The following is a 60,948-nucleotide window of genomic DNA, read 5'->3' on the forward strand; positions in this document are numbered from 1 at the left end:
GGCAACGGTAGCCGACATAGTTTAAAGACCGATCGTTTGAATACGCCTGATGCTGTTTTTACAGTTGCGACTCTGACTAAACTGTCAGCTCCAGGGTGAACTTCTATTATCCTTCCCAGTTTCCACTCGTTGGGTGGCAGTCGGTCATCCTTGACAATTACTAGATCGCTGACTTGTAGATTGTCGGTTTCATGTCGCCACTTTGGACGGTCTTGAAGATGTGATAGCCAATCCGAACTCCAACGTTTCCAAAATTGCCGGATCATTTTCTGTCCTTCCAGAAATTGGACTGTGAGTGGAACATCCCTTGTCGTTACATCCGGCGGTGCTAATAATGAATCTCCAATAAGAAAATGTGCCGGGGTGAGGACAGCTAGGTCCTCCGGCTCCGCGCTTAGTGGACATAATGGCCTGGAATTTAAACAGGCTTCAATTTGTGTTAGCACAGTAGCAAGTTATTCGTAGGTCATTTTATATCCTGAAAAGGCTCGATAGAGATGTGTTTTGACAGACTTTACATTTGCCTCCCAAAGGCTTTCGAAATTAGGACTATGCGGTGGATTAAAATGCCATTGGACGTTTCGGGCCGCTAAAGCAGGTATTACAGTTGTGGTTAGCTCTCGTTTCAAATGTATTTGCCAGGTTTGAAGAGCCCGGTCGGCACCAATGAAGTTCGTGCCGCAGTCGCTATACATGTGTTGACAGTAGCCCCGACGCGCGATGAAACGTTGTAGGGCCATGAGAAAGTGTTCGGTGGTTAAGCCCGTGACCGCTTCAAGATGAATTGCCTTTGTAGCCAAACAGATGAAAACTGCGATATACGCCTTGTAGTTTGTGTGTCCACGGAATCTGGATGCTTGAATTTCGAACGCGCCTGTATAGTCCACTCCGGTGGCGATGAATGCACGAGTTGGCGGATTGACTCTATGTAGGGGAAGATCGGCCATCAATTGTGCTGCTGGTTTCGGTCGGTGACGAAAACATCGGACGCATTGTCGAAGAATGCGTTTGACAGTTTGTTTTCCGTTGACTATCCAGAATTTGTGTCGAATAGTGGCCAGCGTTAATTCGGTGCCGCCGTGGAGTGCGAGACGGTGGGCATTACGCACGACGAGATCGGTAAAATGATGATGATTGGGAATGATCATTGGTTGTCGCTGGCTTATCGGAAGGTGCATTGCATTTCGCAGTCGACCTCTGACTCGTAGAATTTGTTGGTCATCTAGAAATGGGGATAATTGACACAGCTTGTGTGTGCCCGATAGTGCCTTGTTTCCCTTCAACCTCAATATATCTGTCGCGTAGACCTCCTGTTGAATGCTGCGAACGAGATGAATTAAAGCGTTGTCGAGCTCCTGCACACTCAGTGGTCCAGACAGTTTGTCCCCTTTGGCTTGAATGTTATGTATAAACCGTAGAACATATGCCATGACTGATATTAACCTGTCGTATGAGGACGAGTTTTGGATGAAGGCTTCTGGAGCCTCCGAGACTTGCACAGCATTTTGGAACAAAACTGACGGTTTCTCCTCGATTATAGTCCTGTCGATGTCCTGACTGGGAACTCCGTTTGCCGGCCATTGGCTTTCCGGCTGCTGTAGCCATGATGGTCCAGACCACCATAATGGATGTACTGCTAACTCTTGTGGTGTTAAGCCACGAGTTGCGCAGTCCGCTGGGTTTACCGCAGTAGGTACATGTCTCCACTGAGTTGATGTACTATGCTCCAAAATCTGTCCAACGCGATTTGACACAAAGGTTTGCCATCGGTGGGGATCTCCATTTATCCAAAACAAAACGATAGTAGCATCTGACCAATAGAAGGTTGCCATAGGTGGTCCTGCAGTGCGAAGTTGGTCCCGGATCCATTTTGCCAGTTTAACTGCCAGCAGCGCACCCGAAAGTTCGACTCGTGGAATTGTGATCGGTTTCGTGGGTGTGACTCGACTGCGTGCAGCTAGCAAATGAGTTTGAATCATTCCGTTTGGTAGCTCTGCACGAATATATGCACATGCTGCATACGCCAGTGATGATCCATCGCAGAAAACATGTAGCTGTAATGACGCAAGCTCGTGGATGTTGAAGCGCAGCCATCGTGGTACTTGAATTTGCTCGACATATGGCAAGTTCTGTATGAATCCCTGCCATCTATCAAGCAGTTCGGTTGGCAGCGGTTCATCCCAGTCCAGTTGTGCTAGGCTGCCATCGTTGCGTTTGATGCGGGCCATCCATGAGTCCTTGAGTATCGCCTTCGCGGTCATGACACAGGGCGTGATGAAACCTAATGGGTCGTACAGTCGGGCGACTGTGGAAAGTAAAGAACGTTTAGTATGTGCGTGACTGATTTCAAAATTTATCTTGAACCCAAAATAGTCTTGATGTGGATGCCAATAGAGGCCTAAGGTTTTAACGGGATCTTGGTACTCAAACTCTAATAATGTCTTATGAGATAAATGGTCTGGAGGTATTTCTTGTAGCAGAGAAGCGTCATTCGCAGACCACTTTCGAAGCTCCATTCCTGCTGATCGTAAGGCTCCGATCAATTGATTTTGAATTTCTAATGCTCCTTCGCGAGTGGAAGCTCCGCTTTGTACGTCGTCCACGTATATTTCGTGTCGAAGGACCCTTTCCGCGAGTGGGTATCGGTCTCGTTCATCCTGCGCCAGTTGATGTATGACGCGAATGGCTGTGTAAGGAGCTGAAGCGGTTCCAAACGTAACTGTGTTGAGATAATACTCAGCTACTTGGTTGTGTTCGTCATGCCAAAAGATGCGTTGATATGGCGAATCATCTGCATTCATGTCAATGCATCTATACATCTTCTGAATGTCGGCAGCAAAAACAAAACGATGGAAACGCCAATTCAGGACCACGCCGGCTAGATCGTTTTGTGTGGACGTTGACATGCAATGACTGCATCTTTCAAGAGGCGATGCAGTTACTGCACCGTCAAGTGGCCCGTGTGACACCAGCAGAAGGCTGTTACGCGCGGATCCCAGGCAAAACGCAGCCCTCCTCCCGCCCAATCGACCGAGGGGCGCTGCCGCATGACGCGCGGTGCGTAGCCGAACCAAACGCGAACATGCAAGAAAGATAGCTATTAGACTAACATTCGAGGAAAATTAGTACTAAACTTACTAAGAAACTAAGCATGCAATCAAAGTACAAATACCACTACAGTTACTAATTAATAGAAAGGTGTGTAAGGATTAATAATTTAATAAGAGGAAGAGAATTAGTGGTGGATATAATATGGTAGAGGGAATTATAATCCGAGCATAAGACCCTAAACGGTTCATGCAAGGAATAATTCGATCTACAAAGTGGAAGGAACAACGGTATAAAATTTCTAGTCAGTCTAATAGGAATCGTGAAGTTTATGCGGCTCAACAGATCAGGGCTGTCTATGTCACCCCTGATCAAGTTGTGCATAAATATCACCCCAAGCATTATTCTACGGTTAACTAAGGATGGGAGGTTTACTAATAGTAGTCTACTAGAGTAAGATGGGAGTCTTACACCCGCATCCCAGTTAAGGCCCCGCAGAGCAAAGAGTAAAAAGTTTTTCTGTACTGATTCTATACGGTCCTGGTGTACTTTGTACTGAGGGCACCATACACAGGAGCCGTATTCTAAGATCGGACGAACAAGCGAGGTATAGAGAGTCTTTGTTATATAGGGGTCGTCAAATTCCTTTGACCACCTCTTTATAAACCCAAGCACGCTCATGGCCTTATTTACCATGGTAGAAATGTGTTCGGAAAACTTTAACTTGGGGTCTAACATAACACCCAGATCATCCACCAGGGTAATTCTCTCAAGAGAACCACCAAAGAGGGTGTAAGGAGCCAACAAAGGGCTAGAACGATGAAATGTCATAACTTTGCATTTCGAGGCATTAAGGTGTAACAAGTTTGCACAACACCATGACTGAAAGTTATTGAGATCGGATTGCAAGCGAGAATGAAATGAAATGTCCTTGTACTGGACACAGAGTTTAACATCATCCGCATACATAAGTACTCGAGAGTATGTTAATACTGAAGGTAAGTCATTAATAAAGAGTGTGAAGAGTAAGGGGCCTAGATGGCTGCCTTGTGGTACTCCCGAAGAAACCTTTACTGGGAAAGAGAGGGAGTTTTTGAAGAGGACTCTTTGAGACCTAGAACAAAGATAGCTAGAAATCAGGAGGTTGGGCGGAAACCCTAAAAGGTCAAGTTTATGCGCTAAAAGGGAATGGTTTACAGAGTCGAATGCTTTACTAAAGTCGGTGTAAATAACATCCGTCTGTAAGTTACCTTGAAAGCCTTTAATAATGAAAGAGGTAAACTCTAACAAGTTCGTGGTGGTTGATCGCCGCCTTATAAATCCATGCTGAGTTGGAGATATAAGTGACTTGCAGAGATGTTGCAAGTGCGGAGTTAAAACCTTCTCAAACATTTTAGGAATAGCGGATAACTTTGCTATACCTCTATAATTTTTTGCATCAGACTTGCTACCTTTTTTATGGAGAGGAATTATAAACGATTCCTTCCAGATCGGGGGAAGCAAGAAGAATCAATGGATAGGGTGAATAGTTTAAGCAAAGGTCCACACAGAGCCTCGGCGCAGTACCTGAGTACACAACCTGGAACCCCGTCTGGACCCGGTGAAAACACCGGCTTAACTAGTCGAAGATCATGAAGTAGGGAACATTCATTTAACAAGGGACTGAAAATGCCGTTCGACCTCGGTAAACCGTATGGGTACGGATGACCAGAGTAGATTTCCTCAGAATAGGTGGTTTGGAAGAATTGGGCAAAAAGATCGGCAATTGCCTGATCATTATTTGCCGACGTATTACAAAATGATAGCGAGGATGGGTGTGCGGACGTTCTACGCTTACTGTTTACGAAGCTGTAAAACTGTTTAGACTCCTGAGAAAAACGTATCCTGCATCGAGATAGGTAGTTCTTATAGCATTGAGCATTAAGAACTGAAAAGTTTGACTGAGCTAATACATAGCGAGAGTGAGAAGTAGGAGAACACACTTCTTGAAATTTTTTATAAAGTCTTGATTTTAAGTTTTTTAGACTGGATAACTCTTTGGTAAACCAAGGGGGTTTTCCAGATCTAGTCGGACAAGAAAGCGGGACACAAGAATCGAAAAATGTGCCAAGAGCATTGTAAAAAATGTTTGTGCCTTTTATGATATCAGTGCACAAGTACAAAGCGGACCAATCAAAATCCCTAATGAGGTTATTAAGCTTCGCAAACTCGGCTTTACGAAAGCAGCGGACACGTTCGGGCAGCCTACTCGACCGATCCAATACAGTTGGTCCTATATCTAGCGACACCTCGAAAGTAGGGTGGTAGGCGTCTTCAGGTATAGTGAGCGGAAGGGCTCGGGTTAACAACACTATGGTCGGATCCGATACAAAGCACAGATCAAGCAATCGACCCAAGGAATTATTCACATGGTTGACTTGAGACAGGGATAGGTCAAGCAAGCCGTCAACAAAGTCATGTCGTGACATGGGCACTAGGATACTAGACTCGTTTACCGAAGACCAAACAGTTCCTGGCAAGTTGAAGTCACCAAGAACTATCATACGATCTTTATCAGATAGCGAGGAAGAAACAGCGGTTAAAGCGGACAAGTGCTGCTCATAAATTGAAATATCCGAAGAAGGTGGGATATACGAGCAAGTAATGAATATAGCGAAAGCGGGAAGAATCAGTTTTACACACAGGAATTCCAGTTCCTGTTGAACTTGGACTGTGAAGTGTTCCGACGTGAAGTAAGAGTCCACTGCAATTAGAACCCCCCCTGCCCGTCGAGACGAACGGTCCTTTCTAAAAGTTGTGTACCGACCTGCCAAAACCTCGGAACTAAGAATGTCCGGCTTTAACCAGGTTTCAGTAAACACAATAACGTGGGAAGCAAATGCAACACTATCCCGGAAAAGAATGCTGAGCTTACTACGCAAGCCTCTTACATTCTGATAGGTTACTAAAAGAGAAGTTAGTTTTTTGGAAAGGTGGAAGCAAGACGGGAAGTTGAGGAAGAGGAAGTTGAGGTTGAGGTTGAGGGTGGCACACTGGAAAGGTTTGGAAGGGATATGGGGGGCCTATTCTTCTTCTTAGCCTTAAACTCCTTCACCATCAAATGCTCCGGCCAAAATTTGGCGGAGCAAATGGTGTCAAATTGAGTTGGGGAGATGCTTATCTCAAACGAGGCTATCTCCCTGGCATAAGAGAAGTTAAATTTCTCCACCTTTAAACCCACGGCTTTTATTTTGCTTTGAATAAAAGCAATTACATCATTAGATGTGAGGTCAGGGGCCAGCCGTGAAACAAAAACTTGTCGTTTTGGTGGGACTCCCACCAGTGGTTTAGTCACCACAGGCCTAGTACCTGTGGTGGCAATATCCGGAGGTCCGGAACGTCTATTTACTGGTGGGATCGGTATAGACGGGACAACTAGCGAACTTGCGGACACCACGGACACGGACGCTGCAGACGTACTTGGCTGCACATTCTCCGAGGCGATGAATTCGGCTACCGAATCTGCGTCGCCAGCAGCTGGCGTTGCCCTTGGAGTGGCAAACGAGATCAACTGCTGCACACTTGGAGTGGTCGGAGTCAGTTTTTCGGCGGCGCACGGCTGAGTGACGGTTGGCAATTGCAGATCCCGCGGAGTGACCTTTTTGCGCCTCGGAGACTCATTCAGCAGTTTTAAACCGGTAAACTAAGCCTCTATGGCTAGGAGCCGATCGTATGGTTTTTTAAACCCAACGGTCAGCTCCTTAAAGCCACTCCGCGTCTGCCTCATGAAAGCCACCATGTCTTTCTCCACCGCACGGCATGCCTCGCAACTGTAATGCAAGCCATTACGTTTGGCTATAGCATCACTCACGAGGCCAGAAAATCCAGCGCATTTTGCGTGCACTACGCTGTCGCAGAGCCAGCAGGGGACATTCGGCTGATCGTGGGTGATCTGCTTCTTACAGCTTTTTTTGGCACAGACCACAGCGTATTCCATTTTATTTTATTATTTATTTATATATATACTATTGTTTGCAAAACAAATTGGTATCAGACCAATGTGCCAGACAACGCTCAAAGCGGAATTGGTAAAAAAAAAAAGAGAGCAGAGTGGAGAGCGGTTATAGCGAGAGCTACTAAGCAGAGAGCGCTATTGCTCAGAAAGTTTAAAGAGCGAGAGCTGGTCCGGTGCATAGGACGTCATTGAGCGATTTTCCGTTTGACGTTTTACAGGAGGCGTCATATACTACTCTAACCTTAGTAGTGACACTTTCCTCTTTAAATACTGCGTGATGAGGCAAGGTGCAACATGTGGACTCGATTCCATTCTCCTTGCTAATGATGCACTGCTGCTGCTCCTTGGTTGTTCCTTTGGTCACCTGGCCTAGTTGAAAGTACTCCTTCATGACTTCCGAATATTTGGCTTGCAGCTCCGGCTGCCTTTGGAATCTTCGTTGAAGCATTTGGAATCGATTAATCGCGATTTGACGTGATTTGCCTAGCACCTGCGAAGGGTCAAACAAACGCTTAAGTGGTAACCGTACCAAATGCTTGCCGTTTCGTTGACGGATGTGAGTTCGTTTAAAATGCTCCTCGCACCATCGCTCTTCTGGTGTGAGCTGTTTTGCAGAACCGAGATGCTCCATTTCGAAGAATTTCTGGACGAGATTCTCTAGCCTGTTGTGGTGACATCTAATGGTGACAGCGTGTGAGCGTGTGGAAGTGGCTCGACCAAAGACTATCCAGCCCAGCTGGGTGTGCTGTGCAATTGGTTGGTTCTCCTTTCCTCTGCGGATATCTGAAAGCAGGATCTGTGGGATTACGTCCGCTCCCAGCAGAAGATCAATCCGTTGTGATTTGTAGAACCTGGGATCGGCGAGTTCTATTCCGTTCAAATGAGGACATTGCTGCAATTTGATGGATTTTGAAGGTAATTGCGATGTAAGCGGTTTAAGTATAAACGCAGTATCAATGGTAGTACAAAACTGCGAAGTACAAGAACTTAATGCCAATTCTGTAGTGTAGGTACACCTGTTCTTGGAGGTGGTCCCAACTCCAGCAATTTCTGCCGAAATTGGATGCCGCTTGAGGTTGAGAGCCTGCACTGTGTGCTCTGTAATGAGGGTTCCTTCCGAGCCTGAATCCACTAACGCACGTACCACAGCTGATTGGCCAGTGTGGGGGTTGTGGATTGTGACCAGGGCAGTGGCCAGAAGGACAGTGCTGGGTTCGTGATGCGTTGCCGTAGCGGAGACTAGTTGCGCAGAGTGTGTTCTCACAGACGAGTCGGTCGCTGCAGACTGTGGATGACCACCGGAACTAGTGTTGGGAACAACTGGGAGAGGCTGTGCAGTGCTCTGAGTAGGAAGTGGGGTCCTAGCGTAGAGTTGCGTAGGTGTAGCCCTGCCAGATGAGTCGCTCGTTGTATACTGCCAGGAGTTACCGGAACGAGCGCTATGGGAGGCTGCGTGAGGCTGTGTTGCCACCTGAGCAGGAGTTGGGAAGTGCAGCAGTGTATGGTGTCTTTGACCACACTGCGTGCAGTTCCTTTTACTGGTACATTTTGAAAGTGCATGGGAACGGCTCAGACAGTTGAGGCATGCCTTTGCATGATCGACGATGGCTTTCCTTGCAAAGCAGTCCTTGGACAAAAGGTCCGGGCAATGCCGAAGATTGTGACTGTCGCTACAGTGAGGGCAGCGAGTGTGTTCGGCAACCGCAGTCTTGGCGTGGAAACTGTTGCCCTTGTATGTTACGTTGCCAACTGACTTCTTCGGGTGCCTTTGATTGACAGGCTGCGGCACAGGTGTCCGCGTCGTGGAGTGGCCTCGGTTTTCGAACACATCGATGCTGACGAGACGGTCGTTGAGAAATGATTGTAGCTGAGAAAAGGTGGCAAGTTCGGCAGAGCTACCGAGATGGAGCTCCCAAGCTTGCAGTGTCGTGCTTGGCAGTCTGGAAGTGAGATGATGAGCCATCCAATGCTGAACATCTAGATTCTTGAAAGCATTGAGACAAACCGTCGCAACATTAAGCATATGTTTTATATCAGCAGACTGCTCCTTTGTCAACTGTGGCAAGTCATACAGACCGTTCATATGGTACATAAACTGCAGCCGTTTGTTGTCGTATCGCTTGAGGACGAGACTCCAAGCTGTTGCATAGTTATTTCCCGCAAGCGCCAACTGCTGAATATCCTCGTCGCGATCCGAGGGAAGAGCTTGCTTCAGGAAATGAAACCTTTGGACGTCGGACAGTTTCTGGTTGTTATGGATGAGTTGAACAAATGCATCGTGAAATGCCGGCCAATCCACAAACTTGCCTGTAAATGTCGGTACAGGTAGCTTGGGCAATTGCACCGGATTCTGCTGTACCGGTGGTGCTCTTGGACATACATTTTCGTAGGCCTCTGATATGATGCTGAATGCCGTTGTATAGTCTTCATCAAAGCGAAAGGCCACTTCGCTGGACACATAACTATGCGTACTTGGACATCGAAGTATTAGTAAACGTTGATGATTTTGCTCAAATTCACCTAAGAACCGTTGCAAAGTTTGTAAGCGCGTTTGAAAATAAGCTTTTGTTTTCCGATCTGCGCCATCCTTTCTGAAATTACGCACCGTTTGATTAACCCTCGCAATGAGATTTGTCTGAATAACACTGAGATTGTCGATCTCCACCTGAGGATCGGCTTCGAGGTCGTGGGACTCGGCTGTTGACATGTTGCTGTTATATGTGTATGTACCTTTCTCACCCTTAGTTGCACTCTCTTTGACCTTGTACAAAATACCCACAACGAAACACTTACTCTGGTACTCGGGAGTGCTTCTCTTTGCGAACTTGCGAGTCGTTGTTGTTGGTGTTGTCCGAGCGGAGAGCAGAAACTGTGCTACTGTGAGCGTTGAGTTGAGGCCTTGTGTCTAGAGATGATGTGCAGCAACAGAACGCTCGTTGGTCTCTTGGTCTCTGCTTTGCACGAGAAAGAGGCTGCTGTCTAACCGTCGGCTTGTGTTGTTGTGTGCTACTGTCCAGGCACAGAGCTATCGTCTGGTCTTCTTTGTCCCTGCTTCGTGCGAGAGATAGCGGCTGTTGGATAAACCGTTGGTTTGCGTTGTGTTTGCCGTTTACAGTTGCAGCCGGTAAAATATGATTTTATTTGTACATTTAACTGAACGCGGAACGAGGTAGAATCATATGCGTATAGTACGAATTAAACGCGGTTCCCCTCATGGGCAACCAAAAATGTTGTGAAATCCTCGATACGAGATTTCAATGTTGAGCAGAAATGCTCTGGGGAATCTTTGCGTTTAATAATGTACTACACGATATAGACAATTCGAGATTTATTCATTTGGACTTCAATCAACTTAAACTTTAATCTTAATCGCGTATAGAGTATGTATGTATGTAATGGGTAATACGGGTTTAAGCGCGGCCGGCTGCAACTGCTAATTGTCGTTGTGATTTTGTCGAAACGCAAACGAAGACTCTTCATGGTGATCGGAGACGAGGTTACGCCGCCCTAGCATGAAACGACGCCGTTCTCCGAGTGGGCAATCGCAGTTAGAGCGCTCTCACTCTCTTTGTAGTTTAACCCTTAGAAAACCGTCCCCTACGCATCAGCGTTTCGAGTCGGCACCCGAGCTCCGTCAATACCAGCGGAATATCCCCCGCTTCTAAACGGTCCGCTAATAAACGAATGCCTTTGACACGGCAACTGCGCTTTTTCTTCAGCTCTTCAAGAGCAATATTGTTGGCTTTTGAGGTCATATTGATTCTCAATATAAGCAACTGAAGGCGAAAGATCGTTTCTAATAATCGTATTTAATGCGAGGCACTCAATGAAATAATGGGTAATTGTACCCAAACGAGGTGAAAAACCAATATACCCGAAAAATTTAGGGTAGAGCGTCGCTTGGCTGGCGCGCACACGAAAACCACACAAGAATAGCAACGAACTGCACTGGTGACAAGCGAAAACGAAAAATTTCACCGCTGCAGTTCTGAAGAATGGATGTTGTGCATACGTATGCACCGACAACGATCGACGCTAAATTGATTTGCGAGGCACGACTTTGTCTTAATTGATAGTTGGATCCTACTGTCTCCAAACGAATATACCCGACGAAAACAGGGTAGCGCGTCACTTGGTGTTTGGTTTGGATCAAGCGCGCCAAACAAAAGAACAACGATAAGCAACGGTGAAGAGCGAAAGCGAGACGAAAAAATTCACCGCTGCATCTGCGTATTGGTATGCGTGCTTGGCCAACGACCCAACTATACATATGTATATTTGACACAACGAAAACGAAAACGGGGAAAGGGGTGACAGCGATTGCAGTTAAACTGAGTTATATGTGTAGTTATTGCGTCCAAGAGGGTTAGATGTACATATGTATGTATACATATATGTATTAATATATACGCTGTAGGGGCCGAATTAAGGGAACGAGTGTAGAACATCACGGATAAGCATAGTTTTCTTTTGGTAATGCTTAAAAGTGCAGAGACATAGTAACCCCGAAAGTGGATCGTAAGCTGCAAGCTTTCCGAAAAGCTTTCTAAAGAGAGTCGGCGCGCAGCGCACGCATTTAAGCGAAAGACGTCACGTTTACCTTGACCCAAGAGAGTAGCGTAGCGTAGGGAGAGCATAGATTAAAAGCTTGCCCAAAAGTTCGCTCAAATGGGCGAAAGATCATCCGATTATGCAGTTTAAATTCCCAACATCATCCGATTATGCAGTTAAGGTTCCTAAGATCATCCGATTATGCAGTTAAAATTCCCCAAATATCATCCGATCTTCGAGCTTTTGGTTCGGTACCGCTTGGCTGAACTTGCAGAAGTTGGGCTGGAGTATTGACAAAGAATCGATTGATTAAAGCGGACGTGTTTGTGCTATACTCGGGAATAAATAAATATATATATATATATATTTAGCCAACGAACAGTTCTGGCAACTACGCCATACCTCGTGAACCGAGTTCAATAAAGACCCAGAATCAGGAGTAATTAACCAGGAAAGCAGTGTAAAGAAAAGAAAACATAGCTGGTATGTCCGTGATTAATTTGGAAAGTGTTCGTGGTAAAATATATATATATGAATTTGTGTTATAGGACGGCGGCCCGTAGCCACGGTACCGCTCGTGCGATCATCAGTCGCATAGGAGTGCATATACGGTGTGGTCTATGAGAGGAGTGTTGCCGGTGGATTGATAAGACAAGTAGTAAACCCGCGGGAGGCACCGAGCAGCGAAACCTGCAGCTTGACGTTGTCCGTCGAAAGCCTCAACAACCGTGTGGATGCACGGCGAAAACCAAGAGGCGTCTCCGGACCCTTATTTTTGGCGCCGTTGACGCCACCCGTTTATCGAGCCTCCAATGAGAGTGTAGTCCGCAGACCGACGTCAAATTTGATCGGCAACCTGAAGCCCAGCTAAGGAGTTAATTTACCCCATCTTCAAGTGATTTAGCTGCGCCAGCGACACCCAATAATGAACTCGAATTGATTGCATTATTGTTGGATTCTTCCGGAGGCGCAGTCCTACTCAGCCTGGCTGACATGTCTCTCGATCACGGCAATAGAGGACCATAGTTACTCGTGGATGTAACACAAGCCCCTTTTTCCTCTAGATTTCATGTGCCAGGCTAAAAACCATTCTCTTTCGTCACACGATGTATACAGTTTTATAGTTAGTTATGTAACACAGCCAACATAATGGTTTTTGGAAACTAATGGGTATGAGAGCAACATTAATTTTCCTTGAGATTACAAAGCAGTACACTCTAGTACGCTCATGTGCACATATACTCGTATTAAATATCTTTTCCTTTCCTTAGAATTATGCACCAACGTCATCATTGAACTCAACGATCACGAATGGAAAAAGCGGTACTAGCCTACCAAAAGCGCTGTGAGTTTGTAAATAAGAACAAGTACATATATGCACTGAGCTGGGAAGTAACCTGCGTGTTACATGTAATTTTCTATTGATATTCCCTTTATAAATCCGTAACCATAATGTTTTGGTACCTCTCACCCCTTTAGAATCTGTTACCCATATATGATAGCCATTTTTAAATCTTTATTTTTCTTAATATTTCTTCGCAATTCCTTACTAATATATTAAGCTATCGAGACACAACAAAAATGGAATTAATTATAAGTTAAGAAAACCCCCCCCAAGAATTTAGTTATATGATTAGGGATTTATTGAAATATATATATATAATGATATTGATTTTGAAGTACAACCCTGATATGTTCTAAATTCAGTACTCCGCCCTCAGAAAGGCATGATCGAAGTGGTGGGATGATAACTGTTTAACGTTATTCAAGGGTCTATACGGTCAGGTTACCTGTATAGCATAGGTCGGGAGGGTAGAGAAGATAGAGATACTCACTAACACCGGAGTTTCTCATCATTTGAGTAGAGTAATTGATAAGTATGTCCACACTTTCCACAACCAACTTGTTAGTCCCATAACCAATTCCTGGCTCCGGTTAAACCTGGATTCTGTTGTTAGTTTTATGTTTGGTTCTTCTTTTTTTTTATTATTATTTTATTATTTTTAAATGTGCACCTAAAACATTATGCGAGTGTGTGTCAGTATGTGATAGGAGAGAGTAGAACGAACCCCGACAATCCGGCGAGCTTAGTCAGAGCATAGCTAGAGGTGCACACGAAATCTCTTCATACTAGTATGGGTAAACGACAGCTATCCCACACCTGCACGCTACATAATTGGCGCCCAACGTGGGGCCCGAAGGGACATGATCTCTTGTAAAGTTGGTACTTAACTTTAGTACCCATGGCATGTCATTCTGGGGCTAGGCTCCACCATAGCTCTATATTCCATCCAAAACAATAATTCTCTGGTAATACTATACCGATAGATCTCTTCGGGTGGGAGTACGACAGCTGTTGCATACGGAACCTACGACTATTTTTCATGGTTGGAAAAGTCGACCTGTGTATAATCTGTTGTCTCTTCCTCCGGATGGACTAGCTTATATAGGTAGTTACAATATACTGATATCACGATATAGGACTCCACCAACGAGATAGCTAAAGATGTTGATTTAGGGAACTGCGGGAGTTATTCAAAAGACGGATACCCCGACTCAAAGTTATATTCATTAAATTATCTTGAGCTTGGCTGTAGAGATTCCTTTATCAAATTCTAGTTGGGTTAGGAAAAAGTCGCAGATTTTAGGAATCACGATCTTCTACTTATGATAAGTAGAGACTGTCCATTATCCGGACTTATACCTTCAAAACTGGTAATAGAACTGGCCAACATACACAACTTAATTACTCAACTATTCAAATCGAAACGTACAGTTAGTGGTAGACCACCTAGATCATGCCTGGAGAGGGCGAACATATTAAGTAAATTCCATATTCGTTAACTCATATTTGCATATTAGTTTCATAATTTTATTTTCATTATTATTTTTTTTATTAAGAAATTCATACAAATCATGGCGGTCCACCGAAGTAATGAAAATTTAGCTTCGGCATTGATCAATCCAGACTCGCTTTGCATTATTTGCCAGGGAAATTTGCGGCAAGATCAGTTAATAGCTACCACGCCTTGTCACCACCGATTTCATAATACGTGCGTATGCGAACATTTGAAAAGCGAAAAGTCTTGTCCAGTGTGCAAGTCGGAATGCGAACCTGGTAGACTGCGTTACGAAAATAATACTCTAGCAGCAGAATTACACCTAAGCTCTGGCTCCATACCACCTAATGTTCGGGGAAACGAAGACAATGGGACGGTACAACTAGATCCAACCTTATTACGTAGAAAAGGGAGAACAAACAGCCGAGGTCGAGGGCGAGGAGCAACCCCTAAACGAGGAATGCAAACAAGGTATCAAGCTAGTTTAGATCAATATTTATCCGAGAGTCGACAGTCGATTAGTAGCAACGGAAATAGGTCACTTAGTAACGCTCAACCTGAAAACCTTACGAATTACATCCATTCGGTCATGCAAAATCAGGAGAAATCTATGATGGAAAACCTTAGTTCGTTCATAAAAACTTCCATCGAACAAACTATACAGGCCCAGTTTTCCAATATGAATTTAGCCGCAGCGGCTGCTACGGGTAACGGAGGTCCCTCAGAGTCACACAGTAATGTTAGACGAGACGTAGACAATGATAGTTACATGGTTAGAGGCGATTCCTAAGGAAGAACTCCTAGGAGTAGTCAAACAGCCGGAAATGTAGCACCGGCAAAAGCGGCAAATATCCTACTAAGCTGGCGTCTTAAATTTGATGGTTCTCGAGACGCAATGCACGTAGAAGAATTTCTATATCGCGTTAGTGCTCTTACAGGACAGACTCTGGGGAATGATGACCAGTTACTTTGCGACAATCTGCATCTGCTTTTCACAGGTAAAGCCAGCGATTGGTTCTGGGATTTTCATCGAAGAAACCACCAATACTCCTGGTCATCGTTCTGTACAGCGTTTAGGCAAAGATTCGACGATCAGAAAGATGATTTTGACCTTTGGGAAATGATACGGAAACGTCAACAGAAGGACAACGAATCCTTCGAAGATTTTCAGTCAGACATTGAGAAGTTAGTGGCACGACTTTCACACGAGATAAGCGAACTCAAGCTGATCGATATTCTTAAGCGGAATGCGAAACGTGCTCTGCGATATGAGCTTTTGCATTTAAAAATACAGAATAGAAGTGAGTTGAGGGAGGAAGTTAAAAAGCATGAACACTTCTGTAAAGATGCTGGCAACTTTTTACAGAGAAACAGGGTAACTAGACCTCACGTATCAGAAATTCAGAGTGAGGAAGAAGAACTCGAAGAAGAGAGTATCTCCGAGCTACGCCGCAAGCGGTTTGTTTGCTGGAATTGCGACAAAACAGGTCATCGGTTTGAAGATTGCGTAGCAGAACGCCAAGTCTTCTGTTATGGCTGCGGGGCGAAAAATACTTTTAAGCCAAAGTGCGAAAAATGTAACCCATCGGAAAACCGCAAGCGGGATGCGCAATCCAACACCATTCTGACGCATCCGGCAATGATGACAGAATGAAAGAGCAAACTTTCCAAGAAAACACCTCCAACCCGGATTGTCCAAAAATTCGATCTAATAGGTCCCTTGTAGAGGCACAAACCCAGACGGAGGAGATAGATATAGATGGTGAAAGTTCCCGTTCAGATAAGCTAGAATTAAAGTATCAACCAAAACGCTCGACCATACGATTAAGGCAATTCTGGACCAAGGTAAAGAAGGTGCGAAAAAGACTTGTCTCGTCGGTCCTTTTGAGCTCCGATAACAGATTATTTATAGAACTAAGCATAGAAGAACAAAACTTCATGGCCTTGCTAGATTCGGGGGCGACGATAAGCTGTCTTGGAAGTGAAGCCGCTAAGTCGTTCGCGCAACACGCCAAGGCAAAGAAATGCTCCGGAAATATTCGAACGGCCAATAATGAATCTTGTAAGGTAGTAGCGAAAATTACAGTTCCCATAACTTTTCGCGATCATACTAAGGAGATAGAATTTTTCATAATACCCGCCTTGAAACAAAATGTGTATTTAGGGATTGATTTCTGGATAGAACTCGGTCTTGTAGCAAGACTTTTAACGGATAGATAGGTGGTACAAGAATTAGACGTAGGAAATGAAACCAGGGCTTCGGAATCCCCGCCAGTACACGATCTAAGCAAAGACCAAAAGGTTAGACTAGAATCCGTGATCCATTCGTTTCCTTCGTTTGAAAGGGAAGGATTAGGACGTACGAAAGCTATCCAACACACGATCGAAATGGTACCCGATAGACCAGTCAAACAACGCCATTGGCCGATTTCACCCGCGAAGGAAAAGTTAATGTTTGACGAAGTGGAGAAAATGCTGGCATTAGACGTGATCGAGGAATCGAATAGCTCCTGGAGTAGCAATTGCGTTTTAGTTAAGAAAGGTACGAAAAATCGATTATGTTTAGATTCTCGAGAAATTAATAAGAACACTCGCAAAGATGCCTACCCTTTACCACATATGGATGGCATTCTTAGTAGATTACCACCAGCCAAATACATAACGGGACTTGACATGAAACACGCATACTGGCAGATTCCTTTGGAAGAAAAATCTCGGCACTATACAGCTTTTACCATTCCCAATAGGCCGCTTTACCAGTATAAGGTAATGCCGTTTGGCTTAACTAATGCCGCTCAAACGTTGTGCCGACTTATGGATCAGGTGATACCTGCACACCTCAGGAATCGGGTTTTTGTCTATTTGGACGATTTACTGATGCTCTCAGATGACTTTGATTCACACTTGGTGCTGTTACAAGAGGTAGCGATGCATTTGCGTAAGGCAAATCTCACGATTAATATAGCCAAGTCAAACTTTTGTATACGGGAGATTAAATATCTGGGGTTCATAATAGGTTATGGTCAGTTAAAGACAGATCCGGGGAAAATAAAATCCATAATGGAGTTCCCGATCCCAAAAACGGTGAAACAGATAAGGAGATTTCTAGGACTTGCTGGATGGTACAGACGCTTTGTCGATAACTATGCCACCGTCAGCTACCCCTTAACGGAACTACTAAAAAAGCATCAACCACTTAAGTGGAACGCATCAGCTGAAGAAGCTTTCAATAAACTCAAATCCTGCTTAACATCTGCTCCAATCCTAGCCACCCCCGATTTTAAGAAACCCTTTTTGTTAATATGTGACGCAAGCACCTTTGGTTTGGGCTGCGTACTAGCTCAATTAAACGAGGAAGGGATAGAATTACCTATAGCGTTTATGTCCGAGAAACTTTCCAAGGCGCAACGAAACTATTCGGTCACTGAACTCGAGTGCTTGGCTGTGATTAAAGGAATAAAGAAGTTTAGAGCTTACGTAGAAGGACAGGATTTCCAAGTTATAACGGACCATGCGTCCCTACAATGGCTTATGAGGCAAAAAGATTTGTCAGGTCGCTTGGCCCGCTGGGCTATAAAATTACAGGGATTTAATTTTCAAATATCACATCGAAAAGGGTCCGAAAACGTAGTGGCCGACGCGTTGTCACGCCAAGATGAACCCGAGGTAAGAGAGCTGAACGGCAACGGACCCATAGTCGACCTTACTTCTACAGAGTTTAAATCGAACGAATACATGGATCTAATAGAACACATAAGGCTTAATCAACTTAAGTTACCCGATTTGAAAATTGACGATAATTTGGTGTATAAAAGAACCGAACCATCTTCAGGGGACGAGATAGCAGATAAACAAACTTGGAAGCTTTGGATTCCATCAGGCCTTACCAGCGATATAATTTCCAGGGCTCATGACCCCCCAGACGCTTCCCACAGTGGTATTGGGAAAACCGTTGAAAAGGTGAAAAGGTACTTGTTTTGGCCAAAAATGGTTACACAAATACGAGCCTATGTATCAAAATGCGACGTTTGTCGCCAGACCAAAAGTGCTAATGTCGTGCTAAGACCACCAATGGGTAAGCCAATGATTTCAGAAAGACCTTTTCAAAAGCTTTATCTAGATTTGTTGGGCCCGTATCCGCGTTCCAAGCAAGGGAATATTGGTATCTTAATAATTGTAGATCACAACACCAAATTTCATTTCTTATGTCCGCTCAAAAAGTTTACCTCAAGTAAAGTGTGTGACTTCCTAGAAAATATGTTATTTAGTACTTTCGGGGTCCCTGAGACTATACTTACCGATAATGGTTCGCAGTTTGTCTCTGGGAATTTCAAGTCATTTCTTACCAGATTCGGGGTAACTCACCGCTGCACTGCCATATATTCACCGCAAGCCAATGCCAGTGAACGGTTAAACCGATCCGTGTTAGCGGCTATAAGAGCGTACGTCGGCAAAGATCATACTAATTGGGACAACAAGTTACCTGAAATTAGTGCAGCGTTACGAGCCAATATCCATAGAAGCACAGGGTATTCGCCATATTTTCTTGCTTTTGGGCAGAATATGATTCTTAACGGAAAGGATTATGAACTACTTAGACGACTAAATCTCCTATCGGATGACACCAGAGTCGAATATCCAAATGTAGTACAAGTATGTCGACAAGCCGCCCAACAAAAGGTAGCTGAATCACACGAGCAGAATGCGAGGACATACAACTTACGTAGCCGGGTCCGTCAACTTAAAGTCGGAGACGTCGTGTATGCCCGGAATTTTTGTCAGAGCAACGCTTTAAAAAAGTTCAGCGCTAAGCTGGCGCCTGTGTTTATATCAGCCAAGGTTATTCGCCGAGTGGGGACAATGTATTACCAATTAGCTAGCGAAGATAAGAAAAACTTAGGAGTCTATCACTTGAAAGATATTCAGCTTAAACCTTAGTAAATGGCCTTCTTCAGTTTAAGTCTCATTGTGAGAACAATTACGTCTTCAACTGTGGTGTAGGGGCCGAATTAAGGGAACGAGTGTAGAACATCACGGATAAGCATAGTTTTCTTTTGGTAATGCTTAAAAGTGCAGAGACATAGTAACTCCGAAAGTGGATCGTAAGCTGCAAGCTTTCCGAAAAGCTTTCTAAAGAGAGTCGGCGCGCAGCGCACGCATTTAAGCGAAAGACGTCACGTTTACCTTGACCCAAGAGAGTAGCGTAGCGTAGGGAGAGCATAGATTAAAAGCTTGCCCAAAAGTTCGCTCAAATGGGCGAAAGATCATCCGATTATGCAGTTTAAATTCCCAACATCATCCGATTATGCAGTTAAGGTTCCTAAGATCATCCGATTATGCAGTTAAAATTCCCCAAATATCATCCGATCTTCGAGCTTTTGGTTCGGTACCGCTTGGCTGAACTTGCAGAAGTTGGGCTGGAGTATTGACAAAGAATCGATTGATTAAAGCGGACGTGTTTGTGCTATACTCGGGAATAAATAAATATATATATATATATATTTAGCCAACGAACAGTTCTGGCAACTACGCCATACCTCGTGAACCGAGTTCAATAAAGACCCAGAATCAGGAGTAATTAACCAGGAAAGCAGTGTAAAGAAAAGAAAACATAGCTGGTATGTCCGTGATTAATTTGGAAAGTGTTCGTGGTAAAATATATATATATGAATTTGTGTTATAGGACGGCGGCCCGTAGCCACGGTACCGCTCGTGCGATCATCAGTCGCATAGGAGTGCATATACGGTGTGGTCTATGAGAGGAGTGTTGCCGGTGGATTGATAAGACAAGTAGTAAACCCGCGGGAGGCACCGAGCAGCGAAACCTGCAGCTTGACGTTGTCCGTCGAAAGCCTCAACAACCGTGTGGATGCACGGCGAAAACCAAGAGGCGTCTCCGGACCCTTATTTTTGGCGCCGTTGACGCCACCCGTTTATCGAGCCTCCAATGAGAGTGTAGTCCGCAGACCGACGTCAAATTTGATCGGCAACCTGAAGCCCAGCTAAGGAGTTAATTTACCCCATCTTCAAGTGATTTAGCTGCGCCAGCGACACCCAATAATGAACTCGAATTGATTGCATTATTGTTGGATTCTTCCGGAGGCGCAGTCCTACTCAGCCTGGCTGACATGTCTCTCGATCACGGCAATAGAGGACCATAGTTACTCGTGGATGTAACACAAGCCCCTTTTTCCTCTAGATTTCATGTGCCAGGCTAAAAACCATTCTCTTTCGTCACACGATGTATACAGTTTTATAGTTAGTTATGTAACACAGCCAACATAATGGTTTTTGGAAACTAATGGGTATGAGAGCAACATTAATTTTCCTTGAGATTACAAAGCAGTACACTCTAGTAAGCTCATGTGCACATATACTCGTATTAAATATCTTTTCCTTTCCTTAGAATTATGCACCAACGTCATCATTGAGCTCAACGATCACGAATGGAAAAAGCGGTACTAGCCTACCAAAAGCGCTGTGAGTTTGTAAATAAGAACAAGTACATATATGCACTGAGCTGGGAAGTAACCTGCGTGTTACATGTAATTTTCTATTGATATTCCCTTTATAAATCCGTAACCATAATGTATTGGTACCTCTCACCCCTTTAGAATCTGTTACCCATATATGATAGTCATTTTTAAATCTTTATTTTTCTTAATATTTCTTCGCAATTCCTTACTAATATATTAAGCTATCGAGACACAACAAAAATGGAATTAATTATAAGTTAAGAAAACCCCCCCAAGAATTTAGTTATATGATTAGGGATTTATTGAAATATATATATATAATGATATTGATTTTGAAGTACAACCCTGATGTGGAGATAATGTTTTTTATCCCCAATCGGCCGACTAATTATTTCGAATTAAATAAAACTCGGCGCAGAAATAAAATTACGATATGTTCTTTAATGCGTGACATCCAAATTGCAAGTGTGGCTTGCCTGCCCTTTACATTGCCGCTCCGATCGCTAAGCGCAGCTTCGCTCGGCCGACGTCGGTAGGCAGACGCAAAGCGGAGATAGCGAAGAGCGAGCTGGCAGAGAGCGTTTAGCAGGGCAAGCAAGCGCAAAGCTTTAACAAACAAATGAGTGACATAGACATAAGTAACAAACAAAATAAGCGGCTGAGGGCCAAGAATTAGGTGCTATTTGGCAAGCAGCTAATCGGCTGGGTTCTGCTCCGAACATTCACCCCCCGTTGGAAGGCAAAGGCTTTCAACAGATCCTTCCTGAAGGGGCAGAACCGCTATTTTTCCAACGGCCCTCTTGAAGATGCTTGCTTGGGCGCAGCTGGCGGCTACGCTGGGATGATCGTCGAACGCAGCAATCGGCGCTTCTTTACGAAGGCGGCTTGTCGTGACTACGTCTTGATCATCGGGAACCTCTGTAATTGCATAGAATGGCAGGAAATTTGGCAATGTAGAAACTGTTGAAAGTTGAATTTCATTTGGCGTGGATATGTAGGTTTTTAATATATGGAAAAGTTCGCGCTGCAGTTCCTGATTCTCCGATCGCAGTTTTTCCACTTGCACCTGGCACTCGAGCAGCTGCTTCCTGCATTGCTGCTCTAAGTTTTGGTACTCCAGCGTTGTGGGTCGAAAATCGTCAATAGAGATGCACGAGGAATTTTCAAAAGCGGCTAAAGCTGCACGCTTATTCTCCGAGCTATCAATGCTTCCTGATACTATCCAACCAAGTTTAGTCTCCTGCAATGTTGGCAATTGGGCTGATAGTCGAATCTGTCCGACGCACATTAAATCGAAGAACAAACCAGAACCTATCAACAGATCGATACGTTGGGGCTTGGAGAAATTAGGATCAGCTAGTTTTAGATTATTCGGCATTGGCCAATCCTTTGCGTCTACGCCGAAGTTAGGCTGCATTTCCGTAATTGAGTTGGTGACAATTGCAGCGAAGGAAGCTCGATAGCTTGCGTCTTGGGATTGTACAACTATATGTACAGACTTGCTCGAAGGTAGAATGGAATCTCCGATTCCAGAGATGTGAACATAAGACGAGCAATGATCCAACTGCAACTGATCAGCAAGTCTAGATGTTACAAAGTTTGCCTGTGATGCAGAATCCAAAATGGCACGACATGGGATAAGTGCTCCATAACGATCTGTTACATGGACGAGGGCAGTAGGTAGCAACACGTTCTGGCTAGGCTGAGATTTCTGGATCGAGGGGGAGGGCTAGAACACCCGCTTGCTAGAAGCACAGTCGCGGCCTCTTGCTGGATCGATTCCTCGGCCGGTGAAGAGGAAGATGAAGCACCAGTTCCCGATGGAATGTGGAGTAGCGTGTGATGTTTGGCCTGGCAATGCCTGCAAAGTCCTGACCTGCACCTCTGCAATTCATGGCCTTTGTTGAGGCAGTTCAAACACAAGCGGCTCTTCTTTGCTTCTTTGTATCGTTCAAACGCAGAGAGATTCAGGAATGCCTGACATCTAGATATGTAATGCTCGGAGGAATTGCAATGGTTACATATGGGGTTAGGATGGTCGTTACTGGAGGTGATAAGGGTGACAGGATTGTCTTCTCCCACCTGTTGACTAGGACTTGTTGCCATGGCTGATCCCAAATTCTCCAGCATCCGACATCTCGCTTTCAAAAATGAGGCCATGCTTGACCACCGAGGCAATCCTGACGTCGGCAAGTTCTCTTCCCATTTCTCCTTTGTTTTGTGGTCCAGTTTCGTGCCTATGATGAAGATCAGCAACCCATCCGAAATCTCCTGCGGGGTCGCCAAGGTCTGAAGTGCACGCAAGTGCGAATTGATTTTGTCGCTGAGCGCGCGCAAGCCGATAGCTGAGCCCTTCTCCACCCCTTGCAGCCCGAAAATAGCCTTGACGTGTGCCTGAAAATGTAACAGTTTATTATCGAATCGCAACATTAGCAAAGTCAACGCCTTGTCGTAATTCTCCTCAGAAAGTTCCAAGGAATGAATCGTATCCAGCGCAGCACCATCTAGACATCCACGAAGATATTGGAGTTTTTCGATGATTGGTATACGATGGTCTTTGTGCACCATTGTCGAGAACATCGAGTGGAATTCTGGCCAATCCATGTAGTTCCCCCCGAATCGCGGAAGCTGCAACTCGGGCATTCGAGAACGGCCTATACTATTATAGGCGAACAACGACGAATTCCCCTCGAGAGTATGCCGAGCCGTTGAATTGGCAACATTTACCGTGCGAGCAGCCATCAACTCCCGCGACAGCCTGGACCTAACCTTGACATAAACATTCGAAAAGTCCAGCCGGGCATCATGGGCTAACTGCAGGAAATCCAGCCTTTCAAGGCTCGTTTGAGCGGCATCGAAATCCGCATTCATTCGCTCGATTTGCTCTAAGCGAGCTTGAAGTTCTGCCTCATCTAACTCGGCAAGCTCTTCCTTGGTGAGAAAGCGATCCATGGCCTTTAGTTGGCGCGCGATGGACTCGGCCTTGTGCTTGTAGAAATCTACATCACTCGGCATTGCTGCGTTCGCGACATTGGTAGGCTCAGGTGCTGCCATGTTGAGGTTTTAAAAGAGTCACTCAGCACGACCGAAAAAGACACCCTGTATACGTATAAACGTGGGAACCGAAAGCAAAGGGATTACAGCTAATGCCTTTAGCTGTGCGGCTGTGCGAGCTGTCCGATTCCGCTTTGTACTCCGCTTGTGTGTATTAGTGAGTTCGCTGCACTGCCTACCGCACTGCACTGACCGAATTGTCGCGACAGAGAAATTAATAGCCAGCAATGCGTGTATGTAGGTGTATGTAAGTGTGTTTTAGCACCGAATTGTGCTTAACCGCCGAAAATTTGCTAGGGCTAACGATTGTCGATCGCGAATGATTTTTAATTGACACTGCAACTCAGAGATCACGTCGGGGTCACCAAATTTTATGTGGAGATAATGTTTTTTATCCCCAATCGGCCGACTAATTATTTCGAATTAAATAAAACTCGGCGCAGAAATAAAATTACGATATGTTCTTTAATGCGTGACATCCAAATTGCAAGTGTGGCTTGCCTGCCCTTTACATTGCCGCTCCGATCGCTAAGCGCAGCTTCGCTCGGCCGACGTCGGTAGGCAGACGCAAAGCGGAGATAGCGAAGAGCGAGCTGGCAGAGAGCGTTTAGCAGGGCAAGCAAGCGCAAAGCTTTAACAAACAAATGAGTGACATAGACATAAGTAACAAACAAAATAAGCGGCTGAGGGCCAAGAATTAGGTGCTATTTGGCAAGCAGCTAATCGGCTGGGTTCTGCTCCGAACACCTGATATGTTCTAAATTCAGTACTCCGCCCTCAGAAAGGCATGATCGAAGTGGTGGGATGATAACTGTTTAACGTTATTCAAGGGTCTATAAGGTCAGGTTACCTGTATAGCATAGGGCGGGAGGGTAGAGAAGATAGAGATACTCACTAACACCGGAGTTTCTCATCATTTGAGTAGAGTAATTGATAAGTATGTCCACACTTTCCACAACCAACTTGTTAGTCCCATAACCAATTCCTGGCTCCGGTTAAACCTGGATTCTGTTGTTAGTTTTATGTTTGGTTCTTCTTTTTTTTTATTATTATTTTATTATTTTTAAATGTGCACCTAAAACATTATGCGAGTGTGTGTCAGTATGTGATAGGAGAGAGTAGAACGAACCCCGACAATCCGGCGAGCTTAGTCAGAGCATAGCTAGAGGTGCACACGAAATCTCTTCATACTAGTATGGGTAAACGACAGCTATCCCACACCTGCACGCTACAACGCTCAACTCTAACTACAGCATGCAAAGACTATAAGAGCTGGAGCAACGATGTTTTGGATCCAGACTTCTGTGATATGTCACTGCTACAAAAATATTTCAAAACTTCGCCCCGCCCACTTCCGCCCCCACAAAGGACGAAAATCTGTGGCATCCACATTTTTAAAGATACGATAAAACCAAAAACGCAGAATCGTAGAGGATGACTATATGTTTTAGAATGTAAAATCTCAACCAGATCGTATTATTATTATAGCCAGAATCAAGAAAACAATTTCATTCTTTCTCGCTCTGTCTCTCTCTAACACACAGGTTTCATGGTCGGTTTTGCCAATTGCAAAATATGAGTTCAAGGATCTCAGAACCTATAAGAGCCAGAGCAACCAAATTTGGTATCCACACTCCTGTGATATCGGACCTTGACCGTTTCGTGTCCAAATTTCGCCACACCCCCTTCCGCCCACGCAAAGGACGAAAATCTGGGGCATCCACAAATCTCAGAGACTATTAAGGCTAGAGTAATCAAATTTGGTATCCGCACTTCTGTTAGATCTCACTATAAAACGTATATCTCAGAATTTTGCCCCACCCTCTTCCGCCCCCACAAAAGACGAAAATCTGTTGCATCCACAATATTGCACATTTGAGAAAACTAAAAACGCAGAATCAGAGATAATGACCATATCTATCAGATTGCTGAATCTGGATCAGATCGGATTATTTTTATAGCCAAAAGGAGCAAATCAATTTGCAGTGGCTGTTTTCTGTCTCTCTCGCACGCACTGTTTGTCGTGTTGTTTAATATTAGAGGCGTCTGCCGGCGAGAGCCATACTGACTTAGTATCGGGTATAACTGTAGAGTTGCGGTGTCCGCAGCAACTCACAACGTTCCACCTCGTTTCATATATTAAAACAATTTCTTCTGTGCCTACCTTACCTACGGTGGCAAAGCGGGGCGAATTCGCCAAGAGCGAGAGAGCGAGCTTTTATTGCGCTCCCGCTTTGCCCTAGCCTAACTTACACTAGACTTCATGAAATACTATCCTAATAACAATTATTATTATCCAAATGGCGCTAATATATGAAAAAAGGTCGAGAAAAATCCATGAAATCGAACGCACGCACTCCTTTTTTTTCATCGTATTAAAATACAAAATTGCAGTCACCCAAGTTGTTTCGGTATCGTTATTTAGAAAACCTATTCTAAAATTTCAGTGTCCAACTATTCGAAAATCAAAAGAAAAAGGAAAAGGTCGAACAAGTTAGGTACACTTTCTAGAAAGATACTTTTCATACCGCCCTCGCAAGCATAGCTCGAAGAAATTGGTGGAATGCAGGAGATCCAGAAGATCATCCGATTGCACAGTTATGTTAAAGCTTAAAGCTCAGCTTAGGAATGCAATAGGTACAGGCGAATAGACTTTATTCATGTGAAATCATTCCCCTGCATAGTTTCACTTACGGCACACGTATATATAGATTTTCGTGATAGCAATCGCAGAGTGAATGGTGAAGACACGTGGAGTTACATAACTTCCAATTTTTCGCTATTATCTAATCATCCACTGTTTATTTGGATTAATAAATCCGAAGAGTGGCGTTAGCTGAACTACCCGAGGGAAAAGTGCAAATAAAGTGAAATTCTTGAAAGAAGCAAAGGTACGTTAGTCCACCGTGGAAAGATAAGGTTCTGACACAGTTTTATTTAGGGATAGGAGTACTGGAAAATCTTAATACAGCCAAGCCGGCCAACCAATCTACGGTATCAACTACTGAAACAACAAAGCTGGCCGTTTGGGAGCTAGTGCAGTGCACATCCACGGCGGCAAAGTGAAGGCTGAACCGTTGACGTTGGGCTAGCTCAATATCGGAAATCATTTACGGCTCGTGAAAGACCAACCACCATACACCACTGCTGGATGTCCGAACTTCAGTTGGAACCTGCCGATCTCAAAAAGCCGGAGGACATAATCGTCACCAACCTACGAAAATTTACAAAGGATTGAGTAATTAGGCTAGCCTAAACCACATTGCCTCAGAACCACTCTTGCTGTCAGCAGATTTTTGTTTTATTTTGATTCCCGTGTTTCTCAAGTTAAATTTCAAGTGCAAGTTCCCGTTTTCCTTTATCATTATCACATAAAAATCTATACGCTGCTGCTCTAAGAACCAGCTGTTTAGATCCACATATTCATATCTCGTTTATCATTGTGTTGATTAATGTAGTAACTAAATAGCTTCCTCCAATGAGTAAATTTGTAAAGTAACTGAAGATTTTGAAAACTGAGCAATATGAGTTTGGGATGTGTTTCTCTTTATATATATACGTACATTTAAACTGACCAACCTCTAAATTACACAGCGTATATAAATGAATCCGTCAAAGTCATCTTGGGCTCAACGATACACCGATGAGTTTAACCAATTACTGTGAGTACCACTAGTGGCTGAAACCACAATGCCTATACACCAATGCAGGCGTAAGTTTGTTAAAGTAGATATATATATACTGATTTGAAAGAATATTTCCCCCCTCAAATGCTCAAATAATTAAGTTTTTTTTGCTGATCCAAGAAGAAGGAAGTTTGTATATTTTTGTTTATTTGTAAATGTAAGGAATCGGATTATATCTGTAATTTATGTAAAAAATATATATATCAATACAATCTCTCATAGTTAGGGACATTTAACATAAAAATAAAAGGAATTTGTAATCATGAGTATGTCTGCCTAAACTAAATATTATCTCCGTCCGTCAAGTACTTATGCTTGTCTCTCTCAAAATGCACTAGAAGATGTTGAATTTTTGAAATGGGACAACGCCCGAATGTAAACGCGTTTGTCATGGTTGGGTGGGTAAAGACTAGGGACATACATCACCGCTGTTCCCTCCATCAGACAGAAGACGAACTACACCTTATTCTAAGCGGTTTCTAAATGCGTATCGGCGCAGAGTAGAAATGAGTTTTCTTTATTGGTTATTGATATTAACGTCGAGATCCTGTTTAATTTTTTTGAAGCGCATTATATTGATTTGTGTCAGGAAAACTGTGTAGCTAGGGGAGAAAGAACCCCGACCAATCCGACGAGCTGGACCCGAGCACAGCGAGAATGCGCGCCTTCGAACCTAGCTTCCTATTCACATGAGGTCAGAAAAAAACCATCTATTGGCCAATGTCGGAGTTAGAGCCTAAATAGGCTCTGGCCCTAACTCACTGGCGAAGACTGAACACTACACTCTTCAGTGCTCAGTAATCTCCTCTTGCCCGGCGTTAACACTTCCACTTTAGTTTCTTTCTGCTTGGAACCAGGCTTACCTGATTTTCGAACGCCTCTCTGTTTCTTGGACAGTTTTACCAAAGCTTTTGGATCAGTATCCATAGAATACTTGGCTTGCTTGTCCTTCTTGAATATGTTCACATTATTTTGCAAAGAAATCTCGCTTTCCGTATTCTCCAATGTGATCTCAGTTTCTAAAGGAGATATTTGGGATGTATTCTCACCGCGAATGGCGTCTTTCCCGTCTCTTTTGGATGCAATGCGGTCTTGTTCATTCTCAGTTTCAATAGGAGGTTTAATCTGATCTTTTCCTTTCTCAGTTTTTTTCTTCTTCGCAGTTTATTTTCTTTCTCATTTATGTCGGATGAATGGCCGTCCAGTCCATCTGACACTGATCGACCTTTCTTTTGGTGTTTTCTTACTTTTTATACCCGATACTCAAAATGAGTAGCGCCTTCAGCGCCTAGTGCTCAAAGACTATTAGAGCTAGAGCAACGATGTCTTGGAACCAGACTTCTGTGATATGTCACTGCTACAAAAATATTTCAAAACTTCGCCCCGCCCACTTCCGCCCCCACAAAGGACGAAAATCTGTGGCATCCACATTTTTAAAGATACGATAAAACCAAAAACGCAGAATCGGTGGGGATGACCATATCTTCTACAGTGCAAAATCTGAACCAGATCGTATAATGATTATCGCCAGAATCAAGAAAACAATTTCATTCTTTCTCGCTCTGTCTCTCTCTAACACACAGGTTTCATGGTCGGTTTTGTCAATTGCAAAATATGAGTTCAAGGATCTCAGAACCTATAAGAGCCAGAGCAACCAAATTTGGTATCCACACTCCTGTGATATCGGACCTTGACCGTTTCGTGTCCAAATTTCGCCACACCCACAAATCTCAGAGACTATTAAGGCTAGAGTAACCAAATTTGGTACACACACTCCTTTAAGATGTCACTATAAAACGTATATCTCAGAATTTCGCCATACTCCCTTCCGCCCCCACAAAGGACGAAAATCTGTTGCATCCACAATATTGCACATTCGAGAAAACTAAAAACGCAGAATCATAGATAACGACCATGTCTATCAGATTGCTGAATCTGGATCAGATCGGATCATTTTTGTAGCCAAAAGCAAGAAATCAATTTTCAGTGGCTACGCAGCGCCCGACGTCACGCTCAGACTGATTTTCTGTCTCTCTCGCACGCACTCTTTGTCGTGTGGTTCAATATTAGCGGCGTCTGCCGGAGGAGAGCCATACTGACTTAGTATCGGGTATAACTGTAGAGTTGCGGTGTCCGCAGCAACTCACAACGTTCCCCCTCGTTTCCAGCTACTTTTCTGTTCAGCACTACGTTGACATCAGCGGGCCTATCCAGATCTAGTAATTTCTTCAGATTCATTTGGCGTGGAGTTCCTGGAGCGCCTCCTTTTTATACCCGATACTCAAAATGAGTATTGGGGTATATTAGATTTGTGGTAAAAGTGGATGTGTGTAACGTCCAGAAGGAAGCGTTTCCGACCCCATAAAGTATATATATTCTGGATCAGCATCAATAGCCGAGTCGATTGAGCCCTGTCTGTCTGTCCGTCTGTCCGTCTGTCCGTCCGTCCGTCCGTCCGTCTGTCCGTCCCCTTCAGCGCCTAGTGCTCAAAGACTATAAGATCTAGAGCAACGATGTTTTGGATCCAAACTTCAGTGATATGTCTCTGCTACAAAAATATTTCAAAACTTCGCCCCGCCCACTTCCGCCCCCACAAAGGACGAAAATCTGTGGCATCTACATTTTTTAAGATACGATAAAACCAAAAACGCAGAATCGTAGAAAATGACTATATGTTCTAGAGTGTGAAATCTCAATCAGATCGTGTAATTATTATAGCCAGAATCAAGAAAACAATTTCATTCTTTCTCGCTCTGTCTCTCTCTAACACACAGGTTTCATGGTCGGTTTTGCCAATTGCAAAATATGAGTTCAAGGATCTCAGAACCTATAAGGGCCAGAGTACCAAATTTGGTATCCACACTCCTGTGATATCGGACCTTGACCGTTTCGTGTCCAAATTTCGCCACACCCCCTTCCGCCACCACAAAGGACGAAAATCTGGGGCATCCACAAATCTCAGAGACTATTAAGGCTAGAGTAACCAAATTTGGTATCCGCACTTCTGGTAGATCTAACTATAAAACGTATATCTCAGAATTTCGCCCCACCCTCTTCCGCCCCCACAAAGGACGAAAATCTGTTGCATCCACAATATTGCAGATTCGAGAAAACTAAAAATACAGAATCATTGATAACGACCATATCTATCAGATTGCTGAATCTGGATCAGATCGGATAATTTGTATAGCCAAAAGCAACAAATCAATTTGCAGTGGCTACGAGGCGCCCGACGTCACGCTCAGACTGATTTTCTGTCTCTCTCGCACGCACTCTTTGTCGTGTGGTTCAATATTAGCGGCGTCTGCCGGAGGAGAGTATAACTGTAGAGTTGCGGTGTCCGCAGCAACTCACACCGTTCCCCCTCGTTCTTTGTACTTTGTTCGCCTTCGATTGTCGTCCTGCCTCAGCCTCCACCAGGTCCGCATACATCTGCCACAGCTCATCGATTGTTGGCTTCGGAAGACGACTATCACTGGTATCACTGCGTTTGAACATCTTGAGTTTCTTCTTTAACCTCTTTTTCTTGTACTCGCCGGGCAGCTCAATCAAATTTACATAATCGGTATCGGGGTCAGGGTCAGCATGTTTTTTCTTCTTTGGCTTCCATGGCTTCAATGGCCTGGCAGGCAACGCTGGCACGACGTATAACTGACCGACAGGATTCTGGGTCACGGCTGTCACATAGTCTGTTCGGGGACGCCTCTTGCGGAGCACTTCCATATCCCAAAAATCGGAGAACCCACCAAGGATGCCATGACGTGGTTTTCGCGACTTCTTTCGACTGTCGTAAGGCGCCGACAAATACCGCCTAACCTCCTCCTGACCCTCTATGGTTGGGTGGAGGATCGAGGTCCTATTAAGACCCTTTCTGAGCTTAAGCAGACACCTGTCCAGAAGTCGCTGCGGTCTGCGATGCCTCCCCAGCTGTTTGCGCAGCAGACGCAGCCGGCGATCCAACTTGCGTTCCTCCTGCCTCTGCTGCACGATCAGCCGGCGTTGCGACAACAGCGACTTGGACCAACTGTGCAACTATGTGGCTACCGTTCTGGCGACCTCATGCCTTGCCTGATCCCTTTGCACCTGTTCCATATCTCTCTGCCTGGCCTCTATCGCTTTGCGCACCTTACGGAGCAGCTCATCGCGGATCTGGCTCATCATGCGCAGCCGCCGATAGGCCTGGTGTCTGTAGCTCCTCAGGTGTCAGCCATTGCGCCTCACCTGCTTCTTCAGCAACACCATCTTGGTGCATCGATGCAGCAATGAAACCTGCATCTTATACGTGTTTATCTTGACAGTCGGTTAAAGTGAGTGACATAAAATAAAACTACTATTGATTTGGTAAATGTGAATATATCGAAATTCAAATGCAAATAAAAATAAACTATTGATATCCCAAAAGAATAACTCAAAGGTGAACTGTTTAACCGATTGGTTCAACATTAAATCATTAAATTTTCTCTATTCTTCTCTACTCTCGCGGTAGCGCTTTTAAGCGCCAGTTGGACGATTTCTCTAATCTCTGACTAAAGTTCTAATAGACTAAAGAACTAATTTTGGTTTGACATTGGAATTTTATTTAATAGTAAAATAAACTCAACGAAAAAATAAACAAATAAAAAAATAACCACCTTAGAGTCCCACAAAGGCCCTAGGCTGCTGCTCGCCCGCCTCCTTGAAGAGCTCTGCGGTCTTCACCAGCTTGATGAATCGAGGCGAGTACTCGCTGGAGATGCGCGCCTGCATGACGTTGTTCATGCTGGTCTGCCGCAGCACCTCTTGCAGCTTGGCATTTCGCTGCCTGCGCTCCACGGAGTCTGCCATTTTGCGGAGGTACATGAGGTCCATGAGAAGTTCATCTCGGACATTGGCCGCCGAACGCTGATCTGCCAGTGGAAGCTCCTCGTACTGACGCAGAAGTTTCTTGACGATGCGCGACCCGAAATCAATCTTGTCGCTATCGAGTAAACCCACATCCTGGTTGAAGTCGTCGGCCAGACCACTCAGCGCGTTCTCTCGCTTCTCGCGGCACTTCTTCTGCTCATCCATAGTCTTCAGGATGAGGTCGTAGAACACACTCAGGTCTGGGCGCAGGGGAATGCAGGACCGAACCCGCACCTGCTTGTCGATGATGTCGCTAATGGCCGCCATGGTCTCCCGCACCATGGTCTCCGTCTGATGCAGGTACTGATCGTTTTTGTCATTCCGGATCTGATAGAAGTTTTTGGTCTTCTTGAGGGAGCCCTTGCGATTGCGCTCCAGCTCGGCCAACAGACGATCCATGCCCGGATCATTGCTGACTGCCTCAAGCACGGCCGACACAATGTCCTCCGACGTTTTGCCAGTTATAAGCTTCTCCAAGCTGTCATCACAGGATTCGGCATTTCCACTACTGCAAGAAGAGATGTGATGTGGATGTGAACAAAGGAACATTCCAAACAGGATCTCGTACTACTTACCATTTGCTCGATTCTGGCTTGTACTCCTTTTTCCCCTTGGACTTCTCTTTGCCCCACCTATTATTCCTTCTGTGGCCGGTATTATCCCTCCAATTTCTACCCGCTTCGCGTGCATATCGATCATCATTCTGCATTAAAGTATCGTCACTCCCGTGCTCTGCCGAATCCGCCGAATCCGCCGAATCCGCCCAATCAAGAATCAAGTCGGTGTTCATCTGATCGAAGGCTGGCTGCATGTTGATTGATCCGTTGCCATAGAACTGTTTTGTCTTTGGATCCCCGCACACGTTCGCGTTGATGGACAACCTAAGGGCATCTGGTTTATAGCAGACATCGCCGGTCGGCACAGCAGGTCCAGAAGTTTTACCCTGATCAGCCCCTCCTGAGTCCGTTGCATTCGTTGACGTATCGGTAGTATTCGTCATGGATGGAATACTCGTTTTGTTTCCACCAAACCCTGGTGTAGTCGACTCCGTCATCATGTTGGGGACGGGCGTTGTAATTGATATGCAATTGGGATCAATGGTTATGGACACTGAGGGCCGCGTCAGTGGTTCAACTTGTGTAATGCATGGATCCACTGTGGACAACATGTTGTTCTTGACCTGCTTGTTAAAGAAAGGACCAAAGTATCGATGGACTGCGGATTGCTTCATTAGCGGCGGCGCTATCAGCTGCTTTTGCTGGGTCTTTAGAGGTGCCTGTTGCTGAGGTGGCAGGTATTGCTGTTTTGGCAGATATAGCTTCTGTGGAAAGTGTTGCTTTTGTGGCAGATATTGATGCTGAATCGGTGACTGCTGCTGTTGCTGCTGCAGTTGTTCTTGTTGCTGCTGCTGCGCTGGACGATTCTCTTGCAGCTGAAGCGGACGATTCTTTTGCAGCTTCTGAAGCTCATTAAAAAAGTTAGTCAAATTGAAGCTGGCCTTGAAATTGGAGGGTTGCTGTAGCTGTTGCGGCTGCTGTTGCTGCTGCTGTTGCTGCTGTTGTTGCTGCTGCTGCTGCTGCTGCAGCGGCAGCTGCTGCGGCTGCTGTTGCTGTGGTATCTGCAGAGGCTGCTGCGTTAACTGGTAGACTCCATTAGCTCGCTGATTCATCATGGGCACCTGAACGCTAGAAGCATCATAGAGACTGGCCTCGTCCTCTCCGTAAAAATCGATCTCTTCCTCGACATCGGGCATAAGAAGGCCACTTCCAAGGTCTCCAAAATGCAAGTGATTCCCATTGTAGTCCTCCAGGTCGTCCAGCAGAGGAGCAGCCATGCTCTTGGTTCTCTCGGGGCATTCCGGGGGCTGCTGCTCTTCTCCGATGGACCGTTTGGAGCGCCGGTTTTTCCTGGGAAACCAGCGACGACGTAGGCTTTGGATGTGCCGCTTGTTGCGATCTTTGTCGCCACTAAAATGCGACAGCTCATTGGCCAGAAGTTTGACCACTGCATCGGGATTGGGCAAATGGGGAGTACCTCGTGCTATTTTGGCATCTGTTTCTAGCCTTGTCTTGGCCTCAATGCTTTCCACCTTAACAGCAGAGTCCTGAGCACTTTCGCCCACCTCCGGCTTTGTTGAAATGTCCGCCTCAGATACAGATACAGCATCATCTTTCAGCTCTATTGGTTCCGTAGGCTTAACCTCAATGTCCGTTCCCACTTTCAGTGACTTTGCTTCAGCCTCGACTTGCACCTTTTCGAAAGCAGTAGCTTTATCCGGCTCCACTTTGACATCCTGTTGTTCTTCGACTTTTGGTTCACTTGGTTCGGCCTTAGTTAGTTCCATATTTAAGGTATACTCCCGCTTGTAGCGTCCCGGGTCCCCAACGGACCTGCGATTGGGGCGCAAGTAGTCGACCATGTTGGGCATCTGCCGCTGGCTGAGAGCATGGAAGCGATCGTACGGGGGCAGGCGATAGTCGTAGCTCTGGGGCAGATCCAACATGTTGTGGCCACCGGAGGATACAACCTCCGGAGACTGCCTCATTTTGTTGGTCATCGGACTGAGGCCATCGTACTGCTGCCGCCGTTCACCATCATCGCTCATGTATCCCTCTTGATTCTGTTCCTGATAATGATCAAAATACAGATCTGGATCCTGCTGCTGCTCCTGCTCCCGTCTCATTTTCGGCTCCCGGCGATTTATCAGTTCGTCCACGAGATGGGCATGCTGGCTCTCCACCAGCGCATTGCTCGGCAGCGAGGGTCCCATTCCCTTGAGCATGAGGCGGTTGCTCGTCTTTAACTTGATCTCGTTCATTGGATTGAAGCCGTGATAGGAGCTGCGCTTCTTCAAACCCCTGTTCTTGGGCGGAATTTTCCGTTGGGCGTTCTCAGAGGCCTCCTGCTCGATCTTAGACAGCTTGTAGTTGGCCTCGTGCAACAAATTGTTGGGCCTCCATTTAGGCGAATCGAGCCGGAGCAATTTTTGCTCATACAACCCGTCCGGCACTGGCCTGTTTTCAAACTCCGGTAGATCGTCGTTGAGTTCTGCCTTCTTGAGGTACTCCTTCACCCGGTATGGATCCCTTTTGCTAGTCTTCTCATGCTCGTTTAGAATGTCCTGGGCCTGCTTCAGCTTGATGTCCAGGTAGGTGAGACCGCTACCACCGTACTGAAAGGGAGCCATGGTGGTCTCGAACACTGGAATGATGGGATCCACCGCAGTATCCTTGTACTTCTGCTTCACCTTGTCGATCTCTGTGTTCTGCATATCCTTCAAGTAGTTACTTTCGTAGTTCGTGCCCCTCTGTTTACTGACAGTATGTGATTTCTTGTGGCCTGCCTGGAAGTCCCGATACCAGGCGTTGGCTGCCTCCGCCATGGCATTGTCCTCCGATTCTCCGCTGCTGGTCTGGGCAAAGCTGGCCAGCATATCGTCGATGGTGTGCCTGGGCAGTCTTCGGTACTGATCCTGGCCGTGGAGATCCTGAATCTTGCCGCGCGCCTCCTTCACGGCCCGATTGAAGCTGCGCAACTTCTCGCTGCTCGACGGCTCCGAGTCGGCCGGGAGCAACTTGGAACCACCCAGCACCATCAGAGTCCACCAGAATTGTAAGAAAATCATATTCCAATCTGGGTACGATTCGTTCCAATTCAGATTATCTTTCAAAAGGTACAGAGAAAACTCAATTAGAAAGTTCTGCCTCCCAGCCAGCTTGATCTGAATTGGGTTTTCGGCTTTTGGATTTTTCGGAGTCAGTTCTTTACTTGCCACTTGCCACTTGGGCTTGGGTGGCAACAGGTGTCTGGATGCACGGCACTGGATACCATTGTCGCACAACTTTGACAACGTGGCCAGATAAGAGTGGCAATGTCACAGAGCCCCCCATTGCCCTCCGGTTGGGGCTTGCATTGTGTCAAGTTTTTACACACGTACGACGGCTGCGCCGGCGAATTCCGACATCTGTTCAACATGAAATGTTCTTTGTTGCAACAACACACACCAACACACACATGAATGGATGTAAATGATTTTACCCCTCTGCCACAGCCCCACCCTCACACACTCAGCTGCAGCATTGTTTCCTCTCCCATGTAAATCAGATTTTTGTTTTATACCAAAACTTTCCCAAGCGAAGGCGGGAAATGGAAATGGAATCGAAATGGAATGGAATGAGGATGGGGATGATGATGGCGAAGGGTTGGGCTTTGAACAGCGACAATAACATTTCCTATTTCCTTCTCCCCGTGCCCGTCTCCATCTCCGCCCATCATGAGCGTGTGGGTGCTATCGTTTCGCGTTGTCAATGCCAAAGTAAGGACAATGTGCGGCTCGAAATAATTGAAAATAATCAAACATTCGGGACGAACAACTGCAGCATCACGAGCTTCATGAGCACCGCCAACAGTCGCACAGCAGCACCACCACCAAAACTAATGTAATTAGCGCGCTTCAAACGCGTTCGTCTCTGATTAAAAGTTTTGCGGCTTGGATGGTTCTCCCTGCCGGCCTGCCTCCTAACTCCTGCCTCCAGCCTCCTGCCCCCTGCCTCCCCAAGCCGCTCTCTAATCCGTTGAACAAAACTATGAATGAGGAAAACTCAACGTATTGTCTGATTTTTAGCCAAAAGTGCCCCAAAGTGGTAGGCAGGCGTCGCGTCGCTCCCTTCTGTGGGGCTTTTCCCAAGATTATTTTTCCAATAGTTTTTGGGAGTTATATATTCGAAGAAGCATTAAGTGAAGTAACAGAGAACTAAATATAATTGCTTCTGCCATATAAGACATGCATTATTTACTTCAGGTTAAGTGTTTTATCTTATTAATGGAAAAATAACCAACATAATAGAACAAAATCTGGACCGCACTAAAGTTACGAGGTCTGTGACTTTTTGACAATCATTTCATTCTTCAGCAGAGTCTCCTTTAAGGTCTATGCACTTTTTCCAATATTTCTCGTATTTTGTATCCCTAACAAAAAAGAAGGATTTGCCGTTAGAATCTAAAATCCTACCGTCCAGCCATTCTTCAGGTTTTAAACTTATAAATAGTCACTCGGGGCTAATTCCGGAAAATGGGAAGGACGAGGAAACTGCACAAATCTCTACCTGCACCCTTGCATTGTGGACGATTGTAGCCGAACGCGGTGCCCATTCTGCGAAAAGCTTTCTCATACTCACGTGATCATTGAAAATTTTAGCCATTGGCTTCCACAATCTCTCGCACTTTCGATATCCGAGACCTTAATTGAGCGTCCGTGTGCGGAAACAACGAGACTCTTCAAATCACTTTATTAACATTGAAATTGATGGTACATAGTTCCCATAGTACTTATCAACTTTGGCCTTGGTTCAAGTGATGGTTGTTTTCCGCAAAACAAAAATGCTTAATGAGCAAAAAGGAATTACGAGAATGTCTGTAATAAATGGCTGTCAAGCACAAACTGTCGCAGCGTTTTCAAGTTTTGATAGGAGCCAACTGACAGATACTTAAGAGGCGGGAAAGTTAAAATTTCACGGACTTATTGAACGGCCTTCAGAGATCAAACTACTTCGTAATGCACCTATCCCAGATGCTCGCGTTTCAAAATAATGGAAAGAGCGGTAATTGTGCATTAAAAAAAATTTTTACACTAATACAATATATGAGACTTTTCACTCGTTCGTTTTATTTCATTCTATTGGATTCTAGTCTTCGGGAATTTTCTCATACTTCTTTTTGTTCTTCCTACTCAGAACCAAAGAAAACTCATCGCATTCCTCTTTTTTAAAAATCCATCATAATTCACGCGGACTCTCAGCACTCTGCGTCCGTCTGTTGTTTTTCGATTATGTACCATTGTCTTGGCTTAAAGTTTTTTGGGGCCCCTCCCGGCCCCCACTGACTGCAACACTCTGAATGTTGCCTGGCAAATATTACAGCGATTCCTACTTATGTCCCGATTCGTTTGCTTGTCAGGCGGACTGCTCAAAGGGGAGCCGGGATGGGGAGCCAGCGACATGACAAAGGAGCACCGAGCAGAGAAAGAGGAAAACGGGCAGGCGGAAAAAAGGACTGCGAGCGCATCCTTGGACTCGTGCATCACAGGACATGACATGGCACGAGCCATTTCGTTTGTTTTTTCTATTCCCATTTTACAGCAGTCCCATGTCCAAACAAATTTCTTCTAGATTTTTTTTATTTGTATTTTTCCCCCTTTCTACGATCTCTGAGTAAAATATTATGTTACCAGGCGACAAAGAAAGAAGGAACTTTTTTTACACCCGCCAAAAATTTAATATAAGGGTATATCTGACTATCAAGAGTCTTTTCATATATCATTTTTATTATTACTACGAATTTTATGGAAACAATTAAAAAAGAATTTACAAAAGTCGACTTAGGGAATGTCTCGATGGTTTTCCTTACTTTGAATAGATATTTCAGAATTACACCTGTTGGGACCAATATGCGAAAAAATGGAAACCATTTGCTTTCCACGAGATAAAATTTGGTTGTAGGCCTGGATGAGTAAATCACCTCCCAGTACTTTGATTAAGAAAAAAGAAGGTATTTGTTTAATGATTAAATTGAAAGAAGAATTGTACGTAATTTCGCAGGATTTTGTATTCGTGTCGATAGAGTGAATGTATCTGAAGATTGCTACTCAAAGTTGAAGTTTTCTTTAACTTGTTAATTTCTTTTTTTTTATCCGAGTGGCGGGTATCTTTTAGTCGCAATAATTGAGCATGGCGTTCCCAGTTCCATTATACGTTGTCATTACTTTTGCATTTTTGCCAGCGGGCTCCAAGCTGAAAGATGAGTGGGGGGCGTGGCATGGCCCCGGTATGGGTCAGGGAAAGAACATATTTAAATGCAATTTCTATAAACAAATTTAGCTGCTTATGCATATGCAGCAAGCCGGCACACAAGCAATTCATTAAGCGGTAGTTGCGCATAGAACATTTCTGACAAAATGATGCCCGACAGTTTACGAGCCGCAGACGGCGGCGGGCAGGAGAATGGTGCCATGGACAGGGCCCACGAGGCAGACACGCCGAACGGCAGGAACTTATTTGCAAATTTCAAACCCTTCATTTTATTGGTCTCGAAATGAACAAATGGCGCACAAGCCGCACAGAGATATAGAGAGACGGTTTGGCTGGGAAAAATTTTGCATAATTTATGAGCAGAGCAAGCGGCGGCAACACACGAAGGACTCGGAAAAACAACGCACGAGCACCAAACGGCCAACTGATTTAAATGCAATTGCATTGAAGTATACTGTTCTGGTCGTATCCTTGTTGGGTTTCGGATATAGAGACAGCAGCACGTGCTGCATCAACAGGAGCATCGATGGCCAGACAAGACCCTTGTCCTGTTTTGTCTTGCTCTTGGCAATTTCTTTTCTTTTGCCAAGGTGTTGAGATGAACAGACGTGGAACTGGGAGACAGGGTCCAGAGGCCAGAAGCCATTCCCAGCCTGGTATCCTCTTGGCCTCAAGTTTCATCTATTTGCAGGCAAAAAAGACGCCACGACTCAAGAGGCAAACAACCAACAAATTTAGTGTATTTTGTGCATTCTTAAAATTGTGGAATTTATGTGACACGATGCGCCAATAGATCAGATTAAAACGAGGGGGAACGTTGTGAGTTGCTGCGGACACCGTTATACCCGATACTTAGTCAGTATGGCTCTCCTCCGGCAGACGCCGCTAATATTGAACGACACGACAAAGAGTGCGTGCGAGAGAGACAGAAAATCAGTCTGAGCGTGACGTCGGGCGCTGCGTAGCCACTGCAAATTGATTTGTTCCTATTGGCTATAAAAATGATCTGATCTGATCCAGATTCAGCAATCTGATAGATATGGTCATTATCTATGATTCTGCGTTTAGTTTTCTCGAATGTGCAATATTGTGGATGCAACAGATTTTCGTCCTTTGTGTGGGCGGAAGGGGGTGGGGCGAAATTTTGAGATACACGTTTTATAGTAAGATCTAACAGAAGTGCGGATACCAAATTTGGTTACTCTAGCCTTAATAGTCTCTGAGATTTTTGAATATCCCCAGATTTTCGTCCTTTGCGGGGGCGGAAGGGGGTGTGGCGAAATTTTGAAACAAACTCGTCTCGGTCCGATGTATTAGGAGTGTGGATACCAAATTTGGTTGCTCTAGCTTTTAAAGTCTCTGAGATCTAGGCGCTAATGTTTTACTCTAAGCAAAGCCGGCTATGCTACGTGTGTGTTAGAGAGAGACAGGGCGAGAAAAAAAAAAATTGTTTTCTTGATGCTGGCTATAATAATAATACGATCCAATTCTCTACAATTCTACTTTTTTGGTTTTCTCATATCTTTAAAATTGTGGATGCAACAGATTTTCGTCCTTTGTGTGGGCGGAAGGGGGTGGGGCGAAATTTTGAGATACACGTTTTATAGTAAGATCTAACAGAAGTGCGGATACCAAATTTGGTTACTCTAGCCTTAATAGTCTCTGAGATTTTTGAATATTCCCAGATTTTCGTCCTTTGCGGGGGCGGAAGGGGGTGTGGCGAAATTTTGAAACAAACTCGTCTCGGTCCGATATATTAGGAGTGTGGATACCAAATTTGGCTGAACTAGCTTTTATAGTCTCTGAGATCTAGGCGCTAATGTTTTACTCTAAGCAAAGCCGCCTATGCTACGTGTGTGTTAGAGAGAGACAGGGCGAGAAAAAATGAAATTGTTTTCTTGATGCTGGCTATAATAATAATACGATCCAATTCAGATTCCGCAGTCTTAAAGATATGGTCATTCTGAAGGGGACGGACAGACGGACGGACAGACAGACGGACAGACGGACAGACAGACAGACAGACAGGGCCCAATCGAATCGGCTATTGATGGTGATCAAGAATATATATACTTTATGGGGTCGGAAACGATTCCTTCTGGACGTTACACACATCCACTTTTACCACAAATCTAATATACCCCAATACTCATTTTGAGTATCGGGTATAAAAACATTAGATCCAACGAAGCAAGCTCCGAACAGACAATGCGGGTGATAGAGAAGAGTTATATGGACCGAAACCTTCAGATGGAACGGCAAGCCGAAACTTCAAGAATAGAATTTCTACAAGCTATTAATCTAGCTCTTTCAAACAGACTATTAGCCTACTAGAATATCTTTATTTCCGTTAGTACATACTCCCAAACAAAAATTTTCAAATTTAAAAACACGCACACAAGTTAGATATTAATCGGGAAACCCAAATATATCAGCAAAAAAAGAGCGGTAACGTTATGAGTAGCGGCAAGGGCCGCGGCTCTGATTTTATTTCCTTTACTCAGTCAAAATATAGGGGAGCTTATGATTTGTGCTGCTTACTATATATTTACTATATATTTCATACGTAATTATACGTGTTCTCCGGATCCGGTATCGAAGCCGATAACTGCCGCATTCTCTCGCTCTCTTTTGTTACCGCTGTTCGCAAAAGGGACGAAGTAAATCGCTGGTTAAGGGGAGGAGGATCTCTAATTTCTCTAAATTTGTTTAGCACTTGTCACAGAGAGAAAGGGAGGAGCCACGAGCGATAATAATGTTCTAATGTTAGTTCTGTTACGCCGGTTCGAGTTCTATTCGAGTATTTACTACGTAAAATAAGAAGTACATTCATTCACATTAACAGGCATGAAGGACTTGACAGGAGAACCACTTTACATGATACGATAACAAGGCATCTCAATTTCAATATGCGCCACAGATTAGCAGACCATTCCCCGCTGGAAAGTTTTAATGTCGCACAAAGTTCGTCAGTGCCCTCTGGCCAATAAACAATATTGCGATAAATTTGCGGCAGCAATGTAATTAAATTACTTAGCAAGTACCTGGCAGAACCCACCGCCAGGAAATGCACCACGAGAAATCCTTTTAACAGGTCTGCAAAATGCCAAACGTAGGCCGCACAGGGCCGGCCTGGGGCGGGCGCTTGGCTCAGGGGCATATTTCCATAAAGCCACCGCAATAACCGCTGTCAATGTGCGGATTAACACATCAATTACCAATACATATACGGGAAAGGCAGTACGGAAAAGAGAGACGCATACGGATACGGACTGAGGAGTGGGAAGTGAGGCAATGGGAATCCCTGTGAGTGGGGGCTAGGGCTACTGATTGCTTGCAGTGACAAAAATTTTATTTTGCGGAGTAATTTAATTAATTTCAAATTTTCGAAATCCAGCCACAGCTTGCTGGCGGAAAAACAATTTGAATTCCATGCTGGCCAGCAACAAACGTCATAATACCTCCCGTTCTAGTCGTTACCATTCACATTCACAGTTATGACGTGAATGAAGTGAAAATGTAACCATTTCCAGGCCCGTCTGGTCCCGTCCAGAGCCGGACACTGGATAACTAAATTAATTCGATAATTGACTTCCATTCTCTTGTCTGCCCCACGCATTCACCCCTTCAGGCTGCGAGGCAAACTGTTGATGCTGCCCCATGGACCATGGACCATGACCATGGCCTTCTTCTGCACACTTCTGCACCTCCTGGCTCCTGGCTCTTGGCTGGTTTTTCTTTTTTATGGGCGGCGCACAGAGAAAACATAAAAACGTCTGTTCCGTGTTGCATATGGAAAACTGCCTAAAGTTGGCTGAAAAAATGAGTGCGAGCGAGCGACCGAAAAGAAGTCGCAAAAGGAAATGTTGCAAAGTAGTAAAGGCTAGGCTAATGGCAATAGCATGACGACCCCCAAGGAAAGAAAAAAGTACCAGAGGATGTGGCAGACGGAAAGACAAGAAAACATGTCCAAGAGACCAGGCCACGCCAAGGAGTAGGAAGCCAGAAGCCAGTCAGGAAGTTTTTATAGTTGTGCAAGTGCATGTGATTGCTTTATGAGCTACAGATGAAGTGGTCGGAACGTCCGGTTCCAACTACAGGTCCAGGCCCAAGTCCGGGCTGTCATTTAGTTAATTATAAGCAATTAGCAGCGGATGTTGCCACCCGAAAGTTAAATATAAGGCTCCCAAATCTATTGAATATTTTTTGGCTTTGCAAACGAGTCACGGCTGTCACGAAACATTTAAAAATCTTCTGAACAGCTACTGGTGTCGATGTAGCTAGGACCTGTAGCTGTATGTCATTCGAATCCTGACGGATCAAAACGCAGTGATCATTGATGTTACGGGCTTAAACCAACCAAAATCAGCAGGTTGTCGATGTTTAAAACACTATTTTGACGTTAAGAAGTCAAGACTGGTGTTAATATTATTGCAAAATTATGTACCAATCTGATGACTTTCGGAAAATTTTCCAACGTCCTTTGCCAAACTCCTTCACAATTAGACAGCAAGAAGATCAATATTGTCTGCCTTTAGTAAAGGGTTCACCGAATATGCTGGAAATATACGACAGTGGTAAATCCAATTTAACCCACATTAAAGTTGCGCTTGAAGTAGAACCGTGTCTACTTATGTTTTCGAACAACACGGCAGAAGACTTCACCTTTTTAGACAACTTTCCAGCTTGTTACACGTTAATCCGTTGCATGCTCTTGGGCGTCGGGGTTGCCCCATGAGTGGGTTCGAGATGCGTGCAGGTGTGTCCTGACTATTTATCAATTTATTACGCGCAAAAGTTCCTGTTGTGGCCTTAACCCGCAGCTAGTTTCTGTCTCTGACAGCGCTCAACGCTCTATGGGAATTCGCTTGTCGATGGGTGCGAGCCGCTGAATTAGCCTGGCCCACAGACACGTACATATGTACATATGTACGTATTTCCCGTACACGGAAACGGATACGGATACGGACTCGGGAGCTTGCATCAGGTGGCTGGGCCTTGTTAACGGACTTATGCAGCGCTAATAAAACTTGCTCGCTGCAAATTGATTTATATGGGAGAGCGGGGCCAACAATTGCGGAGCTGAGCCGAGCCGAGCCAGGCCATGTCGGGGAGCAAGGAAAACTTTTAATTTTCCAAATGTATTCGCCGACAGAGAAGCTGATGTCTTCGATGGGCCACGCACATAAAGAACGAACCCAACTAGAGACAGAGCCAAAGCCAGAGTCAGAGCCAGAGAGAGTCCCAGAGAGAGCCAAGGTGGAATTTAGGGCCAACGGAGCCAACGTAAAAACTGGAAAATTATGACCAAAATGAGAATTTAATCGAAGTACGTGAGCGGAAAAATGAAAATTTGACTGCAACTGGGGAGAGCGTCTGACTGGCCAAGTGCAATCTCATGCAATTTTTATCATGGCCACAAATGCTGCTCCGCCTCCACCTCCACCTCCACCTCCTGCGACTGCAGCGCTTCCGCCTCTCGCTGCATCATCATCAACACTGTCTTCATCTTCTTATGCGTTACCTGCATCCCAGTCCTAGTCGTGGCAGTTGCGCAAATTAATGCCGCCGACACTGACTCTTGCTTTCTTTCCAACTCTGGCGTTTACCTCTGCGTCTGCCCCTGCACGATTCCCACACGCAGCCAGACAGAAAATTCTCAAATGAGTCAACAGTAGAAAAATTGTTTATTTTATTACCCGGCCCGGCCAAGGGAGAGGGGGGTTTAATGGCACTCGATCTCTGCGATTGTAGGAAAGAAACGTGATAAATATCAGAACAGACAAAGATGAACCTTGTAAGAGATTAACATCACTGAGTAACCGTTACCAACACTAACTGCATACTGGGTGTGACTCTTTGGAAACAAACGTAAACAGTTTGTATATGGTAAACGGACTCGGCAAAAGGTTACTGTTCGAATCAGCAGCTTCTAATAGTTATTAAAATAGTGACGATATTACTATAACCTCTTATAATATCTTCAATCCCAATGCTCTTAAATGATCTGTAGTCGCGCTTATCTAGCGAACAATAACACCTCAAACTATAATCTAACAATGGAGAAATCTTATAAATGTAAATCTGTAGTCGGAGCTACCGAAAAAGCTCGGCAGCTTCCAACAGCTTAGGGGCCAATTCGAAAGCTCCACTCGATGTGGGGCCCTCAGCTCCAGCCGTGGCACTGACGATCTGCCGCCAGTCACGTCACTGGCCGTCGTATAAAACCAAATGCCGGGCCTGCGATGCAACCAGTTGCGTGCTACTAGTCGCCAGGTGAACAAGTGAGAGAGAAAGAGAGCTGTATCCCAGAGACTGTGTTCAGTTGAGTTCCGTTGAGTTAAGCGTGTGTAACAATGTGCGGAAAGGGCCGACTGTTGAGAGCGATGGAGGTAGCCAGTGTGGTGCTGGTGCTGGGACTGCTGCTGGCCTTGGCGGGTGTCAGCGAGGGTCGCCCCATGGATCTGTACGATGATGTGAGCGACTTCTTTGATGCCATTTCTTTGGACGATGTGGCCAATACGGGCCGCAACACGCATCCGGAGCAGTTCTGCCTGATGCCGGCCCGCAAAGGCGTATGTCGGGCCCTCATACCGCGATGGCGCTACGATCCCGAGCAGAAGAAGTGTGTGGAGTTCAAGTTCGGTGGCTGCGATGGCAACGAGAACAATTTCTCCAGCTACAAGGACTGCATGTCCACCTGCGAGGGAATGTAGGGGTCACCAAGATCAGGAGCTGGAGCTGGAGCTACTGCTGATCGGCCAATATGGTCGATGTGTTGCCAAAGGCGCCTGCTTTTCTTTCGAGCTCTGCAAAGTAGCAGAACCAAAGGCAGCATTTAATTTAACCCACATACACATACACAACATAATCTATTCAAATCTATTCGATTGTCTCTTCTGTACACGTAATATTTATATAGTTTCTGTCATTGATCCATTTATTTCGGAGGTGTCCCACACCACCGATCCACCTAGAGCTTAAGTTATTGTGATAAAATAAATCAAATTGATTCATCATGAAATAAAGAGTTTGATACTGAAACTGAATTAAAAAATGTTTTACAATTTTACGAAGAAGAAATGCAATCACAAACTGTGGAAACGAGCTCTAACTTGACTTCTTCTATAGAAGACTGTAAAAAGAGTATACACTAAGATTTGAGACCGAAAGATACATGGCGAGGGAATATGCAGGTCGGATCTCAAGCTCTCACTTAAATCTGGATACAAATCCACCGAATACCTCTACATTTGTAATGCTTAATTTTCGAATGAAAGTCTGTTGAATTGGCTAAATTAATATATCTGTTTATACTCTTCCGGCTCAAAAATGTATTGTATTAACACAACGTTACCCAATCATTCAAATAAAATAAAGTTTATTTGCAATACATAGAATAACAAGTTATTAACGTTTGCACATATTTTAACAACTAAAGAAAAAATACATCATTTACTGGTTATTCTCGAAACAGATCACTTCCCACAGTTTGGCGAATAACCGCAAAGAATCGATAGGTGATGCTCATCAGCTGTCAAACCAGGAAAAATGTTATTCAAATAATATGAGCGGAAACGGAAAGAGCCACTTTATACCCGGTACTCCGCAAGTGTTTGCCAATATTTTTATATATTCGATTTTACCTGTTTCCATTTTTCTTAGCATTTTTATTTTATAACACATCTGTATTTTTTCGCTTTTCTCGCACCAACACTAACCATTTTTTTCCTTTTGTTTCGCTTTTTGCATTGGGCTAGTGATGTCGATCACGAATATGTATACTTTATGTAGTTGGAAACCTTTCCTTCTGGCTATTACATACACTTCCACATATACATACCTTCATACTCTTCGAGTACGGGGTATAAAGAGAGGTTCACTCACGATCTTAAAGTTGTCGAGGGATATAACGATAATTCCCTTTGCAGATATCTCCGCTGGACGCTGGGCGCGAGCCATAATAAGGAGGAGGTCTTTCTTATACCGTATGGATCTATCATACCAATTCTGAAGATAGGCAGCCATGTAAATGCTGAAACTCTGAAGGGAAAAGAGTTAGTGTTTACCGAGCTTATATGTATGTACATCGTACCAAGTCGATAAGCCGCTGCCCATAGGAGCTGACCATACAGAACTGGGCAGCAACGCTGGCGAAGAGCATCATGTAGGAGATTCCCGCCGCATTCAGACCCTGGACAACGGTGTAAAAGGCCATGCAGCAGAGCAGACTGGCTGTGGTAAAAAGATTGGAGGCCAAGAGAAGGCCAAAAACCTGATTCACCTCCTTGTGCAAGCTTTAACAAAGTGCAAAGCTTATTAAATATCCGTGAAGTGAAAACCTCCCACCTGAGGATCTGCTGATGTTTCTGCACGAAGCTGCACAAGAACTCACAATCCGCTCGTTCTCGTTCTCGACTTGGAAGGTATGCGGCCAGCTTCTTGGCCAGATATCCAAAGTGCATGCAGATCTGGCTCGAGACACACATCATCCAGAGATCTGTGCCCAAACTGACGTTGACAATGAACTGGCTGTAGGTAAAGTCCATGATATAGGCTACAGCATAGCCTAGGGGAGTATCCACGCGGAAACTGAGCCGCGTTGGAAAGATTCGAAGAAAGAGAAACTGTGCATCGTTCCCCTGTAGAATATACATTGTGAACGACTGAAGAAGAGGCCCTAATGCCATCAGAGCCATCACGAAGTAGTAAAAGTACAACACATATCGCGTCGTTCGGGGAAGATGGTATCTGTTAACCTCGTACTCCCTCCGAAGCGAATCGTCCGTAGGATACAACTCCTGCAAACCTAGGATTAACGTACAAAGCCGTTTGCGGTAGATTATGAGTGTGACAAACTTCACTTCTGCACTGAGCATGTAGTAGAAGTGTATTGCCTGGCGCATGATCTTGGATGGACTCCCGGCCACAGACTCCCACTGAATAATCCTGAGAGCCACGAAAGAGGCCTCATAGCAGTTGCAGGCAATGCATAGGAAAAAGTAGCAGCGTAGGAGAACCTTTTGCCACGATAGACTGGCCGAGTCCAGAAAGTCGTATCCCAATGTCTTAGACATTATGTTCGCAAAAAAGATAAAGTCCTGGTATTCACGTTGCTTCTCCATCTCCTTCATCTTTTTGTTTTGCTGCCTTTCGACTCCGGACATTTCAAAGGGTTTGTTTCTCAACTCTAAACTGGTTTGTGTTTCTCAGGAATAGTTGGTTTTATATCCTCCAAGGTAGGAAAACATCTATCGATTGTCCTATACATAATTGTCGATTGAATAATTTATGTTCTAATTGTTTTGTTAAGTGTTAGGAAATTATTTAGTTGACGGTGCTATTAATACTCTTGAATAATAAATAATTTGTCTGTCCCGGATCAATCAATGGTCGTTTAGTGTAAACTGTTATTCAAATTCATCATTCACTTGGATCCTTTATATACTAAATGTTATTTAGTTACTATAATGTAGTCTAGACTTTTCTAGAAACTACCCAAGCTAAAGATGGAAAACCATTCATTGAATACTTACCAGCATTTATGCCTCATGTCTCATGCCTCATGCCTTATGTCTGCGGCCTCACATTGTTTGCAACTGAGTGTCGGCGGCTTTGGTTCGCCGCAGTTTGCCCCTTTGCTGCTTTGCTGCTTTGCCAGAGGCAAAAATCATTCAATGCGGCTTTACTTTCATAGATTTCACTTGGAAATGGCCCAAGCCCAACGCTCAGGTCTCTCAATGCAAAACTGGCCCATTCATGCGGGCCAGCACTCAATCGATCGATTGATCGATCGTTCTACAACATCAAATGGACAAACAAGATCAAATAGCTGCAAAGGTCACATGGAGAGACAGATGAGTAGACCACGTCAATGGATTCCCAGTTGGGTCTAGGTGAACCACTACGATCCACACCGTCAGCGGTAAAAATACGCACAGATACGGGCAGGCGGACGAACAAACCGGTGAGAAACCCACGCCAAAGCCATCGACGAAGCAAGCAAACATAAACAATTGGAAGGTGCGAATTTATGCTAAAACGATTGGCAATAAACCAAAAGAGGAAAAAACGAAATAAGTAACTCAAAATCTAATTCAACAAATATGCATAATTTTGAATCGAAGTCGCTGAAGCAAGACCTAGTCGAGGGCAAATCGAGGGTCTGGTCTGGGGCCTGGACTTGGGGCCAGAACTTGGACCGGGACTGGAGTTTGGCATGGGCGAATTTCCAAAATATTCGCATTTGAACCTGTATGTGCGGGCCTGCTGCACACGTACCTGAGCGTACACTTGTAGTAAAATATATTTGTATTCCCATTCGTCTATTCGTATATAGGTTTCTTTTATAAACAACGTATTGGATCAATGACTTAAAGCCGCTCACCAAAACAAAACGCGAAAATGCGGGCTTTACTGATCCAAATAAATCGAGCTGAGCGTAGTTGCAACATATGATAGCAACCGGCGACTGAACCGGCAGCTACTAGAGCTCTTACGGTGCTCTGATACCCTGGGTGGATGTTTATGTTGATTATGACGAACAGTTGGCTATCCCTTGCTCCAAATATATACATTAATTCCATGGAATCAACTAAAATCTACCCCAAATGTGTTCTAGATATAAACACATACATATACCATTCAGATGGCGCTATCTTTCTTCATACCTTCATGATTGATTAAGAATGGTTATATTTATTGGAACATTCGAGAACTTACTCGATTGGTATTATGTTTAGGACCAGCTCCTGCTTCTATACTCCATTTACAGGTTACAAGGGGTTCTTCGTAGTCTAATTTCTCACTTCTTTCTTCTAGTTCCTGCTTAATCGACGAATCAAAAAGGGTGTCATAATGGGCCCCAATGAATGGGCCACAGATTTTGCACATCTGTTGAAATTTGCTCAACAATTTGCGGTCTGGTCAAGGGGCTGAGTGAGCTTGCGTGCTCGCTTCAATCAAGCGACGCATGCGCAATATTTTTTCGCTGTTGGCCAAGCTTCTGGAAAACTCTGCGATGCGATTGGGCAACGCAGCGAATTCAATTGAATGCAATTTAAGTTCAGTCAATTGTGGAAGCAAGGTAGCAACGGAAATAGGAACAAGCTATCGGCCAGATCCAAATGTCTAGCTCTTTTTAGCCTGTACATCTCCAGAGAAGCAGGTAGCAGCAGTTACTAAAATTGCAAAAGAGGTAGGCAGTCAGCCAAAATTAATGGCAAAATGAGCTGCAAAGAAATTTGAACAATTTTCGCCATTTGTTGCAAGCTAGAAATTAATTAAAATGCACTAGGCGCACGCGGCACTGCAACAGCGGCAACATGCCATGAAAATGCACAATAACACATTTTCCGCGTTTCTGCAGCGGCAGCAGCGCAACTACAGTAAACGCATTTTATTAGCTACACATCCATACAACATGAATGTTTACTTTGGGTTTTGTTTTTTGTTTTCTTTCATTTTTCCCCTTTTTATTCGCTTTCCTGCAGTTCGAACTTTATTATTTGAGGCACGTACGACGAAGCGCTGGACAAAAGTGCAACGGCAACCAAGTCGGCCGACCATAGTGCAAATAAAAATAAAAAATTCAGAAAATACAGCACTGACCTGCAGAAGTATAGATACTCTTCCAGAGTGCGACGATCATTTGATATTTGTAAAGCCAATTGTTGGGCTTCGAATCTGCTTCTGAATGTACCACAAAGTTTTCCTGTTACACCTATTTATATTCTGAAAAATTGTCTATGATCGCTTAGACAGTCTTCGAGTATCTCAATTTGGCAGTGTGGAAACTTGCAACTCAACTCAACTTGTCATCCTGATCGAATTCATATATACCCTCTGCGAGAGCATAACAATATTCTCTTTTACCCCACCCTACTGCATGCCTAACCTTTCGATGGGCCTGTGTCTATGTTGAAGCGGCGACAACAACAACGACAACAACAACGACAACGACACCGACACCGACACCGACAACAACCAAAGTCAACGAACTTTGACGTCAGGCAGGCAGTAAAAGTCAGTTCTTTGTTTTTCTTGTTGTTGTGGCTGTTAGTGGCGCTGCCTGCTGGTGGGGGTGCTGCTGGTGGGAAAAATACATAGTAATATACAAGACGGGGCCCATTGTAATTGTTGCTGGTGCCGTGGATAGTGCAAATATACATAATCAAGCGCAAACAGACAGACATCGGTGGCATCGATACACCCATGATTAATGAAATGCAAAATAAAAAAAACAACAACACATGAAAACATGAGCTTCAAATATTTGTGGGTACACGCTGCGTATACACAATACCCATTTTTCTGAACATTCACGCAGTACTTTTGTACTTTTTTGTTCAGAAAGCTGCCTATTAAATTTTCAATTTCTAAAAAATAACCTATAAAAAATCTCTGCTACTGATGCAAATATATAAGACTATATAAAACTTACGAATAGAATCTCCAGGAGTGTCTAAAGCTTCGTTCTCTGAAGATAGCCTTCTGTTATTCTGAATAATTTCTAGAAAACACTCATTCGCGAACGCCATTTAATTTGCACTCAATGAATTCGAAATCTTTATAATAGTTTTCTCTTTGCTCAAAATCAAAACATTATAGTATCACTATCTTACCCGGCAAACCATTTTCCGCAGTGCTGAGAACTATTTCTGCTTCTCCAAACAATGTCTTTTTGTAGCATGAATTGAATGTGCGAATGGGCATGGAACATGTTTGAATTTGGATCCGTGCCAATGAGCAAGCCGTTCAATGGTTCTGGTGGTGTCTCAATTTCTGGTATGTATGTAGTTGCACTTTTCCTGATGAGCAACACATGTCATCTGACTCATGTTAGAATTTGATCTCACAGCACCAATCAGCACTTTCAGATGAGCGGAATATTAAAAATATGTCTCGTACTCTAATGCGGGACGAAGAAAAGAAGCGAATGTAAATGCTCGATGAACTTGTTAATGTTGTCTTCTCTCTGTATAGAAACCTTTCAAAGTCATAAAACACGTAGCACACACACACACATACAAATAGTCATCACCGCGCCAATTCCGCTCAAGGAGCTGATACGGGATAGGAAGGAGATACACGACACCACGCAGAACAGTGATGCAGAGGTGAAAGGAGTAGTATGAATAGATTAAAGACGCTGGACCCACAAATGGGTCGTGCCATTCATCGTAGCGCATCCGAAGGTATGGGATGCAACCACTAAGTTTCCTGCAACAATAATGCGGAAGCTTCGGATGGCAGGTAGGGCAAGGGGAGTGTCGCCGGAGTATGAAGGAATGGTTGTGCGAAGCAATGCTTTGCGGCCGTACCTAACTACACAGACCCTAAACATTTTTTTATATTAGTATGATTTAGACAGGAATTACATACCTATTTGATAAAATGTACAAGTGTACACCGTGACACGAGAGTTTTTAGTATTAGATGTAGTACTTTCATGGACCTCACTGTGCCACAGATATTGTTTCTAAGACTATCCAACGTGTGGGTTGACAACATTATCTGTTTATAAGCAACTTTATCTATTGGAATAGACATACTGTCTACGCGAAGCTAAGAAAATTTGGTAACCCATTAGGATTTGCCGCCCAAAAAGTTATCTTATCCAAGAGCTGATAGAGAAATTAAATACAGAAAGACAGAGGGGCACGACAATGATAAACTTTATTTATTATATAATTTATCGACTTTTCCAATTGCTAAATACAATAATATATCATTATCCATAGACTAAAATACGCAATGTAACTATATCTATGTTTATGTGTACATATATAGGTATATTTATATATATATATAATTAAATATGCGACACTTCAGTTTACGTTTTAAAAAAAGTTTTATTCTTCACTTAAACTTTGGCGTACATTGATTAGTTATTTCCCCGACGATGACTGAGGTCTGAAGTCTTGAACGGAATTAACTTTGGTTGAATTCTCCGACGGTGTCGCGATTGACGTTTGTCTTGAACAGAACTCAGTTGGCTTCTTAGATGCAGACTATTTATATTATGATGCTCGGTTTGGGATTCGGATTTGGATTCGGAGGCGTTGGCTTCGACTTCGGCTTCGGAGATGGAGTACGTGACTCGATCGATATGTGGGAAAGGCGGCTTTTGATGAAAGGCTTCCGCTGCGTATGATCGGTGTTGCATTACTTGGGGGTGGCTGAGAATAGGGCCTCTGAATGGTCAGCTAGGATGGTGTGATTCTTGAGAATCGATTCGTAATTGATCTCTGAAGAGTGGCGTGATTCTGGTGCGGCTGGATTCTAGTGCGGCTGGATTCTAGGGCGGCATCTATTGTTTTATGTTCAACTTCCAGTTTAGGGTGTTTGTTTACATTGCCTGCAATCGGCTGCGCGTGGTCCATTTGGAGCGTGAGATTGTTTATGAGGGTTCGAAGCTGAGGGTGTCGTATTGTTTATAGTATTGTAGGTGCAGGTAATAGACATAGACAAGGGTATGCGGAGCATGGACTATAGATATGTCACTCCCCCATTGTTAGATTTAAGCCTGTGCTCAGGCGATTATCCTTGGATATAGTTCAGGTGCGTCTAAAACTGTGCCTGCTGGGGATTCCTCGTCTTCGTCTAAGGGGGTTTCTATGTGCGGGTCGGGTTTAAGCTTTTTGCTTTTACTTAGATTAAACAATTTGTAGGTTAATCCTATTATGATTATGACAAATAGTAGTATTAAGCTTACATGTAATACATTATTTAATCGCGTATTTTCTATTACGATTTCTTTGGTTTGCAAATAAGACAATGGTTTAATTTTTGTTACGTTATTGTTGATGTAGATGCTTTGTGCAAATTCTGGTATGGAGTTGGATATTAAGAATTCGTTTAACTGTACACTGCAATTATGTATTTTTATTAATGCGTTACCTTCTACTTTTATTTCTTGGTTTAGGCAATCTTGGTTTAATATGGTTTTTGGTAATTTCCAAGTTAACAATATATTGGGTTCTATGAAACTTATTTGAAAGTTTTGGTGTGCTTTGGTGTATGGATATTTTGTTTCTACTTGTTTGACTATTCCTGAAATACATTCGTCATTTATTTTTCGTTTTGATTCTTTTTCATATACCTCGTTTTCTAGAACGTAATAATTGTTTTGCGTTAGGTCAGTGAGGATGTTATTATCTTCATCTGGATATGGGACAATTTTAAGTATAGGAATATTTCTGATCTCTCGTGGGATGTTGGAAATTATTAGTATTTCGTTAGTGTCTGATTTCAACCAGGTAGATGTTTTGATATTTAATAATTTCTCTGAATCGATGTGTTTCAGGTAATCCTGCCTCAATAATTTTGGATTTAAGATCCCTAATCTTGTTAGCTGCATGCCTTATTCAATATCCTCTATGTACGCTGTAAAATGTTGAAGGTTAAATATTAATATCTCTAATTGCTTTTTTCTATCATTATCCTTGTTTAATTTATTGACAACTTCTATGCCAGAATTTACTGCTTGAATTACTAAGTTTAATTCGTTAGCTTGAACACTGTAGCTAGCCAGATTGTTTATTTTCCCTTCTAATTCGACTTTATCATCTTGAACTAATGTTCCAAATAGATATTTATATACTGTGCCTACTGCATTTATAAGGCCTCTTTTGTTTCTTTTGGCTATTTTGATGCCGTTGAATTCACGTTGCAATTTCTCGACAAATAATTGAACTTGGATTTCGTTATTAAATTGGGTTGCCTGTTCTAGTAAACTCTGATATGTTTCATCTGTTCTTGTTATATTAATTGTTAGATAATGGTATTCATAATTAATGGGTATGTTAATGGTATTTGTTTTGAATATGAGATATCCATTCCTTGAGTTGATGGGATCTATCTCTATATTCTGTCCGGAAGACTGTAGGACGGTAAACATTAGTAAGATTATAATCTTAATCATGTTGTAGCTCCGGATTCCCAGTACTCTCTTCGGGTACTCTGCAATTATCGTATTTACTTTTATTAGATTTTTTCTTTCTTTGGAATTTCGTTTTATAGTGGGTGATTTTCCTCCCTCTATTTTTCTCTTCAAAGTGCTTTTCGTCTACCTGCCTAATTTCCCCTGTTCTTTTGAACGGGTTGGTTGTTTTTGTTTTAACTAGGGGTGCATTCTTGTAGCGTGTGTCTACTTCAAAGTCGATTCTATCGTTATTCAAATGATTGATCTTCCTAACTTTATTCAGTTGGGTGTTATAATTTGGTAGTCCGGCGTACAGGAAGATATCAGCTGGGGATCTTTTTGTAGTATTATGAACCGTTTTATGGTTATAAGTGTATAGAATTAACTCGAATTTTGTGAGCTTGTTTTCTATGTTATCCTCACTTGAAATGATTCTTAATTTTTCATTGATCGTTTTATGTAGTCGTTCTACATCAGAAACTCCGTTTTTACTGGTGGTGATTTCGATTTTCACATTTTCCGAATTCAACCATGCTTGCAATGCTGCGCACATAAAGGCTGAATCTTTGTCGGCTTTAATTCCCTGTGGCTTGCCCATTTCGTTAAAGACTTTTATGATGGCTCTCTTGGTTTCTAACCAGTCACGACACTTAACTTATACAAGGGTAGCGAATTTAGAATATACATCAATGCATGATAGGAATTGTTGATTGCCTACCAAATAGAAATCCATGACATACTTTTCTCTGATATTTTGTATTTCAGGGGTGATTTCGAAGGTTAGATTGGTGTTACGATGCTCAGTTTTAGCAACGTTGCACGTAGGACATTCATTGATAATATTTTGGATTAACTTTTGATAATCGGGGTAGTAGAATTTTCCTTTAAACCAATTAGTGGTCTTTTCGATACCTGGGTGAAGTAGCTCTTTATGATTCTTCAATATTTGTTCTTTGAATTCGGAGTAGTTCGGAATATTTATGAGTTTGGTACTGGATTTAATCAGTTTAGTGAAGTGATTTGGACTGATTATCTCCAGGAATGCCCTTTGGAACAGTGGGAAGTCTACTTCGTTATGGAAATATAGTGCACTCTTTTTGGTACACACATATTCCTTTATTATATCTTTTGCTAATGATTCTGTCATTTTGGTATATGTGATTTTTATCAGTATCTTGTGGAAATAGTGGGATGTTTCTACCTTATCCTCATTACCTTTAATCAGTTCTATTTGCCTATTATAGTAATTGATTGGTCTCTCTGTAAGTGGAATATAATTTGTATTATCTTCTTGCGCGCTATGGACCGTTGCACAATCACTATTAATGGTTTCCCCAAGTAGGTTTTCGTTAATCTTTACTCTTGATAGCGCATCGGCTACATGGTTCTCCTTTCCGGGTAAATATTTTATTTTGAAGTCAAATTCATTTAATTTGATCTTCCATCGTTGTAGCTTCATATTTGGTTCCTTGAGGTTATTCAACCAAATCAAGGGTTTGTGATCACTCAATATCTCAAACGTTCTACCAAACAGGTATGATCTGAAACACTTAGTTACTTGATTTCGTGTTCGTTTAAGGTTCTACTTGCTTAGCAGATTGGTTTGTGGTCTTGCGACAACACTGCTCCTAATGCAATGTTACTTGCATCGGTTGTTACCGTGAACATTTTGTTGAAATCTGGGAATGCGAGGATGGGGTCTGAGGTGATAAGTACTTTCAATTTTTCGAAGGCCTCGACGTATTTTTCCTCTGTTGGGTCTATGACTGCTCGTTTCTTTAATTTGAGTGTCATAGGTTTTGCTATATTAGCGAAGTTGGGAATGAATTTCCTATAGAATCCACATAAACCTATGAATGATTTTATTTTTGTGGTTGTATTGGGTATTGGGAAGTTTATTATGGCAGATATTTTCTTTGGATTAGGAACTATGCCGTTAGTTGTTACTACATGGCCTAGGAATTCCGTTTCTTTCTTCAGGAATTCACACTTATCCATTTGTAGCTTTAAGTTGGCGTCTCTCAACTTTCCAAATACTCTCCTTAGTGACAACAGGTGTTCTTCCAATGAAGTGGAAAATATAATGATGTCGTCTAAGTATACGAGGCAATCTTTGAAGATTAACTCTTCTAGCAGATTGTTCATACATCTTTGGAAGGTAGCGGGGGCAGTGGTTAGCCCAAAGGGCATACGAGTGAACTCGTAATGACCATGCTTCGTGGAGAAGGCTGTTTTTGGGATTGAGCTAGGTTCCATAGGAATTTGATGGAATCCCTTAGCTAAATCGATTGTTGTGAAATATTGGCACCTACCTAGTTTATCTAGTATTTCGTCCATTCTGGGTGTAGGAAATTTATCCTTTATTGTCACCTCGTTTAGACTTCTATAATCTACTACCATACGATATTTCTGCTTTCCTGAAGCATCTATTTTCTTTGGTATCATAGCGATGGGTGCACAATAGGGAGAGTTCGACTTACGAATGATTCCCTGTCTAATCATATCTTTGATTTGTTGTGTCACTTCTTGATCGTGTATTTGAGCATATTTATATGGTCGACGATATACAGGATCTTCGTGATGGGTTTTAATTTCGTGCTTTATAGTACTAGTGAAGGTCAAAATGTCACCTTCTTTATACTGCACGTCCTTAAATTCATAGAGAACTTTCTTTAGTTTCTCCTTTTTTTCGTCATTTAAATGTTCCAACCTTAGCTGGTTGCATTCCCTTAATTCATTATCTAATGCGGAAGCGAAGTATTGCTCTCCTTCAGGAGATGGGTCAAGGCACTTAGGTGTAGTTATATCTTCCTTTGAAGATGGCTTAACACCTTTGTGTGCGGTCTTGCCGACGGCAATTGGTTCTCCACTTTGGATGATTGGGTATGACCTTTCTCCTAACGTTACCGTTTCATTTCGGTAATAGATGACTGCTTTGCTGGCCATCAAATATTCTCTGCCTAAGAGTATGTCATAATTTTCAGAAAAATTATGAATATAAAATTTTTGTTTTGTCGGACAGTTTTTGGTTGCATTACGTGTAAGGCTCTGAGTCAGACGGACGGGTCCATTGATGGTAAGGACGGTGAGGTTGTCGCTATCGACTTTGGAATCTGTATAGTTTTCTTTTATTATATTTATTGACGATCCCGAGTCCGCGATACCTCTTAATTATACCCGATACTCAAAATGAGTATTGGGGTATATTAGATTTGTGGTAAAAGTGGATGTGTGTAACGTCCAGAAGGAATCGTTTCAGCGCCTAGTGCTCAAAGACTATAAGAGCTAGAGCAACGATGTTTTGGATCCAGACTTCTGTGATATGTCACTGCTACAAAAATATTTCAAAACTTCGCCCCGCCCACTTCCGCCCCCACAAAGGATGAAAATCTGTGGCATCCACATTTTTAAAGATACGATAAAAACAAAAACGCAGAATCAGTGAGGATGACCATATCTTCTACAGTGCAAAATCTGAACCAGAGCGTATAATGATTATAGCCAGAATCAAGAAAACAATTTCATTCTTTCTCGCTCTGTCTCTCTCTAACACACAGATTTCATGGTCGGTTTTGTCAATTGCAAAATATGAGTTCAAGGATCTCAGAACCTATAAGAGCCAGAGCAACCAAATTTGGTATCCACACTCCTGTGATATCGGACCTTGACCGTTTCGTGTCCAAATTTCGCCACACCCCCTTCCGCCCCCGCAAAGGACGAAAGTCTGGGGCATCCACAAATCTCAGAGACTATTAAGGCTAGAGTAACCAAATTTGGTATCCGCACTTCTGTTAGATCTCACTATAAAACGTATATCTCAGAATTTCGCCCCACCCCCTTCCGCCCCCACAAAAGACGAAAATCTGTTGCATCCACAATATTGCACAGTCGAGAAAACTAAAAACACAGAATCATAGATAATGACCATATCTATCAGATTGCTGAATCTGGATCAGATCGGATCATTTTTGTAGCCAAAAGCAAGAAATCAATTTTCAGTGGCTACGCAGCGCCCGATGTCACGCTCAGACTGATTTTCTGTCTCTCTCGCACGCACTCTTTGTCGTGTGGTTCAATATTAGCGGCGTCTGCCGCAGGAGAGCCATACTGACTTAGTATCGGGTATAACTGTAGAGTTGCGGTGTCCGCAGCAACTCACAACGTTCCACCTCGTTTTTTATTATTTACGATTATTTCTATATATGGTCTTCCTCGATTTCTTCCGAGGCACTCTGCTGAAAATTTACATCCATTTTCATTTGTCCGCTTTGGCTTTCCCTAGATCGTTTGACTGGCTGATTTGGTGCACTGCTACCTGCCTGAGTCTGATTGATTTGATAGTTTGTGTGATTCTGTACTCTGCCCTGGTTTAAGGAATTTCCAAATTCGTTAAATAATCCTTTATTATTTACGGCATTATTTCCTGAATTATTTCGATTCGATCCATGATTATTTCTGGAAGTACTTGGGTTTTGATTGTTATAATCGTTACTACTATAGCGAGGGTAATAAGTTCCAACATTCCTACGATTGTTATTTCCGTTTCTTGAATGTTCGTGATTCTTGTTATCAGTTACGAAATTTTCGTAGATTCCTAACTCTTGAGCTGATTTTTCTAGATTAGCCATAGTAGAAATGTCTTTCTTTGCTAAAATGATGAACAGTTTATTGGGTAGAGCATCTTCTATGGTATGTCTGGTGGCATTTGCCAGAGCGTTTTTAAAGATTATCTTATTTTCTGGGCTAGTCTCCAGGTTTAGTTTACTTACTATAACATTTGACTTAATTTCTAGTTCCTCTACGAACTTACGAATATTCCCATTGAATTTGGTGTCGTGTAATTGTTGTAGCAGCGTTTCGTATGGAGTGTGGTTGTTGAATTTGCTGATTAGGGCTGCTTTTAGATCGGTCCAGGTGTTGGGTTGAAGGCTTTGTGATAAAAGTTGTGCTCGTCCGCACAGTTTACCCTCAGTGGCTCCGTACATGATGCTTTGTTGCCGGATGTCTTCTGTTGAGTACAATTCGGAGATGTACTCGATCCTACTTATGAACGAGCTTAGGCGTTCTTGGCATCCGTCGTATGGTGGAATTTGCCTGATTGACTTCAAGGCTTGGTTCAGGTGTATTTCTGTTAGCGGCATGTTGGTTTTTTTTTATTTATTTATTTTTTTTTTTTCTAATATTAATTGAGTTTCAATAGTGTAGATTCTTTGGCGGATCTCTTTAGTATTAGCGTTACTTTTCCTCTGATCACTGTAGGTTATTACGCACTGTAATTGTCACTACGCCAATTGATCGTCTTAAAAAAAAAGGATTCACTTTTAACTGAGATCCTACCGACTGCGTCAATTAAATATGCGACACTTCAGTTTACGTTTTAAAAAGGTTTTATTCTTTCACTTAAACTTAGCGTACATTAGTTATTTCCCCGACGATGACTGAGGTCTGAAGTCTTGAACGGAATTAACTTTGGTTGAATTCTCCGACGGTGTCGCGATTGACGTTTGTCTTGAACAGAACTGAGTTGGCTTCTTAGATGCAGACTATTTATATTATGATGCTCGGTTTGGGATTCGGATTTGGATTCGGAGGCGTTGGCTACGACTTCGGCTTCGGAGATGGAGTACGTGACTCGATCGATATGTGGGAAAGGCGGGAGTTGGTGAACGGCTTCCGCTGCGTAT

General features: G+C 43.6%; 3 protein-coding genes and 1 long non-coding RNA gene across 4 annotated transcripts; 2 read left to right on the forward strand and 2 right to left on the reverse strand.

Moving 5' to 3' along the window:
• Positions 1-26,534: 26,534 nt before the first annotated feature.
• On the forward strand, positions 26,535-27,088 carry LOC117190840. The gene is made up of 2 exons (XR_004473862.1): positions 26,535-26,854; positions 26,905-27,088. It is a non-coding gene; the product is annotated as an uncharacterized LOC117190840 (long non-coding RNA).
• A 5,153-nt stretch (positions 27,089-32,241) lies between these two features.
• LOC108160716 lies at positions 32,242-36,272 on the reverse strand. The gene is made up of 2 exons (XM_033396520.1): positions 33,109-36,272; positions 32,242-33,041 (listed from the first exon to the last, which is right to left on the reverse strand). Exons 1-2 carry the CDS (start codon positions 36,156-36,158, stop codon positions 32,282-32,284), a joined length of 3,810 nt encoding a protein of 1,269 aa, XP_033252411.1. The 5' UTR covers positions 36,159-36,272; the 3' UTR covers positions 32,242-32,281.
• Positions 36,273-45,598: 9,326 nt separating this feature from the next.
• Positions 45,599-46,387, forward strand: LOC117191249 (kunitz-type serine protease inhibitor nigrescinin-6-like). Its single transcript, XM_033396166.1, has one exon. The coding sequence runs from the start codon at positions 45,696-45,698 to the stop codon at positions 46,053-46,055; it is 360 nt and encodes a 119-aa protein (XP_033252057.1). The 5' UTR covers positions 45,599-45,695; the 3' UTR covers positions 46,056-46,387.
• A 414-nt stretch (positions 46,388-46,801) lies between these two features.
• LOC117191683 (odorant receptor 49a-like) lies at positions 46,802-48,464 on the reverse strand. The gene is made up of 4 exons (XM_033396484.1): positions 47,689-48,464; positions 47,435-47,636; positions 47,227-47,382; positions 46,802-46,873 (listed from the first exon to the last, which is right to left on the reverse strand). Exons 1-4 carry the CDS (start codon positions 48,462-48,464, stop codon positions 46,802-46,804), a joined length of 1,206 nt encoding a protein of 401 aa, XP_033252375.1.
• Between the last annotated feature and the right edge of the window lie 12,484 nt (positions 48,465-60,948).

This window comes from Drosophila miranda (genome assembly GCF_003369915.1).
Source record: "Drosophila miranda strain MSH22 chromosome Y unlocalized genomic scaffold, D.miranda_PacBio2.1 Contig_Y1_pilon, whole genome shotgun sequence".
Taxonomy (NCBI): Eukaryota; Metazoa; Arthropoda; class Insecta; order Diptera; family Drosophilidae; genus Drosophila; species Drosophila miranda.

What these genes read in the sequence shown, in the direction of transcription:
- LOC108160716 (XM_033396520.1), bottom strand. Translation starts at nt 36,158, where the DNA reads ATGATTTTCTTACAATTCTGGTGGACTCTGATGGTGCTGGGTGGTTCC. An exon ending in AAGCCAGAATCGAGCAAATG is followed by an intron (nt 33,042 to 33,108) that starts GTAAGTAGTACG and finishes CTCTTCTTGCAG; the next exon opens with TAGTGGAAATGCCGAATCCT.
- LOC117191249 (XM_033396166.1), top strand. Translation starts at nt 45,696, where the DNA reads ATGTGCGGAAAGGGCCGACTGTTGAGAGCGATGGAGGTAGCCAGTGTG.
- LOC117191683 (XM_033396484.1), bottom strand. Translation starts at nt 48,464, where the DNA reads ATGGAGAAGCAACGTGAATACCAGGACTTTATCTTTTTTGCGAACATA. An exon ending in AAACATCAGCAGATCCTCAG is followed by an intron (nt 47,637 to 47,688) that starts GTGGGAGGTTTT and finishes ACTTTGTTAAAG; the next exon opens with CTTGCACAAGGAGGTGAATC. An exon ending in GGCAGCGGCTTATCGACTTG is followed by an intron (nt 47,383 to 47,434) that starts GTACGATGTACA and finishes TTTTCCCTTCAG; the next exon opens with AGTTTCAGCATTTACATGGC.